At 42.8% G+C, this 72089-nt stretch overlaps 1 protein-coding gene across 1 annotated transcript; it reads left to right on the forward strand.

The window, feature by feature from the left end:
* The first annotated feature begins 35668 nt into the window (after nt 1-35668).
* tdrd15 (tudor domain containing 15) lies at nt 35669-52254 on the forward strand. Its single transcript, XM_033021531.1, has 4 exons — nt 35669-35792; nt 40999-44969; nt 47245-48252; nt 51816-52254. The coding sequence occupies exons 2-3, from the start codon at nt 41004-41006 to the stop codon at nt 48241-48243; spliced, it is 4965 nt and encodes a 1654-aa protein (XP_032877422.1). The 5' UTR covers nt 35669-35792; nt 40999-41003; the 3' UTR covers nt 48244-48252; nt 51816-52254.
* Nucleotides 52255-72089: the final 19835 nt, after the last annotated feature.

The raw sequence follows: 72089 nt of genomic DNA on the forward strand, positions 1-72089 counted from the left end.
CATCTCCGGAGAGAAAGAATGGGTGGTGTTTCGGGTCAGTCTGACACTGAAGAAAGTTCTCGACCCGAAAGGTCACACATTCCTTCTCACCCATTCCTCTTGCATGTTCCGCTAAGTTACTCCACAGTTTTGTGTCTACCTTCGATTTAAACCAGCATCTGCAGTTCTTTCCTACACATATGAGAAATACTCAATTGATACTTAAAGATTAAACATTGGTGGAGTATTGCTACTATACAACATTGTTTCCACTCACCTACACATTGAAAGGTAAGCAAGACATAATAAGTCTGGAGTGCACGTTATTGATGATATAATAGCGTCGCCATAATTATATGTTCGAAAATACATCACTGAGAGATTGACAGGGTGTGAAGGGTCCTAACTCAAAATGTCGCCTGTCCATTCCCTCCACAAATGCTGCTGGCGCATTGTTTCTCCAGCACTTTGTGCAGAGTTGATTTGTGCTAGTTCAGCTGACAGAGGCCAACATTGTAATGGCTTATAATTGAACGATCTCCTGATGCAGAATCTTAGCCCAAAACATCGACTACCCTTTTGCCCCCACAGATGCTGCCCGCTGAGTTCCCGGAACAACTTTTGCTTTGCTCCAGTTTCCAGCATCTGCAGTCTTTGAATTATCCTCTCAGTATTTCAGTCTCGCAGATATCCTCTTTGCCTGACGTCCTTTTCTTATTTCCAAGCTTTGTTTTATCGTCGAACGAAACAATATTAGGCAAATTATACAAGTCAAGCCTATTGCTATCTGTACAAATACGGTGAGGTACATATGATGAAAATCTTATTTGTAAGTCTTGGTTTTTTTTAAATAATCCTGAAGGGCAATAATGTTCACCCTTCTGCTTCAGATATTGCAATTGCTCTATTTTAAACAAGTTAATCAAGTCATGATTGAGTAAACCAGCATCTGCAGTTCCTTCCTTTGGTCAAAACATGAACGAAATGACGAAGAAACATCAAGGAACTGTAGATGCTGGTTTACACCGAAAATAGACACAAAATGCTTGAGTAGCTCAGCGGAACGGACAGCAACGGGTCTCGACCCGAAACGTCACCCATTCTTTCTCTCCGGAGATGCTGCCTGCCCCGTTGAGTTGCTCCAGCATGTGTGCAGTTTCAGCATCTGCAGTTTCTTCCTTTGCTCAAAACATGAACGAAATAATGAAGAAAAATCAATAGGAACCGCAGATGCTGGTTTACGATATTAAAAAAAACAAATGCACACACACAAACATTGAAAATCATTGTTAGATACACAAGTCTGCAGTTCCTTCCTATTGTCAAAACATGAACAAAATGATGCAGAAACATCAATAGGAACTGCAGATGGTAGACACAAAAAGCTGGAGTAACTCAGCAGGCCAGGCAGTATCTCTATAGAGAAGGAATGGGTGATGTTTCGGGTCGAGACCCATCTTTAGACTCAGAGTCGTTGGACTCAGAGTCTGAATAAGGGCGTTGACCCGAAACGAGACCCATTCCTGAGTTACTCCAGCTTTTTGTTTGTATATCTTCGGTTTAAACCAGCATCGGCAGTTCCTTCCTACGCAATAGGAACTGCAGATGCTGGTTTGCGATTAAAAACAAAAGATACAAAGTGCAGACAATGCACACGTCGAAACAAATTGTTTCACGAAAGGGGGAACGCGCAGGACGGGCGAGGACGCAGGCGCGGGAGACGGGTGTGGACGGGATGCGGTGACGTCGGCGCTCACCTTGCTGCGTGTTTGTTTTGTAAAGCACTTTGGCCAACGAGAGTTGTTTTTTAAATGTGCTATATAAATAAATGTGACTTGACTTGACTAGACAAGGAATGGGTCACGTTTCAGGTCAAGATCTCGACCTTAAACGTCTTTACTGGTTGTATGCCTGGTTGTCATTTCCCCCATAGCGAACATTGAACAATTCTACTTTTCCTTGATCATCATCTGTTTTGATCTGTGTGTGTGGAGTTTGCATGTCCTCCTTCAGGCCTATCCGCCAGTGTTCCGGGTTCAATCCCGCCTGATTAATTTTACTGTTTGCATGCTTCGTTGATACCTTCCCCTCAGCCACCAATGAACCATTCTGCATTTCCTTGATCACCATCCCTTCCATATCTCTAGTTTCCCTCTCCCCTGACTCTCAGTCGGAAGAAGGGTCTTAACCTGAAATGTCATCCGTTCCTTCTCTCCAGAGATGCTGCCTGTCCTGCTGAGTTTCTCCAGCATTTAGTGTCTGTCTTCCGGAACCAATCAACTCTTTAACACCCCATTACGGGTGCTGCTTCCACCTGCTCTTAACTCTACTTTTTGTACTTTGTATCAGTAAATAAATGGTGTGCAAAACAGCAGATACTTTTAAAAGGCAGAACATAGACACAAAAGCTGGAGTAACTCAACAGGTCAGAGAGCATCTCTGGAAAAATGTGTTAATTATTCAGGGCAGAATACCTAATTTCCACCTGTGCCTGTTTCTTCCCATGCTTTTACTCAGTAGCCAAACATTTTTCCATAAGTGAACTCAAGATCTTTCTCTTACTTTTCCTTGGAAAACCAACCATACATGTGGGCTGTTTGAAGTCCACAATTCTGTGGATCATGATTTTATTTTCCCCCTGACTTGAGTTAAAGTTCCACTGCTATTCTCACTTTAATCCTTGCCATTTACTGTTAGAAATGCAGTTGAGAAAGAACGGTTGAAGTAGAAACTGTATTGTGCAGTGTTTCAATTTATTTGGTTGTTCTATTTGCGATTTAAATATCTTATATGGCTTCAATGATAAGTTAGTATTTTGTAATTTCAGTGTTGAAGGTTCTGACTGAGAATGGAGAAGCCCCCCCTTTAGGCAGGTTCAGACATGTGGGCCTTGGGATCTAAAGGAATGCCTTAGAGCAGGTGGCTTTGGACATGTCTATATGTACGAACATAAGGTACATTCTATATACAGTTAGTCTAACCTTTCTGGCATATTTTAGAGTTTTTACGATTTAATAAACCAAGCATGAGATAGATACAAAAACCTCTTTCTTTGACCAACTGTTTCTTTGACCAACTGTTAATATGTAATTTCTCCTCGGCCTTTATTGTTGTAGATTTTATTCCTTCCATAGATATTCGTCATGAGAAAATTTGAAATCTCCTGTTTTTACATTCCAGTTTGTGTTGCTTTTCTTCCCCTTCTCCCCAGTATCTGTGTGACAGAAACCTTTGTAATTTAGATCAGTAATGTTGTGATCAAACTTGGGAAGCGATGATTCTTTCAATATATTCTGAGCAATGCAAAGCTCGGATAATTTTAAATTGAAATTATTTCTGAGAGAGAAAAATAAAGTGCCCAATGTATGGAACTGACAGAAAGACGGTTGACACATAAGCCATGAGGGTTTTTTCTCGGTGGGAAGTGATTGCTCTTCTGCATCCGTTTTCCTGTGAGTTATGAATGACACCAGTTTTTGCTTGATTTCCATGACTTCAATTTTAACAGGGCTCCTTGATAATACAATTGATGGAGTGATGTCAAGGGGAGCCACTTGGCTGTGAAATTCAGTTTTTGGTTATTGATTACATTTGAAAGCAATTAATGTTATTGAGAGTTGAATGAAGGAGTGTTCATTAGCTTAGGAGAGGGAGTTTTCCACTTTTTCTGGGAGAAATTGTAACCATTTTAGCTTAGGGATGTAGATATATTTTAATCACATCTATCCTTTAAATCAAGGATGTTGTTGTGTTTTAGCTTTTTGAAACATAGAAACATAGAAATTAGGTGCAGGAGTAGGCCATTCGGCCCTTCGAGCTTGCACCGCCATTCAAAATTATCATGGCTGATCATCCAACTCAGTATCCTCTACCTGCCTCCTCTCCATACCCCCTGATCCCTTTAGCCACAAGGGCCACATCTAACTCCCTCTTAAATATAGCCAATGAACTGGCCTCAGCTACCTTCTGTGGCAGAGAATTCCAGAGATTCACCATTCTCTGTGTGAAAAATGTTTTTCTCATCTCGGTCCTAAAAGATTTCCCCCTTATCCTTAAACTGTGACCCCTTGTTCTGGACTTCCCCAACATCGGGAACAATCTTCCTGCATCTAGCCTGTCCAACCCCTTAAGAATTTTGTAAGTTTCTATAAGATCCCCCCTCAATCTTTTAAATTCTAGCGAGTACAAGCCGAGTCTATCCAGTCTTTCTTCATATGAAAGTCCTGACATCCCAGGAATCAGTCTGGTGAACCTTCTCTGTATTCCCTCTATGGCAAGAATGTATTTTCTCAGATTAGGAGACCAAAACTGTACGCAATACTCCAGGTGTGGTCTCACCAAGACCCTGTACAACTGCAGTAGAACCTCCCTGCTCCTATACTCAAAGTGTCCCAACCTGAAACGTCGCCTGTCCATGTCTTTCCACAATGTCGCCTGTCCTGCTGAGTTGCTCCAGTGCCTTATATTGCTCCAGTGCCTTATATTTTTTGTAAACCTTCATCTGCAGTTCCTTGTGTCTACTGTACAATGTGCGCCCAGCTACAGTCCCCTCCATAATGTTTGGAACAAAGACCCATCATTTATTTATTTGCCTCTGTACTCCACAAGTTGAGATGTGTAATAGTCCCCTTCAGTTTTGTGAATTGTCCAATAGCTGGAATCCTCCCCAGTAAATGTATGTTAGTCACCAGGCAACGTGGAATTTTATCTTTTCCAGGGTCTGGTCAAATAATAACTGTTACATAATTACAATGTTAAATCTAAGTAAATTGTCACAAAAATAAAACAAGGCTGATACACTGAGCAGTCAGGCAGCATCTGTGAAAGGGAAACAATTAATGTTTCAGCTCTGTGACTTTTCTTCAGACATAAATTGTGATAACTATATGGAGTCATAGAGTGATACAATTTTAAAACAGGCCCATCGTCCCAACTTGCCCACACCAGCCAACATGTCCCAGCTACACTAGCCCCACCTGCCTGCATTTGGTCCATATCCCTCCAAACTTGTCCTATCCGTGTACCCGTCTAACTGCTTCTTAAACATTGGGATCGCCCCAGCCACAACTATCTCCTCTGGTAGCTTGTTCCATACACTTACCACCCTTCCCATGATGGGGAGTTCAATGTGACTATTTCATTTTTGAATGGTTTTGTTTTGTTTTGCAGCTTAATGGTAAAACCATTGGAGACAAGGCTGCAAATGATGTTGGTTTTGGATCCAAAACAACGGGGTGGCAATGTAGGTCCAAACATAAATCGACTAGCCTGCTTCTGGAGCAGATTTTAAGTCGGAAGGTTGGTGATACAATAAATATTGGTTAGTGTAGTGTCATATGACATTTTTAATTTAATGAAATCTCTGATAAAAACACGTGTTTGAAAGACAATATAATAAATTAAGAATTTCAATCAAAGGGAATATCAAGACAGAGTTTCTGCAGAAGTGCTACATTTTATTGTGAATGTCTTGCTACACATTTCTTTAAAGTATGAAGACTGCACAAAACATTTTACATTTAACTAGTACATGTCATTTAATGCATATGAATTTGAATTCCTAAATCACTTTGCAACCATTAAAGTACTGTGAAGTCAAAATGCAAAGTAAACTTCAGATGCTGGAAATCTGAAATAAAGGAGAATGCCGGAGGGTACTCTGTAGATTAGGGTGTACCTGACAGAGAGAAACAATGACATTTTTGGTCGATAGCCTTTCGACAGAATAAGGAAAAGTTAAGTACAGAATAAGCTATAGAGAGGTGCAAGGAGGAACTGCAGATGCTGGTTTAAACCGAGGATAGATGAATACAATGAAAGATAATATGGAAGATAGACACAAAATGCTGGAGTAACTCAGAGAGACAGGCATCATACCTGGAGAGAAGGAATGGGTGACGTTTCAGTTTTAGACCATTCTTCCTACTATGGAGCAAATACTGTATGGTTGCCAGTTGGAAGAGTGAAAGCTAAGTCAAAGGATATTTTTAAGGCAGAGATAGATAGATTCTTGATTAGTGTGGGTGTCAGGGGATTCTTGATTAGTATGAATGTCAGGCCGAATGGCCTAAGTCTACTATCACGTATGAATTTATGAACTTACTCGCAGCTGAATTTGTTTTTACATTGAACAACTTTTCCCTTAATTCCACTCAAGTCAAAGTCATAGTTATGAGCATGTAGATCTGAACAATACATGCACAGATCCTTCTTTCTGTCTGAACTGAGCCAATTCCTTTGTTCCTTTTTTCAGTACATTGCAATAATTGTGTGTCCTGTTCCCACATAGAACTCAAATGTATCATCACTGCTACTGCTTATTTCTGACAGGCTTTCATTGGAAATCTTGGTGAAATAGTCTTGTGAGCAATATTCATTACAAACCTACAGACCACTAATCTCTCAGTATACATCTTTCCATTTTGCCTCTTGTAAGGATTCCTTCTTGTATGGCCAGTTTCCCTGGTTCCATTATATTCTTATCGTGACTCTTTAACACTAGTACTTCTGAGGTGTTTTCCTTTTGCCTTAAAAGGGGCTTTTGCCGTGCCATAGTTGCTTCATTTTCTTGTACTCTGTCTCTGAAATTCGTTCCACCGATCAAACATAAATGAAGTAGGACAGGTCAGCTGCACTCTGACTGAATGGGAGAAGAGACCTCAGGAGGTAAATGGTCTCCTCCTGATGCTGTCTGGGATCATTTCAATGAATCATTTTACCTTGAGCAAATCCATAGGGAAGTCTTTACCATCATTCAGTCCTTCTAGGTTTGCAATGAAGTCAGAGCAAGCCAACCTTTCGCCAATATTCTGCAATCAGTAAAGAAAAACGGTTCATGTACAAAGCGCCACACCACATCTACTGAGCTTTATAGAAGACTATCTCTTTTTGAAAATGGTGTCAAATGGAGACTTTGAAAATGGTGCCAAAACCTGGCGACTCTTGTATATGGGCTATTTCTATACATTTTGTACTTAATCTGGGTTTGTGCTGATAGTAATAATTTGAACTGTATGGAAAAAAAAGAATTTCATTGTACATCGGTACGTGATAATAAAGAACGATTGAACCATCTACTATGGGGAGACAGAGCACAGATGGGGTAAAAACATAAAAACATAGAAAATAAGTGCAGGATAAGTAGGCCATTCGGCCCTTCGAGCCAGCACGGCCATTCAATATGATCATCTAAAATCAGTACCCCATTCCTGCTTTTACCCCATATCCCTTGATTCCATTAGCCCTAGGAGCTAAATCTAACTCTCTCTTGAAAATGTCCAGTGAATTGGCCTCCACTGCCTTCTGTGGCAGAGAATTCCACAGATTCACAATTCCCTGGGTGAAAAAGATTTTCCTCATCTCAGTCCTAAATGGCCTACCCCTTATTCTTAAACTGTGACTACTGGTTCTGGACTACCCCAACGTCGGGCACATTTTTCCTGCTCTTTGTGTTCACTTTGGTTTTATTTATCTGTTTGCGACCACATGCAACCTGGAGCTAAAAATAATAATTTTCTGTTTTTATTTCAGATTTCCAACATTTGCACTTTTTTAGATTTTCTTTAATCATATCCTCAGTGCGGGAATCCAGAACCAATGGGCATGTTCAAAACCAGACCTTGGGCTTAGTGCCACTAATCACTTATTCTTGAACCCTCTACTCACACAAGGAATTGAGGTGGGGGTGCCTGGATAAGAAGAAAATAAAAATCGCACATCTAATCTTAAAAGATTTTGTTAGACAAGGACACCTATGCGTAGAGAATCAAGGTGAAGAACAAATGAGTGGTGAAAAAGGAATTAGGCAGTCTGTCAGGATGGAGGTTGGCTTACTTCCTCTTCACTATAATAGATTTGGAGGTGAAAGATGAGGGCACCTCAGACTATTTCCATCAATGGGGTAGATGTCTGATGGAGTAGCTGTACACGGTGATCTGGCGTGTTCTGTCTGCTATTTGCGCTGGTTTGTGTCCGGTCTCAATGCATCAACTAGAAGTTCCCAATACTATCTCCATTTCTGCTTTTCCATTTTGAATGATCAGGAGCTCAGGGTTCCCAGTTGTAGACTATGGTATGTCAGTCACAGAATTTTCCATGCTTATGGCAAGGCCCAGGTCCCTAAATTTGTACATCAAATGGACAGATGTGTGCTTTAGATGATTAATGTTATTAACAGAGGAGTGGGGGGGGGGGGGGGGGGGGGGGGGTAGACAAAGACATTCAGAATGAGGCCATATGCAAACACAGCAAATTGATCTTGTTAGTAGAAATAGGACCAGATTCTTATACATTGTGGGCAAACATATTTTCACCTTGCATTGAAATGTGTCCCATTAAGGAGGAATAGATAAATTACGGAATAATTTCAATCCAGCACAATCAGAGATTTAAAGAAGTTACAAGCTTTGAAATCACAATCAGAGGTCAGGATAGACAATTACAGATTAATTAATGATTATATAATTGCTCTGAAAAATCTGTCATTGCAAGTTTGATAGGTATCCGGATTGCTTAACAAGAGATATGTTTATGTCTGGATTTATGGATGAGGATTTCAAGTTTAAGTTACTTCATTTTCAAGATTTAATATTTGAATGGCATGCAAAATAGAAAGAGGACGAGGAAGAAAACCTTCAGATATAATGTTTAGGAGACTACATTAGGGTGGTGAAGAAAGCTTTTGGTGTGCTGGCCTTTATAAATCAGAGCATTGAGTATAGAAGTTGGGATGTAATGTTAAAATTGTACAAGGCATTGGTGAGGCCAATTCTGGAGTATGGTGTACAATTTTGGTCACCTAATTATAGGAAGGATGTCAACAAAATAGAGAGAGTACAGAGGAGATTTACTAGAATGTTGCCTGGGTTTCAGCAACTAAGTTACAGAGAAAGGTTGAACAAGTTAGGGCTTTATTCTTTGGAGCGCAGAAGGTTAAGGAGGGACTTGATAGAGGTTTTTAAAATGATGAGAGGGATAGACAGAGTTGACGTGGAAAAGCTTTTCCCACTGAGAGTAGGGAAGATTCAAACAAGGGGACATGACTTGAGAATTAAGGGACTGAAGTTTAGGGGTAACATGAGGGGGAACTTCTTTACTCAGAGAGTGGTAGCTGTGTGGAATGAGCTTCCAGTGAAGGTGGTGGAGGCAGGTTCGTTTTTATCATTTAAAAATAAATTGGATAGTTATATGGATGGGAAAGGAATGGAGGGTTATGGTCTGAGCGCAGGTATATGGGACTAGGGGAGATTATGTGTTCGGCACGGACTAGAAGGGTCGAGATGGCCTGTTTCCGTGCTGTAATTGTTATATGGTTATATGGTTACATTGATATAAAATGAAACTTAAAGAAATTATATGTTCTTTTGTCCAAATGGAAGTAATTGATCCAGGTGTGAGAGTAATTGCGAAAGAGAAAATTGATGCTGTATTAGCGTCGCAAAAACCGAAACCGTAACAGAGCTCTGGTTATTTCTACGTATAGTCCTATGCTACGCTGCGAGACTTTGCCTCAGTTTGGCATCACTTCATCAGCTTTTAAAACCATGGTAGTAAAGATCAGTGTTAAGTATATGATCTGTGCAAGAAAGACCTTGGGAATAAGTCATGGAGCATGATGATATGTCGTGATATTTCAGTGCGGCAGTGATTAGCTAAGTCATGTTCGCCAGACAGAGTTCCAACTTTAACCAATTTTTGTTGGAAATACCATTAGTTATTAACCACTAGTTTGGGCATTTTGCGTTCTGAGGTGAACTGTAAATAATCACATATGTAAGGGGAAAAATAAACTTTTCTTTATTATGTGCTTTATTCCCCTTTCAGCATTCCATAATGTATGCACTACATGAAGAAGTCCAGAGAGTGATTATTATGACACCAGTAAAATTCCAACAATTTGTGGACAGCAAAACATCACAAACTCAAATGAGTTGAAAGAGCAATTCATTTTGACCAATATTAGTAAAGGAAGAAATCTTGCCCAATATATGAGAGAGACTGCCTATTTTGAGCCAGTGAGTATATGATATAAAGTCTCATTACAAAAGGCACCATGTCCAATGTTGCAGTTCTTTTAGCACAATTTAAATGTTTAAACCAAAATACTATGTTAATGAACAAAGTATGATTTAATCCAAAACTTAACGGAGAGATCTAAAGTTGACTATAGGTAAAATATGCAATGTAAGCTTACTAGCAAGCATACATCCTACTGGAAAAATATGAATAAAACTTTACGGCTTCCTTATAAGATATAGTATCTACAGTTTTGTATTTTGCAAGAGATTTTTTTTGCTTTTTTCATAAATGAAGCCTATCATATCAAATTAACAAAAAATAGGGACAATGACATTTATAGATGTTTTGGAGTCTAGGATAAAAATTGAAATTGAGGGACATCCCAGCTCTATGTTTTTAAGTTTCATTTTTTGAGATTATTGCTTCATATTAGAGCTCAGCAAAATTTGTTATTCTTGGCTATTAGAAATAAACAGTCAAGCGATACATTAAATCAGCATGTGCAAAGTACAATTAAATTGAAATTGGCAATACAATCTGTAATAATGTTTAAATTACCGTATTAAAATTTAATGCAGTTTATTCAGTTAACATCATCATCATCATCATTATTGTGTGACTGACCATTAGATCTCAATAGGAATGAACAGTCATTAATCAAAACATTTTGATTAGGCACAAGCAGAATTCTTATTTTATTTTATTTTATTTTACTGCAATGATCACATCCACCAAAAGCTCCAATAATTTATTTTCACTGGAGTCTCAGACAATGGGGGAGAACCGACAGAAGTTTACAAAATTGTGAGGGGCACAGATGGGTAGACCATCAGAGCCATTTTTCCTGGGTAGAAATGTCAAATACTGGACAACATAGCTAAGGGGGAAAATTAGGGTTAGCACAGGCTGGATCATTTCCACATTGCAGCCAAGCTTAGGCGTTGCCCGGGTGACTTTTCACGGCAATGGTGCGCTTAGGGTTGCCAACTGTCCCGTATTAACCGGGACATCCCATATTTTGGACTAAATTGGTTTGTCCCATACGGGACTGCCCTTGTTCTATATTTGACTGCTACAATTCGGGTCGAGGGGACTGTCGGGTTGGAGCGCCGCGTCCGGCCCCGCCTCACCTGTCCTGACGTAATGCAGCCCATGGAGTGCAGCAGCAGTGCCTCGCCCGTGGCCTAGTCGGTCGGCAGCCAGGCCATGTGTCCAACCTTCGGACCTTCGCTTACCGCCGACACCACCGCCCCTCCTTCTCATGGCCAATCATCGGTTCATGAGTTGGATGGGGTGCCGGACCAAATCTCCTCAGCTGGCCCGCCAACTGGGCTTTGTGTGCAGTCCTGCATCCGGGCCAACTCATCATTTACCCAGCCACGATCGAGTCGGTCAACGAATTGCCGTCGGGAATTTGTTCCGTAGTTTGACCTTTTGTCCCTTATTTGGGAGTGAGAAAGTTGGCAACACGACCTGGCCCGGCCTGGCTATCATTCCGTGACCCGCAACCTCCGGCCGTCCCCGTGGATGTGCTCGCACCCTGCGGCCGTTCCCCGCAAAGATCATAGAGCGGAGCAAGATACGCCACTGGGCGAAAAAAGCGTAATACATCATGGGTGAATGTTCGCACCATTTTAATGGGCTGTCTCGACTACCGTCATGGCGCCCACATCTAAATCTTCAGCTCACTGTTCTGCTATAAATGCTCTAATCGCCAATGTAGACGACCCGACCTGTCATTCTTCAGGTTCCCCAATAACAAAGAATGGTGAGAAAATATTATTGTTTTCTGTCGATATTATTCTGTCCTGAAAATGTTATTTTCTGTTCTCCCATCAACGGTCATTGGGAAACTAGGTTCGTCGGTGCATTAGAAAGTTATTAGAATTGTTTTTAAATAGATCTTTACTTATCACACTAATAAAGTCATCAATTTTAACACTTCTGTACATTTTTTGTTTTTGTTCTTGTAAGGCAGGGGTCTCCAAAATATGGCCTGCAAGCCACATCAAACCCACCACGAGATTTTTCAAGCTCAGATTTGATTTGGGGAACGCAGCGGCCCGGGGCTGCTCTTAATGTTGTTTCCGGTTAGGTCCCTTGAATTGTCAGAGCCGAGACATCACAAGGCCGCCGTGAAGAAGGGTGCAATGGTGCGGTGGGGGGGGGGGTTCGGCGGCGGTCAGAATGGGACGGCTGCGCGTTATAACGTCCCATCGTTCCTCTCTCCCTTCTCTCTCTCTCCCTTTTCTCTCTCTCTCTCTCTCCCCCCTCTCTCACTCCCCCTCTCTGCCCTCTCTCTCTGCCTCCCTCTCTCTCTCTCTCTCTCTCTGCAATGAGAGTTGGCAGCCCTGCTAGTGTCTTAGGTCCAAAAGAAGATAGAAATAAAATACTTAAATGGTCTTTGTAAGAAGATTTTAATAAGCTCTTCTACATTTAAGGTAAATTGACATTAATATGAATTAATTGAAGGTGCATAATGCAAGGCAAAATGCATCTTCAATATATAGGTCTCTCCCCACAACTGAAAACAATTCCACTTAAGTGATATATCATCCATTCTGCAGGTACGTAGTTATAATCAAATTTTCTCTTATTAGTTAATCCTATATGATATTTTCTGTAATTTCAGATGTCGACAGTGGGTCCTTAATACTCGTCGACAAGATCTCCTACACCGTACTTGTCAACCAACTGCTGTCTTTGAACTTGCAACAAGCAGACCAAGAACAGGCTAAATTGGAATGCAGTTCCAACGCTCTTTGACATTCCTAACCCGCCGAAACGCAGGATACTCAAGGGGAAGAATGCAAACTTTCTATCCTCATCAAAGTCTTTAAAACAGCAAAGAGGCAAGTAATGTTTTCTTTTTTTAAATAAAATATATTCTCTCACTTTGTCTAAATATAAAAATTTGTATCCTAACTGATATAATTGGTAATGGTCAATATGTAATGGCATGTATGGTACTTTTATTTTCATTTGTGAAATGTTCACAAAACTATAATCACACATAAGACTACACAGTGCAGGCTAATGGAATACGTACTAATATTCCCCTCCGCCACCATAGATGAAGCTCACACCAGGGTCTCATCCATACCCCGTAACACTGCTCTCTCTCCCCATCCCCGCACTCGCAACAAGGGCAGAGTCCCTCTGGTCCTCACCTTTCACCCCACCAGCCGGCAAATACAACACATAATCCTCCGCCATTTCCGCCACCTCCCATCTCCCCCCATGTCTGCCTTCCGCAAAGACCGCTCCCTCCGCAACTCCCTCGTCAATTCTTCCCTTCCCTCCCGCACCACCCCCTCCCTGGGCACTTTCCGTTGCAACCGCAAGAAATGCAACACCTGTCCCTTCACCTCCCCCCTCGACTCCATTCAAGGACCCAAGCAGTCGTTCCAGGTGCGACAAAGGTTCACCTGTATCTCCTCCAACCTCATCTACTGCATCCGCTGCTCTAGATGTCAGCTGATTTACATCGGCGAGACTAAGCGGAGGTTGGGCGATCGTTTCGCCGAACATAGAAACATAGAAACATAGAAATTAGGTGCAGGAGTAGGCCATTCGGCCCTTCGAGCCTGCACCGCCATTCAATATGATCATGGCTGATCATCCAACTCAGTATCCCGTACCTGCCTTCTCTCCATACCCTCTGATCCCCTTAGCCACAAGGGCCACATCTAACTCCCTCTTAAATATAGCCAATGAACTGGCCTCGACTACCCTCTGTGGCAGGGAGTTCCAGAGATTCACCACTCTCTGTGTGAAAAAAGTTCTTCTCATCTCGGTTTTAAAGGATTTCCCCCTTATCCTTAAGCTGTGACCCCTTGTCCTGGACTTCCCCAACATCGGGAGCAATCTTCCTGCATCTAGCCTGTCCAAACCCTTAAGAATTTTATAAGTTTCTATAAGATCCCCTCTCAATCTCCTAAATTCTAGAGAGTATAAACCAAGTCTATCCAGTCTTTCTTCATAAGACAGTCCTGACATCCCAGGAATCAGTCTGGTGAACCTTCTCTGCACTCCCTCTATGGCAATAATGTCCTTCCTCAGATTTGGAGACCAAAACTGTACGCAATACTCCAGGTGTGGTCTCACCAAGACCCTGTACAACTGCAGTAGAACCTCCCTGCTCCTATACTCAAATCCTTTTGCTATGAAAGCTAACATACCATTCGCTTTCTTCACTGCCTGCTGCACCTGCATGCCCACTTTCAATGACTGGTGTACCATGACACCCAGGTCTCGCTGCATCTCCCCTTTTCCTAGTCGGCCACCATTTAAATAATAGTCTGCTATTAACCAACCTCCGCTCAGTCCGCAATAACCAACCTGACCTCCCGGTGGCTCAGCACTTCAACTCCCCCTCCCATTCCCAATCCGACCTCTCTGTCCTGGGTCTCCTCCATTGCCAGAGTGAGCAACAGCGGAAATTGGAGGAACAGCACCTCATATTCTGTCTGGGGACCTTGCGTCCGGATGGCATTAACATTGAATTCTCCCAATTTTGCTAGTCCTTGCTGTCTCCTCCCCTTCCTCAACCCTCTAGCTGTCTCCTCCCACCCTCCCATCCGCCCACCCTCGGGCTCCTCCTCCTCCCCTTTTCCTTCCTTCTCCCCCCCCACCCCCCATCAGTCTGAAGAAGGGTTTCGGCCCGAAACGTCGCCTATTTCCTTCGCTCCATAGATGCTGCTGCACCCGCTGAGTTTCTCCAGCAATTTTGTGTACCTAGTGTCTCAGCAACTCCTGATACACATGATCTTCAATTCACACCAAATATAAATGACAGCAGAGCTCTGAAGAAGGAAAGACAGCGTACTTTCCGCCTCAAAAAAATAATACAACAGATTAAACTATCAATGGGAAAGAATACTACAGAAAGTAAGACAATTAGTAACTTGATCAGAGGAGCTTGTGAATTTTTACAAGAACAGCACCGTCTTTCTTTGCATTACAATTGCATATTGCATCCGGACGTAGAAGTGCAAGAGGAAGACGATGGAGTTATTCAGACAAGGTAGTTGCCTTGTCCCTTTACCACCAGAGTCCCCGTGCATACCAGTTCTGCCAGTGCATTTTCACATTTCCATCAATCTCTTTTTTTAAATTTTTTAATTTTTTTTTATTTTTTAGAAGTACGGTAAGATACAATAATACACAACACATATGTCTTAATACATTTTTTTTTTGTACCGCTTCATTTTTTAAGCTTTAAGAAAAAGATAGAAGTAAAGAAAGTAAGGAAAGTGCGCAAGAGTCGTGAAGGTGCAAGAGAGTGTTGAGAAAAAAAAGCCCCCTAGAAAAGAAGTTAGAGAAGGAAGTAAAGAAAGAAAGAAAGTAGACCCTAGAAAAGAAGGAAAAAGAAAGGAGAGACAATCGCTCTATTATAACATTAAACTCCGCAGAAAGGGAACTACCAACCAAGTCAGTTTTTGTTGTTGTTTTTGTTGCCAGATCCTGGTACCATTTATTTATTTATTTATTTTTTAAATTACTTTTGCACCTCATGCTTGTAATAGTTCCAAAAACGTACACCACGTCTTTTGGAAGTGGTCTGCTTTGCCTGCTAAGAGGAATCTCATCTCTTCCAGATGTAGTAGGTATGTTGCAAAGCCTACCTGAAGCGTCGTTGAATATCTGCCGCTGAGGTTGTGCGCGATTTTGGCGCCGTTTAGAGGGGGCGGGTTTAAAACGCGATTTTCTCTAGGCTGTTCAAATCGAAGATGTTCAGCCTAGTTAATTATTAACGAAAAATCGCTGAAAGACCCCGTCGCAAAAGCTATTATTAGTTTTAAAGGCCTCGTAAAATAGTTATAGTAGTTTAAAAATCAATCTCTGAACCCGCGACCACCCGCACCCGCAGGGTCTCATAAAGCAAATATCTGAAGGTAGGCTGTATATTTTTACATTAAAAAGGGCTTCTAAAGATCCCTTTATACAAAGTTTAATATTGCGAGTAGCTCAATTTGGCCCCATTATATCCCGCAGTAATTTTCTGGGCATTTGGGGCACAAAACTACTGCAATGTGAACGTTCTAAACCAGCGCGTTCCACGGGGACCCACTGGAAAGCTGATTTAAAATGGACTTTAATTTACAGCAATTGAACACTAAATTCCTTCCATTTGGTCTATAAATTAATGTAAATGAGATTTAAAAATCATGTTTTATTGTGAATTATTTGTGAATATTATTTGGACATTTAGGCTATTTAAAAATGTTAATCATTTATTAAGAAATGGATAGATGTTTAGATCTAGTAATTGAAGTCTGAAATTAGCTACAATTAGGTAACTAACTAATTATATGCTTTAATTTCAGGTCATCCAAGTAAGATTATTTTATATTTGTTTCAGAATGCTTCAATCTATGATAACTGAAAATTTCATTCAGTTCTCTTAATTTTTAAGAAAGTTATGGGCTTTTGACTGTTCACGATCACAGCTTTTTTGTTATGTCCATAGAAAATCAATAGGGAACAAGATGCTCATTTCCCAGTATGAAAATGGCCATAACTTTTTTAATACTTGAGATATGAAAGTGAATTAGGTGTCAAATTAAACTTATTTTTATGCTTTATCTGATGGGATAAATTGCAGACTTGATTTTTAAAATCTCAAAATTTTGTAACATTGCTAGATGTAGTGTTTCAAACATATCTGATATCCACATTTTTATTGTTGGTGTGGGCGCATTTTTCCAAAATTTAAGTATAAGCTTTTTTCCCATTATTAGCCCATAATTGAGTAAATTCTTCTGAAACACGTTTAGTTCAGGGTTACCTTCCGATATTCCAAAAATAATCCATTCTGGTTTTGGTACCAGTTTTATTTTAATTAATTTTGTAAAGATGTCAAATATTTCATTCCAGAATTTTTGTATTTTTATACAAAAAACGAAAGAATGCGCTATGGTAGCTTCTTGACACAGACATTTATCACAGATGGGTGAGAATTTAGGGAAGAATTTATTTATTTTAGTTTTTGAATAATATAGTCTATGTAATGTTTTGAATTGGATGAGAGTATGTCGTACGTTGATCGAACATTTATGCACCTGTAGTAAATGATTATCCCAGCTCTCTTTTGAAATTTTTATAGCTAATTCTTGTTCCCAGTCTCTTCTAATTCCATCAGTTGTGGATATTTCTATGTTTAAGATGATGTTATATAAGTACGATATTAGATTAGCTGATTCCGCCTTTGTCTTCATTGCTTCATCCAGTAAGTCTGTAGGCATATTATGATAGTCTTTTGTGTATTTTTTCAGATAATCACGAATTTGAAGATATTTAAAATATTGATTATTTTTCAAATTATATTTCAGTTGTAGTTGTTGAAATGATAGTAATTTTCCCAATTCATACAGATCTCCGAGCGTTTTGATTCCCATTCTTTCCCATTGTATGAATGATTTGTCTATAATTGATGGTTTAAACGATGGATTATTAACTATTGGTATTAAAAGAGATAGGTTTCTTAATTTTAGGTTCTGTTTTATTTGTTTCCATGTTCTAATTGTGCTATGTATAATTGGATTTTTATTATAATTTTTGTTATTCAGATGTATTGGTGAGAGGAGAGTCGCTCCTATATTACACGGAGAGCAGTCCTCTCTTTCCATTACAATCCAGTCCACCTGCTGGGTAGAATTGTCCAGCAGGTGAATCATATTTTTAATATTTACTGCCCAATTATAATACATAAAGTTGGGGAGCGCTAGACCACCCAGCTCTTTTCGTTTATTAAGGTGTGCTCTTTGTATTCTATGGGATTTATAATCCCATATAAAATTTGTGCTCCCTTCTCTCGCTCTCCCTTTTCTCTCTCTCTCTCCCCCCTCTCTCCCCTCTCTCTCTGCCTCCCTCTCTCTCTCTCTCTCTCTGCAATGAGAGTTGGCAGCCCTGCTAGTGTCTTAGGTCCAAAAGAAGATAGAAATAAAATACTTAAATGGTCTTTGTAAGAAGATTTTAATAAGCTCTTCTACATTTAAGGTAAATTGACATTAATATGAATTAATTGAAGGTGCATAATGCAAGGCAAAATGCATCTTCAATATATAGGTCTCTCCCCACAACTGAAAACAATTCCACTTAAGTGATATATCATCCATTCTGCAGGTACGTAGTTATAATCAAATTTTCTCTTATTAGTTAATCCTATATGATATTTTCTGTAATTTCAGATGTCGACAGTGGTTCCTTAATATCATCGACAAGATCTCCTACACCGTACTTGTCAACCAACTGCTATCTTTGAACTTGCAACAAGCAGACCAAGAACAGGCTAAATTGGAATGCAGTTCCAACGCTCTTTGACATTCCTAACCCGCCGAAACGCAGGATACTCAAGGGGAAGAATCACTAGAATACTACAGAAGGTAAGACAATTAGTAACTTGATCAGAGGAGCTGAACATTTTTACAAGAACAGCACCGTCTTTCTTTGCATTACAATTGCATATTGCGTCCGGACGTAGAAGTGCAAGAGGAAGACGATGGAGTTATTCAGACAAGGTAGTTGCCTTGTCCCTCTACCACCAGATCCACGTGCATACCAGTTCTGGCAGTGCATTTTCACATTTCCATCAATCTCATCCCTGCGTAGGTGGTTGAGTAATATTGAAGTGAGGCCTGGGTTTCCCCCTAAGATATTTGAACTTTTGAAAGACAGGGTAACAGGAATGACAGAGAGGGATACATTATGTGTAGTCTCCTTTGATGAAATGAGTCTACGTGAAGGCTTCTCTTACAATATTACTGAAGATTCAGTAGAGGGTTTTGAGGACTTTGGATCCCTCGGGAAGACATCAAGGCCTGCCAACCATGCTCTCGTTTTCATGGTTAGAGGCTTGACGGGGAAATGGAAGCAACCTGTAGGTTACTTTCTGTCGCAGGACTGCACAACGGCTGACAAACTGTAAACATTACTCAATTAATGTTTACAGAAGGTTAAGGCAATTGGACTACAGCCTAAGGCCGTGGTTTGTGACCAAGGCCCAAGCAATATTCAACTCTACACTAACTTGGGTGCGACAGAAGACCATCCTTTCTTCGTCCACGGGGGAGCCAAGATCTATTGCATGCATGACCCACCCCACTTGTTGAAAAACACTCGGTCAAATTTGGAAAAGTATGTATTTGAGGTCAAGGGAGAGGATGGCAGAAATAAAAAGTTATTAAAATATATCAATCAATCAATCAATCAATCAGTTTTATTCGTCACATTGCACATAAAGTGCAAGTGAAATGAATTTGTCAGCAGCGGTACAATGATAAAGAACACACAATACACAATAAAAATGTAACACAAACATCCACCACAGCATTCATCACTGTGGTGGAGGGCACAAAATTTGGCCAGTCCTCCTCCAAATAAATAATAATAATTATATTATTATATATATTATTTAATTTTGTGCAGTGTGTGTTAAAGCAATACAAGAGAAACTGCACAATGCAATGCAAAGGAAACTGCACAAAGGAGGGGGCTGGGAACGAAGGATGGGAGGTAAATGGGCAGAACCAGGGGGAAAATATTTACAATAAATTAACTAAGATATGTGAAGTGATAGATGAGCTATATCACACACTGTTCCCCAATAACACTGATTACACCAAAGATGATAGGGCGGATTACACTGCGAGAGGCATATCAGAAGTCGCGTTTTGCATTGAAAGATGGCGGCCGTTTTGCATTGAAAGATGACGCTCCGTAACGTACGACACCTCAGTGCGTTGGATTACGTAGGAGTGGAGTATCTTGCTCCGCTATCTGATCTTTTGCAAAGATCCTATAGCGAGCAAGATAGTCCACTCGACGAAAAAGACGTAGTACGGCCATGGGCAGATTCATGGGTCAATTTTGGCCCCATTTCCATAACCGGCTTCAGTCTCCGCCATCTTCGTTCGCCATAGTGCGGAGACAGAAGCCAGTTACGGAACCATCCTCGTAAAAATCAAACATCTTTGGTAAAAATCTTCTCCTCATTTTCTTTCTGCCTCTCTGCCACAATAAAAAGCAAAAAGATGCCTATGTTCCTTCCACAGCGAGTGGGAAGTCTGACCCGGATCAGCACGGCTGGGACGCCAGAGTAAAGTTACGGGGAGGTTTGCAATGTATTTTTGTGTAATGTTGTCCCTTGTCTGGGCCTTGTGTCTGAAATAAAGTTTATCATATATACAAATCTGGAAAAATATATATGTGTGTGTTATATGATTATACACATCTATATGCAGTATAATGTGGATAAATGTGAGGTTATCGACTTTGGTGGCAAAAACAGGAAACTAGACTATTATCTGAATGGTGGCCGATTAGGAAAAGGGGAGATGCAACGAGACCTGGGTGTTATGGTACACCAGTCATTAAAAGTAGGCATGCAGGTGCAGTAGGCAATGAAGAAGGCGAATGGTATGTTAGCATTCATAGCGAAAGGATTTGAGTAGATAGATAGATAGATATGCCTTTATTGTCATTCAGACCGAAGTCTGAACGAAATTGCAGCAGTCATACATATAATACAATAAAAACAACAATAAACACATATTAACATCCACCACAGTGAGTCCACCCAGCATCTCCTCACTGTGATGGAGGCAAAAGTCTTAGGTCTGCAGTCTCTTCCCTCCTCTTCTCCCTCTGCGCTGAGGCGATACCCCCCGGGCGATGTTACAATCAGTCCCGCGGCTCAAACACCGCGGCCCGGGGTGGTCGAAGCTGCCGCCCACCAGTCCTGCAGACGCAGCCGCTGGCCCGTGGCCGAACCCCGGACTCAGGCCACCACCGGCAGAACACCGTCCCAGCCACCCTCACGTGAGTACCGTGCCGTCTTCAGCCTCGGGCTGGGCCGCCCCTGACATGGGCGTCGCTTCTTCCCCTGGCCGGGCCGCCCCGACTTGGGCGTCGCTTCTCCCCCCGGCCGGGCCACCCCGACTTGGGCGTCGCTTTTCCCTCGGGCCGGGCCGCCCCGACATGGGCGCCGAACCTCCCTCGGGCTGCGAGCGCCGCACCTCCCCGAGCTCAGCCGCTCCGACGGGAGCCTCGTTCCACCCTCGGGCTGGCCGCCCTCACAACCTCTCACAGGAGCACTGTTCCAGCCCTGAGCCGGACCGCCCTCACGGGAGCGAGCTCAGGGCGAGTCCTGACGGGCTCTGCCTCCGGAGCCTCGAGGTCGCCAGCTCCATTAGGCCTCAGCGCAGACGGAGGCAGAGAAGGGGAATACGACAAAAAAGTCGTATTCCCCCGCAGGGAGAGACTGCAAACCCCGTTTCAACAGGATACTGAGTTGGATGATCAGCCATGATCATATTGAATGGCAGTGCAAGCTCGAAGGGCCGAATGGCCTACTCCTGCACCTATTTTCTATGTTTCTATATCACATACATATATGTGTGTATGTGTGTTCGTTCCTACACAATCTAATCAGTTGTATGGTTGCTGAATAAAACCATCCTTAAGTTATACATCGTTTTTTAATCTAGCTCAAAACAAATTGTATTTTGTTAAATACTCCATTTAGATAACCCCACCATTACAGACAAATCTCATTCAACTCTCTGGCTATTGGGAAGGCCAGACCCATTTTATTGTTGAAAGACAATTCCATAGACACAAAAAAACATTAGGGAACATTCCAAAATTCCAAGAGTCGAGCAACTGGAATCTTCATATTGCTATTATTTTCCAAATACCGCAGTTGTGAACAGTGTGATTAGATGAATTACAGACTGCAAGAGTAATACAAAAATCAACTAAAACTAAAACACAGCACATGAGCCATTTAAAAAGGAAAGCTTTAAAAAAATAAACATTAAAAAAGACAATTAACAGGATCATAATTTGTTAACATATTAATCTTTAACAAAATTTAATAGAATTATGAATTAACAGGATTATGAATCAAACCCTATATCACACACAAACTGTTCCCCTGCAACGCTGATTACACTGCGAGAGGGATATACAAAGTTGGGTCAGGTCGGGTTACTGAAATGGACGAAGAAATCAAAGATCCTATCCTTGCTCTGGGATCATTGGAAGAAATGGTCCACGTTCGGCTCCGTTACGACTACACGTCATCCCATTGTCTATCTTGCTCGCGATAGGGTCTGTGATCTTTGCCCCCCCCAGTGGAGCCACTGCGCGTGCGGGTGGCCGCGCCACGTGATGCCTTGGGGACGTCGTTGTCGTTGTCGTTGTCGCCGCATGCGTGGTGGTGGTGGTGGTCGCCGCGGTGGAGAAGGCAGGAGGAAAGGTAAAGTCAGCGTGTCTTTGCTAAAAAATAAACCCCACCCGTGCAGAAGAACAACGAAGCGAGCATTCCCTGCTGACATTTTGACTCGTGCGATAACTTGTCCATGTTTCTTTCCCCACCTTCAAATGTAATTGTTTTATTCCCTTGTTTAAAAAAAAAAGTCGCAGTTGTTGAGTTGACTTTCCGCAGCTTGTGGTCGAAGAAACAGCAGTCATGAATGAATTACAACATACTGATGGCTGAAGACTGGGTGATGCCACTTCATTTTGTTGTAAAGTTTTTATTAAGCTACCCCCCCTTGCTCGGGAGGTATTTGTTTTCTGACTATATAATTGATGAAATGCAATTCGGTAAAGCCTGAAGGTTTTCGCCCTTTATCTGCTTTAAAATGAAAACAATTCTTCATCTCCTAAACCTAAATTACTAGCCATGCTATCTTGTATGTCAATATACCAAACACATTCTTGTGGAAAAACCTTTATACAGCATGACCTGCCGACATTTGTTTTGTGATAACTCGTATATTTCATAATTGTTTTAGAAAAACCCTAGCAATTTTAACATTGTTCCATGTTTGATCTTTTTCCTCGGTATTTCTATCCAAACAACCCGACCTATTTGGAAGTGTTTCATTTTATTTTAACGTTATAGCATGTGAAATTAAATCACTTTGGACAAAACGCAAATAACTGCAGTTCACTTGAGTTAAGGCGTAATCTTAAAACAAACATACAGGAATGTGAAAATATGTCTAACCAGCTGAACTACAATCAAAACATGTAACATTACTAAGATTGTTAAAATTCTGTAACAATCAATGATTACCATAATTTTGAGACATTTGGGGAAGGAATAAATTGCACTAGAGCATTTGAATGAATTGTGCATTTAACAGAGAATATGTAACGGGAAATTAGAGTACATTCTGCAGTCTAGAAGGAATAAGTAATGTATTTCAAGATACACTGACTGGTCTGTTTTATTTCAACAAGAATAGGTCTAAATAAAATTCTTAAAGTAGGTCTGAATTATTGATGTTAATTAAGGAGAAAGAAAACTATTCCTAAATCTTATGCAGGATTTTTTGCACAGTATGTGTGAGCTTCTGTGGAGTGAGTAATTTCGGATCTAGAAAAATAATGCAGATAGGTCAAATCATGAGAGATTTTTTCAAAATTAGCTTATCTTCTTAAATAATATTAGAGTGATCAATATGGCATTTAAAATTTAATGAGTTATGATTTGATAGACAGAATCAAGAAAAGGAGTAATCACATAATTAGAGCCATGCAATTTCCATGCAAAATAGGATATGTTTTGGAATCATTTGGCTCTAAATTTTGTGTTAACCCTTGTTCTTGATCTTCTAGTAATTTAGAACTCCCTTTACTTCAAGTTCTGGCTCATATGTTGACCAAAACACTGGATTTTCTGATTCACTGCTATTGGTGACATGGTACTGGGTGCACACTTTAAGCTCGTCTCAAGGTCACCTATCCCCATTCTGTGTCATATTATCATGTTTATGTCATGAACTTGCTTTCCTCATTTGAATCGCCTTCTCTGGTGATTTTTTTTTGTTAATAAGATTTTTGGGGACATGAATGCTGCTGGTCAGGCTAACGGTGCAGTCTTTCCTTATTAACCTATTAAACGCAGGTGAGCTGCAACCTTAAATTGGTGCAGTCCTGGTAAATGTAATCCTTCAGCAAGGTGTTTCAGACTTTGACACTATGGCAACAAAGGTGTAATTCCGGTCCTAATCTTACCCCGTTAGTCTGGTTCAGTAAAACACTGAATACAAGCACTGGATCAATCAACTTTATTTTCCAAACACAATCACACTACGTATATGATACCTAATCCAACACAGCGGGTCCGATCCTTGTCTCTACTCATTCAAGCCCTTCAGCCTCGTGCGAATGGAACACCTCCAGAAGGTCAGCACGGTCCCAAGTGCTACCCCAGAAGATCGGCACACTCTCATGTACTCTCTTTTTTATCCCCTCACGGACCCTTGGTGCGAAATACATGGGGGGGGGGGGGGGCAACCCCTACAAGCCAATCATCAAAAAAAATTATAAAATACATTAATTGACAGTTCCCTAACCCAATCACAAAATATCACATAACATTGTTTCTACAGAAAGCACTTAATGGGAAAGTTATATTAAGCAAAGAAATATTTTACGAGATAAAGTAAACAATTTGGGCAAGGCCCCTCTCCTTGACCAATCACGAGTAACGGCGTGAAGACCATGCAACATAGTTATCAACATTATTATAACCCCACCATCTCCCAACCAATCCTGAGCATGCATTTGCAGCAGGATCCAGCTCCCTCTGCAAAACCCTCATATATATTCTCAATTAAAGGACATCAACCTGTACTTAACCTCTCCCCAGGACCCAGACAGTCTGGAGCCATGATCCTCATGGTCTTTACAGCCTTTGCAAAATATGTCAAGCCGATTTTGCAAAAGCAGAAGTCCTCCATTTTGTCATACACCTAAAATGCCCAATATTATCAAATAGCAATGTACTGTCAAGAGAGGATGGTGTGTGACTTGGAAGGAAACCTGATATTGATTATGTTCTGACATTGCTGTTGTCCTTTTTGTCAGAGAGGTTATGGTGTTTGTACGGTCCTGTTGAAAGCAAGGTGAATAATTGAGGTGTATTTTGCAGATAGAAAACAGCCTGCAGTGTGTTTTAGTGTTAGGTAGCATGAATTTATAGGCTGGTGTTAATCAATAAGCCAGTTTGGTATTCTGACTGTGCATGCCCTGGCCATAGGTCACTAGCTATAAAATAGTCTTGGCAATGGTGGTGCTGCATTGTGTGCAGGCTTGCGTTTCGTCCGAAGTCGGGTCGGGGCCAGGTCTCCGTCACTGCAGGTGCTGTTGGGGTGTCCCCGTCCCCTCCCTGGTGTCCTGGACTTGCAGCCGGCGGCGTTGCAGCCGCTGGCTCCGGCTCGGCTCTGCCTATCTGCTGGGTTGGTCCCGGCAGCCCTCCACCTCCACCCCTCTCCCCTCAGTCCGACACCGACATCCTGCTGAAGATGGGCAGCCACTGGCCCTGCTCGAAACCAGGTGACTCGGAGCCGCTGCTGCTGAAGTTGTCCTGGTCGGAGAGAGAGTCTGCGGATGGACTCCTGCCGGCCATGGCGCAACCTGGGCTCCCGCTGGAGCTGCGGGTACTGTTAGCGATGGTGTTCCTTGTTCGTCCTCGGGGTTGTGGATAAAGTGGCAGCGGGTACCGTAGCGGCAGAAGGCGGTGGTGTGCAAGGTACAGCTTGTTCTTGGGGTGACGGCTGAGGCCATGGGTGAACTGGCACTTGTCGCCATAGCGGCCCATTAGCGCTGGCTGTGGGTCTGGGGCCAGTGTCCTGTCGGTCCGGACGTCTCGAGTGGGTGGGGGGGGGGACGACCGGTGACGGTTCGTCAGCGCTTGCTGGTCTCCCCACCCCACCCGGTCTCTCCCCCCCCACCAGTGGAGCAACTGCGCATGCGGGTGGCCGCGCCACGTGATGCCTTGGGGACGCCGTTCTCGCCGCATGCGTGGTGGTGGTTGCCGCGGGGGAGAAGGCAGGAGAAAAGGTAAAGTCAGCGTGTCTTTGATAAAAACAAACCCCACCCGTGCAGAAGAGCAACGAAGCGAGCATTCCCTGCTGACATTTTGGCTCGTGCGATAACTTGTCCATGTTTCTTTCCCCACCGTCAAATGTAATTTTATTCCCTTGTAAAAAAAAGGTTGCAGTAGTTGAGCTGACTTTCCGCAGCTTGTGGTCGAAGAAACAGCAGTCATGAATGAATTACTGATGGCTGAAGACTGGGTGATGCCACTTAATTTTGTTGTAAAGATTTTATTAAGCTACCTCCCTTGCTCGGGAGGAATTTGTTTTCTGACAGGAACATGAAGAAAGATGGGAAAGTGGAATAAGATGCAAGTTTTGGTCTAGAGTTGAAAGTAACCTTTTGACATTTGGTCTGGTGAACTAGAGGAGAAAAATTGCATGAGGTGTTGACCAACTCTTCTCCCACTTGGGAGCACCAAAAAAACCCCACTAACTATCCTTGCACAGCATATTTCCAAAGATTTTTCTGGACCCAGCACACTGATGCAATAATAAATAACGCACATCAACGCCTCTACTTCCTGAGAAGATTAAGGAGATTCGGTATGTCAAAGAGGATTCTCTTGAACTCCTACATGTGTACAGTGGAGAGCATATTGACTGGTTGCAACACGGCCTGGTTTGGCAACTTGAACGCCCAGGAGGGAAAAAGACTGCAAAAAGTTGTGAACACTGCCCAGTCCATCATCGCTCTGACCTCTCCACCATTGAAGAGATTTATCGGAGTCGCTGCATCAACGGTAGCCAGCATCATCAGAGACCCACACCATCCTGGCCACACACTCACCACTGCCATTGGGAAGAAGGTGCAGGAGCCTGAAAACTGTAACATCCAGGTTCAGGAACAGCTTCTTCCCTCCAGCCATCAGGCTATTAAACTACAAACTCAAATAAGCTTGGAACTACAATAGACATTATTATTATTATTGCACTTGTATATATGTATGTGCACTTGTGAGTATGTGTGTATACACAGACTTTCTTTTCTCTTGTTTATCACTATGTTTACATATTCTGTTGTGCTGCAGCAAGTAGGAATGTCATTGTTCTATCTGGGACTTATGACAATAAACACTCTTGACCATCTCTAATCTAAATGGATGGAGCCATTTGCTCCATCCACCTAGTGGTCGTTCCATGAAACAGCAAACGGTCTAAGGGGCCCTTAAGTATGACTAATTTGTATTCATTTATTAATTTTGATTTGTGCTTTCCATAATATGGCATGTTTTAAATTTTCAATATAATTATTTCAAAGTAGTCGTCATGAGTGGCCCTTGTGGCTAAGGGGATCAGAGGGTATGGAGAGAAGGCAGGTACGGGATACTGAGTTGGATGATCAGCCATGATCATATTGAATGGCGGTGCAGGCTCGAAGGGCCGAATGGCCTACTCCTGCACCTAATTTCTATGTTTCTATGTCTACAACAGATTTGGTCCATTATAACAAAAATCTGGTGTAAAGAGGTCTGTTTAAAAGAGGGTTTACTGTAATTACACAGTATTCATCTTCTGTGGAAAAATTGATCTCTGAATGTGTGGTGTAACTTAAAGAACAGTGTTTATTAATTGTCTTCCCATCCACTGTGAGAACCATGTCTTTCGTAAGCCACAGTGATGCTAGGATGGCTGAAATAACCAGTAAATATGAGCTTGTCGCCAAGTATGACTAATTTGTATTCATTTATTAATTTTGATTTGTGCTTTCCATAATATGGCATGTTTTAAATTTTCAATATAATTATTTCAAAGTAGTCGTCATGACCATAATTTATATGCCAAGGTAGATCAGGTAACAGTAGGAACAGGGACATGGGATTAACACAAAGGAATGGAAGACGTTGAGAGAACAAGACGTGAAACATTGACGTGAAAAAGATAATAGACAATAGGTGCAGGAGTAGGCCATTTGGCCCTTCGAGTCAGCACCGCCATTCAATGTGATCATAGAAACATAGAAAATAGGTGCAGGAGTAGGCCATTCGGCCCTTCGGATTAAGCACCGCCATTCAATGTGATCATAGAAACATAGAAAATAGGTGCAGGAGTAGGCCATTCAGCCCTTCGAGTCAGCACCGCCATTCAATGTGATCATAGAAACATAGAAAATAGGTGCAGGAGTAGGCCATTCGGCCCTTCGAGCCTGCACCGCCATTCAATATGATCATGGCTGATCATCCAACTTGGTATCCTGTACGTGCCTTCTCTCCATACCCCCTGATACCTTTAGCCACAAGGGCCACATCTAACTCCCTCTTAAATATAGCAAATGAACTGGCCTCAACTACCTTCTGTGGCAGAGAATTCCAGAGATTCACCACTCTCTGTGTGAACATTTTTTTTCTCATCTCGGTCCTAAAAGATTTCCCCCTTATCCTTAAACTGTGACCCCTTGTTCTGAACTTCCCCAACATCGGGAACAATCTTCCTGCATCTAGCCTGTCCAACCCCTTAAGAATTTTGTAAGTTTCTATAAGATCCCCCCTCAATCTTCTAAATTCTAGTGAGTACAAGCCGAGTCTATCCAGTCTTTCTTCATATGGAAGTCCTGACATCCCAGGAATCATCTCTGTACTCGCTCTATGGCAAGAATGTCTTTCCTCAGATTAGGAGACCAAAACTGTACGCAATACTCCAGGTGTGGTCTCACCAAGACCCTGTACAACTGCAGTAGAACCTCCCTGCTCCTATACTCAAATCCTTTTGCTATGAATGCTAACATACCATTCGCTTTCTTCACTGCCTGCTGTACCTGCATGCCTACTTTCAATGACTGGTGTACCATGACACCCAGGTCTCGTTGCATCTCCCCTTTTCCTAATCGGCCACCATTCAGATAATAGTCTACTTTCCTGTTTTTGCCACCAAAGTGGATAACCTCATATTTATCCACATTATACTGCATCGGCCATGCATTTGCCCACTCACCCAGCCTATCCAAGTCACCTTGCAACCTCTTAGCATCCAACCAGAACATGTTTCCTGCCTCTAGCATGTCTAAACCCTTAATAATCTTATGTTTCGATAAGATTCCCTCTCATCCTTCTAAATTCCAGAGTATACAAGCCCAGCCGCTCCATTCTCTCAGCATATGACAGTCCCGCCATCCCGGGAATTAACCTTGTAAACCAATGCTGCACTTCCTCAATAGCAAGAATGTCCTTCCTCAAATTAGGGGACCAAAACTGTACACAATACTCCAGGTGTGATCACACTAGGGCCCTGTACAACTGTAGAAGGACCTCTTTGCTCCTTTACTCAACTCCTCTTGTTATGAAGGCCAACATTCCTTCACTGCCTGCTGTACCTGCATGCTTACTTTCATGGATTGATGAACAGACCCCCAGATCCCATTGTACATCCCCTTTTCCCAACTTGACACCATTTAGATAATAATCTGCCTTCCTGTTTTTGCTACCAAAGTGGATAACCTCACATTTATCCACATTAAACTGCATCTGCACACTCACCCAACCTGTCCAAGTCACCCTGCATTCTCATAGCATCCTCCTCACAGTTCACACTGCCACCCAGCTTTGTGTCATCAGCAAATTCGCTAATATTACTTTTAATCCCTTCATCTAAATCATTGATGTATATTATAAATAGCTGCGATCCCAGCACCAAGCCTTGTTGTACCCCACCAGTCATTGCCTGCCAATCTGAAAGGGACATGTTAATCCCTACTCTTTGTTTCCTGTCTGCCAACCAATTTTCTATCCGTGTCAGCACTCTACCCCCAATACCATGTGCCCTAATTTTGCCCACTAATCTCCAATGTGGGACCTTATCAAATGCTTTCTGAAAGTCCAGGTACACTACATCCACTGGCTCTCCTTTGTCCACTTTCCTAGTTACATCCTCAAAAAATTCCAGAAGATTAGTCAAGCATGATTTCCCCTTCGTAAATCCATGCTGACTCGGACCGATCCTGTTACCGCTATCCAAATGTGCCGCTATTTCATCTTTTATTATTGATTCCAGCATCTTCCCCACCACCGATGTCAGGCTAACTGGTCTATAATTCCCTGTTTTCTCTCTCCCACCTTTCTTAAAAAGTGGTATAACATTTGCTACCCTCCAATCCACAGGAACTGATCCTGAATCTATAGAACATTGGAAAATGATCACCAATGCATCCACGATTTCTAGAGCCACTTCCTTAAGTACCCTGGGATGCAGACCATCCGGCCCTCGGGATTTATCAGCCTTCAGCCCCATCAGTCTAACCAACACCATTTCCTGCCTAATGTGGATTTCCTTCAGTTCCTCCGTCACTCCAGATTCTCTGGCCACTGGTACATCAGGAAGATTGTTTGTGTCCTCCTTAGTGAAGACAGGTCCAAAGTAGGTTCAACTCATCTGCCATTTCCATGTTCCCCATAATAAATTCACCCTTTTCAGTCATCAAGGGTCCAACTTTAGTCTTAACTAATTTTCACATACCTAAAGAATATTTTACTATCCTCCTTTATATTCTTGGCTAGCTTACCTTCGTACCGCATGTTTTCTCCCCGTATTGCCTTTTTAGTTATTTTTTGTTGCTCTTTAAACATTACCCAATCCTCTTGCTTCCCGCTGATCTTTGCTACCTTGTACTTCTCTTTTATTTTTACACTGTCCCCGATTTCCCTTGTCAGCCACGGTCGCCCCTTACTCCCCTTGGAACCTTTCTTCCTCTTTGGAATGAACTGATCCTGCACCTTTTGTATTATTCCCAGAAATACCTGCCATTGTTGTTCCACTGTCATCCCTGATAGGGTATCTTTCCAGTCAACTTTGGCCAGCTCCTCCTTCATGGCTCCTCAGTCATGTTCAACTGTAATGCTGACAGCTCTGATTTATCCTTCTCCCTCTCAAATTGTAGATTAAAACTCCATATTATAGTCACTACCTCCTAATGGCTCCTTAACCTAATCAAATCCGGTTCATTAAACAACACTAAATCCAGAATTGCCTTCTCCCTGGTAGGCTCCAATACAAGCTGCTCTAAGAATCCATCACGTAGGCACTCCACAAGCTCCCTTTCTTCGGGTCCAATACCAACCGGATTTTCCCAGTCCACCTGCGTGGTGAAATCACCCATAACATTACCTTTACATCATGCCATTTTTAACTCTTGATTCAACTTGCACCCTATATCCAGGTTACTGTTTGGGGGCCTGTAGATAAGTCCCATTAGAGTCTTCTTACCCTTACAATTCCTCAGTTTTATCCATATAGACTCTACATCTCCTGATTCTATGTCACCCCTTGCAAGGGACTGAATTTCATTCCTCACCAACAGAGCTGCCCCACCCCCTATGCCCACCTGTCTGTCTTTTCGATAGGAGGTACCCCCTTGAATATGCAGCCCTGGCCCTCTTGCAGCCATGTCTTTGTAATTCCCACAACATCATACTTGCCAATTTCTAACTGAGCCTCAAGCTCGTCCACTTTATTTCTTATACTTCGCGCATTCATATACAATACTTTGACTTCGGTATTCACCTCCCCTCTCACAATTGGCCTTGACCTTTCTCTCTTATCCCTTCTCGAACTTTCGTTCCCATTAATTCGGGAGTCTTGTAACTTATCCTGTACTCACTTCCCCTTTAACTCCATCTTTATACTCCCAATTTGTCAATCCCTCCCCCCCACTATTTAGTTTAAACCCACACGTGTAGCCCTAGCAAACCTGCCTGCCAGAATGTCGGTCCCCTTCCAGTTAAGGTGCAACCCGTCCCTTTTGTACAGGTCACCCCTACCCCAGAAGAGATCCCAGTGGTCTATAAATCTAAATCCTTGCTCCCGGCACCAGCACCTCAGCCACACATTCAGATCCTCTATCTCCCTGTTCCTGTCCTCACTAGCACAAGGTACTAGAAGCAATCCAGAGATAACCACCCGAGAAGTCCTGCTTTTCAGGCTTCTTCTTAACTCTCTGAACTCACATTGCAGAACCTCCTTCCTCTTCTTCCCTATGTTGTTAGTGCCTACGTGCGCAACTACTACCGGCTGTTCACCTTCCCTCTCGAGGATCTTCTGAATTTGGCTCGTGACATCTTGAACCCGGTCGAGTCTCATCTCTAGGATTGGAGCCACCGACCAGTCCGCCGCTTGGACTGGAAACGTCATCTCCCCCGACTGCTCCCAAGAGGGTGTACCTGTTTTCATTAGGCACAGCCACCTGGGTCTCCTGCATTCCACAGTTAATCCCCTTTCTCTCAGCCACACCCCTTCATTCTTCCTGTATCCTTGGCATGACAACCTCATTGTAGGCCCTGTCTCGTTATCCTGGATGGCCCTGAGGTTATCCAGTGGCTTCTCCAGTGCCCCAACACGGTCCTTCAGTAGCTGAACCTGGACACACTTACCACAGTTGTAGCAGCCAGAGGCTCCATCAGTGTCCCTGGCCTCCCACATCCTGCAAGCATCACACTGACTCGTCTTACCCATCATGTATTCACTGCTTCCTGTCCTCTTCAGCTGTTTGTGTAGTATCCTCTCCTCGCCGAAGACTCTCAAGCTAAAGACTCACACTTTTCTGTCAAGACTCTCAAGCCAAAGACTCACACTTTTCTGTCATGACTCTCGAGCCAACTCTCGAGCCAACGACTCTCGCTTTTCTCTCGAGGCACTTTGCTCACAAGGCCGCTTCCCCCACAGCCACTCCCCTAGAGCAACCTTGCTTATATTGGCTGATAAATTGCCTAATTCGCCAATTTACAAATCAAATTCCTCAGTTTAAAACCGTTTTTCCCCTCTGACTCACCTTCTTTCCCACGGGTTTCAACCAATAATCTCTTCTCCCTGCTTCTGATTGATTGCTGCTTCTCCGATAAGATTTGATGGAAGCACAGATGAAAAAAATCCATACCATACTCCATAACTGATAAGGCCTAGAGAAAATCTTCAAAAAAAATATTTTACCACAAATAATTGAATGTTATCTAGTTAATGTAAATGTAAACTAATTATTATTCCCTTTGATTTTTATATTTCCCAGCTTTGTGTTGATTAAAACAGCCATAGCTCCTTTCCAATTGGCAGAACCGTTTGGATCTATTGGCTTTTAGTACTGAACTGAGTGGAAGCCCCAGGACCCGAAGACAAGCTGAAGTGCAGATTTTCATTAGAGCTAAATTTCTGAGCAAGGGGATCTGCCTTCATCAGTGGATCTCTGGGAGTCCAATGGACAGTGCAGACTTCCTTTCAATTTCATAGCTCATTATAAGCAACCCTCCTGTTAAAACTATGCCAACATTGACTGGAATTAAAACTGTTGCCCATTGAAATCCATAGGAACAAGGAACCATCAGTTCAAGTTGGTGTGTTTAAATGTTACATGTACTGTTATTTTTGATTTTTAAATATTTCTATTTTTAAGTTTGGGTCTTGAATATTCACAGCCGTATAATTTCATTGACAATTTTGATGGCCACAACTTGGGTGCAGGGCCTCACCAGCTCTTAAAAATCATTTTGGAGCGAGCTAGAAAACCATGCTGGAAGAGATGATGTACTGCATTGAAACCTAGTAATATGCTAGGATCAATACTCACTTTGGAAAACTGTACACTGAATACACTGGTTCATTGAAATATCTCTGCTCCATAAATGTTCACGTTCAAAACCTTGATCTCTGTACAATTACCAATGGAATATAATAAGGAAAAGTTTGAAGTTATCCACTTTGGTGTAGAATAAAAAAGCATAATACTGTTTAAATGGTGAGTTTATTGAATGATGGTATTCAGAACGATCACAGCAACGCAGCATGTAAGGACAGCAAATTATTAAGAGGGCAATTAGGATATTGGTCTTTATTCCCATTCGATTGAGTAGAAATGTGGACGTTTGGCTACAACAGCACAGGAAGTATTTTGGTCTCCTTTTTTTAAAGAAAGATGCACTTGTCTTGAATGTGATACAGAAAAAAGTTCATCTTATTAGGTCCAGATATTAACAGTTATCCGATAACAAAAGATTAAACAAATTGAGGCTTTACAGATTTGAGTTTAGAGGAATGAGTGTGACCTTAATAAAATATAACAGGATTCTTAGAGGCTTTGATAGGGTAGATGTTGAGAGGATATATGCTTGAATTGGAAAATCTGGAACTAGGGGGCATTGTCTCTAATGGAAGGGGTTACTCATAAAATCAAGATTAGACATTTCTTATACATTTTTATATTCTTACATTTTCAATGCCAGAGAGCTGTGGAGTCCAGACCATCAAGCAAACTGAAGGTTGAGTTAAATACATTTTTAAACAGGAGGCACTAAAGGTTCGGGGGACTAAGCAGAAAACCAAATTGAGGTAAAGAGTTTACCAGCAATGATCTTACTGAATAGTGGTGGACGCATGAAGGCTATTTTGCTGCCTCCTACTCATTGTTTACTGTGTTAAAGGCCTAGCTTCTCTGTACACCTATTTCAAATTAATTTCAGCTAATCAAAAATATATATATTGTTTGCTCCTACACAGACTTTTCAGCTTTACGGTGAGCAATCTTTGTAGGATTATCATTCTACTTGGATCCCTCTGGTTATTTGACCTCTCTAGACCTTATTATTGAGAGCTGATGATGTGACATGCCTGCTTGCCTGTTTCCATTTCTCTGGTACCCCCATTCCCAATACTTTCAGCACTCAAATTTGCTGTCATTACTAGTGCCCAGCAATGGTTTAACAATATGTTCAATGTCACATCCTAATTTTCCCTGCACAACATCAAGCCATAATTTCAAAAATAATCTCTACTATCTCTTGAGATCTATTCTCCACCCACTTTGATATTCTGCTTTACCAGTCCCCTACAAAAACTTCTAATCTCTGTATTTTAATTCCATGGATAATTTCCAGTACTGATTTAGTGTGCATGTATATCTCGTGCTAAACACGGTGTGCAAACTTGGTGTTAGCAATAAGCTATCCACACTCAATGAAATTTAAGTCATAAGTATAGACCTATCTTCTGTAGTTCTGTTTGTATGACGATGTGCTACCAAGCCAGCCTAAAACTTAATAGCAGGACTCTCTTGCTGGCATGGTCTAGCATGTTGTAATGTTATTGGTGCAATTATGTGAGGTAGAACAAATTGTGCCAGGGAAATGGCTGGAAAAAGAAAGATGATCAGCCATGATCATATTGAATGGCGGTGCAGGCTCGAAGGGCCGAATGGCCTACTCCTGCACCTAATTTCTATGTTTCTATGTTTCTATTGGTAGTTTCCGAATGTCTGCCATTGAGAAGCAATCAAAATTGTTAACAATCAATGGTTAAAATATTAACATTTATTTAAGCAATATGTATATTAACTTAAGCTAAAACACTTAAGTTTTAAACAAACCAAACAATTGCAAAACAAACATTTCAAAAATCCTACACTAATAACTTTATTCGGTGTATGCAGTTTCATTAAACTTGCATGAGGTGTCAATAAACAACATCAAAAGCTACCATTCAGATTGTGGATGTCCCACATGATTACAAATATGGATCTAAAAGATGCATTTCATAGATTTTTATTTTGTACTTGGATTTTTTTTAAAGGTGGGTTTAATGTCAGGTAGGCCCGTGAAAAATATTGCAGCATGTCCCCTGCACATGCATAATGTACATGGAAATTAACTCGTTTTCATTAGTTTATAAATAATAAATCCTCAAACTATGTCAAAGCTGCATTAGTTTTAATCTGCTTGCAAGCCAATTCTTCTATAGTTATTGAAATTTGAATTTGTACTGTGTATGATGGCATGATATCTGTTTTTGCATTTTATTTCAGATTTTATCACAGCTGGTTGCTGAAACGATTTGCTTTACCAGAGTTCCTTCAGAGTAACAACACATCAGGTGCTTGAAAAGAATGTGAAGCAAAATTGGGACAACTGAACAGAAGAGTCACCAGATAAGGTGCATTTTGAGGTTTTTGAATGGGCTAAGATTAAACAGGATGGAGAGTTTTAGAAAATAAATTTTAGAAAGCAGGACATTTCAATCTGAATACCAGGATATGGAAGCTTTGCCGTTTATTTTTTGCATAAAATATTCAGAGAAGCATCACCTGGTATTTGCATTATGCAGCCACTCTTGATATGAATGATGAACTCCAATCACAGGAAAGTTTACTGTTTAAGAAGGAACTGCAGATGCTGGAAAATCGAAGGTACACAAAAATGCAGTGCTGGCTCGAAGGGCCGAATGGCCTCCTCCTGCACCTATTTTCTATGTTTCTAAACTCAGCAGGTGCAGCAGCATCTATGGGGCGAAGGAGATAGGCAACGTTTCGGACCGAAGGGTTGAAACATAGAAATTAGGTGCAGGAGTAGGCCATTCGGCCCTTCGAGCCTGCACTGCCATTCAATATGATCATGGCTGATCATCCAACTCAGTATCCCGTACCTGCCTTCTCTCCATACCCCCTAATCCCCTTAGCCACAAGGGCCACATCTAACTCCCTCTTAAATATAGCCAATGAACTGGCCTCGACTACCCTCTGTGGCAGAGAGTTCCAGAGATTCACCACTCTCTGTGTGAAAAAGGTTCTTCTCATCTCGGTTTTAAAGGATTTCCCCCTTATCCTTAAGCTGTGACCCCTTGTCCTGGACTTCCCCAACATCGGGAGCAATCTTCCTGCATCTAGCCTGTCCAACCCCTTAAGAATTTTGTAAGTTTCTATAAGATCCCCTCTCAATCTCCTAAATTCTAGAGAGTATAAACCAAGTCTATCCAGTCTTTCTTCATAAGACAGTCCTGACATCCCAGGAATCAGTCTGGTGAACCTTCTCTGCACTCCCTCTATGGCAATAATGTCCTTCCTCAGATTTGGAGACCAAAACTGTACGCAATACTCCAGGTGTGGTCTCACCAAGACCCTGTACAACTGCAGTAGAACCTCCCTGCTCCTATACTCAAATCCTTTTGCTATGAAAGCTAACATACCATTCACTTTCTTCACTGCCTGCTGCACCTGCATGCCTACTTTCAATGACTGGTGTACCATGACACCCAGGTCTCGCTGCATCTCCCCTTTTCCTAGTCGGCCACCATTTAGATAATAGTCTGCTTTCCTGTTTTTGCCACCAAAATGGATAACCTCACATTTATCCACATTATACTGCATCAGCCAAACATTTGCCCACTCACCCAGCCTATCCAAGTCACCTTGCAGTCACCTAGCATCCTCCTCACAGCTAACCCTGCCCCCAGCTTAGTGTCATCCGCAAACTTGGAGATATTGCCTTCAATTCCCTCATCCAGATCATTAATATATATTGTAAATAGCTGGGGTCCCAGCACTGAGCCTTGCGGTACCCCACTAGTCACTGCCTGCCATTGTGAAAAGGACCCGTTTACTCCTACTCTTTGCTTCCTGTTTGCCAGCCAGTTCTCTATCCACATCAATACTGAACCCCCAATGCCGTGTGCTTTAAGTTTGTATACTAATCTCTTACGTGGGACCTTGTCGAAAGCCTTCTGGAAGTCCAGATACACCACATCCACTGGTTCTCCCCTATCCACGCTACTAGTTATATCCTCGAAGAATTCTATAAGATTCGTCAGACATGATTTACCTTTTGTAAATCCATGCTGACTTTGTCCAATGATTTCACCACTTTCCAAATGTGCTGCTTTCCCATCTTTAATAACTGACTCTAGCAGTTTCCCCACTACCGATGTTAGACTAACTGATCTGTAATTCCCCGTTTTCTCTCTCCCTCCCTTCTTAAAAAGTGGGGTTACGTTTTCTACCCGCCAATCCTCAGGAACTACTCCAGAATCCAAAGAGTTTTGAAAGATTATTACTAATGCATCCACTATTTCTGGAGCTACTCCCTTAAGTACTCTGGGATGCAGCCTATCTGGCCCTGGGGATTTATCGGCCTTTAATCCATTTAATTTACCCAACACCACTTCCCGGCTAACCTGGATTTCACTCAATTCCTCCAACTCCTTTGACCCACGGTCCCCTGCTATTTCCGGCAGATTATTTATGTCTTCCTTAGTGAAGATGGAACCAAAGTAGTTATTCAATTGGTCCGCCATATCCTTGTTCCCCATGATCAACTCACCTGTTTCTGACTGCAAGGGACCTACATTTGTTTTAACTAATCTCTTTCTTTTCACATATCTATAAAAACATTTGCAGTCAGTTTTTATGTTCCCTGCCAGTTTTCTTTCATAATCTATTTTTCCTTTCCTAATTAAGCCCTTTGTCCTCCTCTGCTGGTTTCTGAATTTCTCCCAGTCCTCCGGTATGCTGCTTTTTCTGGCTAATTTGTACGCATCATCCTTCGCTTTGATACTATCCCTGATTTCCCTTGTTATCCACGGATGCACTACCTTCCCTGATTTATTCTTTCGCCAAACTGGGATGAACAATTTTTGTAGTTCATCCATGCAGTCTTTAAATGTCTTCCATTGCATATCCACCGTCAACCCTTTTAGAATTAATTGCCAGTCAAGGGAACCTCAGAAGAAGGGTTTCGGCCCGAAACGTTGCCTATCACCTTCGCTTCATAGATGCTGCTGCACCCGCTGACTTTCTCCAGCATTTTTGTGTACCACAGGAAAGTTTACTTTGGGCAGTTAAAGATTTAATTTAATCTTAAAATGTAATATGAGTAAAATGCATTGTGATGATCGGTGAAGGCTAAAAATCTGCCTCTTTGAACTCTGCCAAACTGTTAAATATTTATATAAAATACAGGTGCACAACCTTTTATCCGAAATTCCAAATAACGAAAAGCTCCGAATAGCGGACATTTTTTCGGTCCTTGAAGAAAGGTCCTTGAAGACGTTCACCGAGGGCGGCCCGCATAGGTGACAGCGGAACCTCCGGTCGGTCCTCGAAGAAAGGGGAACTAAATCCCCATTCATAAAAGAGAAGGTGAGGGTATATTGCGCGGGAGGGTTAATAATTGACAATCTGCCGCTGCCTGCCCGCTGAGTTAAAAAGTTCCCAGGGTAGACTCACGATACACAGTGTATCGTGAGTCTTGCGTGGGAACTTTTTAACTCAGCGGGCAGGCAGCAGCAGATTGTCGCTCCCTTCAGTTTTACCCCACCTACACCCCTCTGCTTCCCGGCCATGTGTGTGACCCCTTCCCTCCCCTCTCCAGCTCCTTGCCCATTGCACCGGCGCGGGGGCTTTGCACTGTCTTCATGTCGGCGATGCCAGCAGGTCAGTGCCAGTCACTGGAGACGTCAAGACCAACGGGACACCGACCCCCAGGCCCACTGCATGCATGGAGATCCCAGAGACCCACAGCCAGCAGCAGCCCAGCCCCGTTCCAACTCCAGAGGAACACGCTCCCCGTAGGGACAGAAGCTGATGGTGTGCAAGGTACGTCTTGTTCTTGGGGTTGCGGATGAGGGGGCGCAGCTCGGGCTGTGACGTCTCCGGCCAGGAGCTGAGACTGGAGAACTGTACCGCCCTTGCAGGAGAGTGGGGTTGTTTGCAGTTGCAGTGGGAGGGGGCAAGGGTGGTACAGTTCCCAGTCTCAGCTCCTGTCCAGGGGGGTGGCCGGAGACGTCAGGACCAACGGGACACCGACTGCAAGCACGGAGATCCCAGAGACTCACAGCCAGCAGCAACTCTAGCCCAGCCCCGCTCCAACTCCAGAGGAACCCGGGTTGCGGATGAGGGGGCGCAGCTCGGGCTGTGGGCGAACTGCCACTTGTCGCTGTAGCGGCCCATCGGGGAGCGGGTTCCTGTTGGTCCTGACGTCTCCGGCCACCCCCCTGGACAGGAGCTGAGAGACGTCAGGACCACCAGAAGCCGCTCCCCGATGGGCCGCTACGGCGACATGTGGCAGTTCGCCCACAGCCCGAGCTGCGCCCCCTCATTGGGACACTGACCGCCAGGCCCACTGCAAGCACGGATATCCCAGATCAGCAACTCCAGCCCAGCCCCGCTCCAACTCCAGAGGAACACGCTCCCCGTAGGGGCAGAAGCTGATGGTGTGCAAGGTACATCTTGTTCTTGGGGTGGCGCAGCTCGGGCTGTGGGCGAACTGCCACTTGTCGCCGTAGCGGCCCATCGGGGAGCGGATTCCTCTGGAGTTGGAGGGACAGGGAGACACAGCTGCTTTTAAGAATGGTGGGCAATCACTTCCAAAGTTCTGCCCACACAGTCAGTACACCTCTCCTACACTTGTCTCCCGCACTAAGATCATCTCGCAGAGAATGATCCCAGCCTAACCCTCCCTATTCTCTCCTATTCTGCAAGAAAAAACTACATTGAAGACTCAAACTCGCGATCGAGTAACTGCCGGGATCGAGGCGCAAACTCGCGACCTTGCGGATATAAGCCGAGCACTCTACCACTGAGCCAGCCGTTAAAATCTACGCTAAAAATCTTCCATTCCGAAAGCCGAAAAATTCAAAATTACGAAAAGTGTCTGGTCCCAAGGCTTTCGGATAAAAGGTTGTGCACCTGTACTACAAATGTTGAAAATCTAAAATTAATCAGAAAATGCTGGAAATATGCAGCAGGTCAGAAGACCTTCGAAAAGAAACGAAGAAATTCCATTTCCCTTCACAGATGCTATCTGGTCTGCTGAGTTCTTCGAGCAGTTTATTTTTTTTAATATATTAGAATGTATTTTCTTTCAGGATCATGTATCATGTACCAAATATCTGTTGTGCCAAAATAACTCTTTCCATTGTGATGGCTAATATTTATGCATTAATCTGAGCAAAAACAGATTAAAACGTTTGTACACTGCTAATGCCATGTTTTTCTGTATAACATCATAAAAAAGACTATTGGCAGGCAGTATGAGAAATGTCTTTATAAAATGCAATTTGTAATGCAAACTCTTTAATTCAAACTTTGTACAACAGAGTTTGTGTGCCATTGTTAATATTTTATGTAATGTTTCTGAAAACTAGGTGAATGGCCAAAGAGAACAAAGTCATGTCATATATCTTGCTTCGTCTGCCATTTAGATGGTTTAAATCTATACACTTAACCCTTGAGTTCTGTGATCAAATATCCAACCATATGTGTGTTTTAAATGTAGGATTGACCTACAGATCTTATAACACAAGATCAGCTATTAGCTATTATATTCTGCTTGCTATGATCTAATTTTTTTAAATCTTTTGGTTTTAGGCCTTATGTGTTCACCATTTACTTCATCGTCCTACATGGTGCACCTTGATCTGACTGTAACCCATGTTGACTGTCATCCAGAAAACATACTGGTATATTTTTGGGCGCAGTACTGCAACATATGTGAATTGGACTATCATATATTACATACTGAGATTCAGAATGCAACGAAGACCAGTGCTGATATTGCAGTTGATGAGTTTTGTTTTGCAGAGGATCCTTACCAAGGTGTATGGTATCGAGGAAGGATAATAAGAAAACATGAAGATGCGTATGAGGTTTTCCTCCTAGATGTTGGGGCGGTCTTGATAGTTGATGCTGGGCACATTGCTCCTGCCTCTCAGAATCTGTTTCAACTGCCCCCAAAAATAGTATGTGGTGTATTTTCAAATATAGTTCCTGTAAGAAGAATATGGTCCCCAATGGCTCTCAAATATTTTGCATCATTGGCATCCTCTCAAATCAAAGGTTATGTTGAAGATTCCTTAATGAACCAAATTGTTTTAGTAGAAGTCCCAACTGTTAATCAAAAACTCCTTGAACTTGGCGTAGCAAAAATTCTTGATGGCAACACTTTCCATTTCCTATTGAATATATCTGAAGATTTACTGAGATATCCCGGTTATAAACATTCTAAAATTAAAAGAACAAATGTAGAATGCTGGAGACCTGTGCTGGATAACACCATTACATTATCATCAAGTTTTCAACATATTGTGAATGTTTTCAGTCCAAGTTTGCAAGCTGGTGTTATAGAATCAGTAAGAATTACATGTGCATCAGGACTTCATAACTTTTACAGCCAACTGCAAAAACTGACTTCAGAGCTAGAAACGATGATGAAAGATATGCATTATTATTATGAAAACCAAGAAGAAGATTTAAATGATGAACATCTTAATAATTTTGGTGCACTCTGTGCTGCAAAAGGTAAAGATGGAAAATGGTACAGGGGAATTGTAAAGCAGCTGTTAACTTCTGGCCAAGTAGAAATTTGGTTTGTGGATTTTGGAAATTCAGCAATTGTATTTCCTCATCATATTAAAAAATTGATGCCAGTTTTTTTCATGATGCCTTTGATGTCATTTCCCTGTGCACTAACTGGCTTAGCAAACCAAACAAAAGACTGGATACATTTACAGAAAGAAATTTTTAAGCAATCCTTGTTTGACGAAGGATTACACATTCGTATTGATTCCTACTCCTGCAAAGAACATCTATACTTTGTTACACTCTGTGATCCCAAAAACATTAATATCCATCAGATGACTGAAAAGTTGTCAGCAATTAAACAGAAAACTGAAAGTGTCCCAAAGGTGATTGCAAGTAAGGATACAAGCAAACAATTTGTAACATTTTCAGGAACGATGATAAGCACAACTGGAAATCTGGCGAGTAATGCAATGCATTATAGTTTAAGATCTGCTGAGATGAAAGTAAATGCTTCCTATGTTGGATTTGTTGAATATGTTATTAATCCATCTGACTTTTGGATTCGCACATCAGAATACAATCACAAATTTGAATGTTTAATGAACAACATTGAAGTTAATAACAACAAAATTGACATAAATGAAGGACTCATCCAAAAACCAATGGCTGGCTTATTTTGCTGTGCAAGATACAGTAAAGATCTACATTACTACAGAGCAATTATTACTGATGTACTTGACAACTGCCTAAAAGTATTTTTTGTTGATTTTGGAAATACTGAAATTGTAGATTTTACTGCTGTAAAATCTCTGCTTCCCCAATATAAACATTTGCCATCTTTGGCTATGAACTGTTCAATTGCTCGTGTTTTTCCTATTGAGGAAGTGTGGACTAATGATGCCACTGACTACTTTAAAAAAGCTGTATTTAACAGAGAACTTTTAATCAAAGTAGTCTCAAAACAAGGAAACAGATATATAGTCGATGTTCGAGACACACAATGCATGGATCAGCCATCTGTGAGTGCACTGATGCTTCAGGCTGGATATGCTGACTTTTGGAATGTAAAGGCAGACGATAATTTGCCTCAACAAAATCATAAACTGAAGTATTCAGGAAATAAAGCAATCAAGCTAACCAAAAGTGAAACAAGGATATGCACAGATAAAAACTCCAAGGGGAATAAATTGTGCGTCGTTCCAGTTTCTCACACTAAGCTGCCAACTGTAATGATGAAAAATAGTATTTCAAATGCACCTCTTACTATGTCAACACAGACTCAAGAATTTTTGGTAGCATCTCCATTCAGACAAAAAGTGTTTAAACTTGGGTCTGATCTTGATGTGAGAGTGTCTCATATAAATTCTCCAGCAGAATTTTGGTGTCGACTGCAAAGTAAATCAGATCAACTTGAGTTGCTTATGAAGAGTATCCAACTTTATTACAGTATTCCAAGGGAGACTGTTCAACCTAAACATACTGGGTGTGTTGCAAAATGCTCCAAGGATGGAAAGTGGTATAGAGCAGCAGTTATTCAAAGAAATATCCAAGAGGTTACTGTATTGTTTGTTGATTATGGTATCCAACAAAGAACGGCTATGAGTAACCTTTGTGCTATTAATCCAACATTTCTTCAGCTGGAAGGGCAAGCTTTTAGATGCACTCTTAACAGCAAAATTCAGTCCCAAAATAAAGACCCTGATGTTTGGGATCAAGTGTCCAGTAACACGTTTAAGCAGATTATTGCCAACATGTTGTCATCTGGCATGGGTCTGAAATGCACAATACTTGCAATGGTTTTGTTGGATGGAAAGGGACTGTGTAATGTAGTAGATCTTCATGCTCCATATATTAATGTATGCCAACTACTTTTGGACTTGGGGTTAGCCACAAATGTCAAATCAACATTTTTATTCAATTCTTCAATTCAATTGTTAACATTTTGTTACAGTGGTCATGGCATAAAAATAGGAAGTGAAGAAAAAGTCTATATAACACATGCTTCTAGTCTATCAAAATTCTATTGCCAACTTGAGAACAATACTGTGGTTGTGGATAAACTAATGACTGATGTTAACTTTATAAGTAAACAAATACAAGAACAAAAATTGGACTTGAGCAAGACCTCTTTGTGCTTAGCTAAATATTTTGAAGATGGCCAGTGGTATCGTGCTCTAGCCTGTTCTGTGCAGTCGCCTGCACATTTTAGAGTATTCTTCATAGACTATGGAAACACAGAAATAGTTGACAAAAATGATGTGGTTCCAATTCCGCTGGAAGCAAAGGAACTGTTATCAATACCTATACAAGCAGTGAAGTGTTGTTTGTATCTTCCTGTTCAGAAACTGCCTGATGACATTATCACCTTATTTAAAGAGACTGTGATGGGAAAGCAACTGAAAGCCTTTGTTGTAGCAAAGAAATCTGATGGTCAGTTGGTTCTTGACCTTTATGATGGCAATGTAAAAATCACTACTAAAATAACAGACCACCTTACTGGAAGCGAGAGGAGATGCCTTGATGATGAACGGTGGCAACGTACCAATTTCTACCTAACAAATGTAGTCAAATTCTCAGAACAAATGAGTAAGCAACCTGGTTATTTTGTGCACTTGATAAACGAAACAAAAGGACTGATCAGTTCCTTCCCGAGAGCAGACCTATGCCATAGGGGATGTAAAAATAAAGACCAGAACAGTTCTCTTAATATAGAAAATGCACATCATAAAAGAAGGGATAAAAGTAGAACCTCTAAACACGGCCGACAGAAAATTGCACCAAAATATAATTTACATCCAGCAAAATTGCGGAAAGCATGCACCATAAAGAACTCGAGTGGAACAGTGCATCTAGACAAGACCAGATACCATGTATGGAAGACCAAGATGATACTTTGTGTGATTAATTCTGGAGAAATATCAACACCAACTATACTTTGTTTTCCTGCGCAAAACATTGCTGCATTATCAGATGTTAAGCATAGTTTTGAAATGGTTTGTCGAAGTAGGAAGAGAACTCCTGCAAAATCGTTTACTCAAGTAGGTACCTAATTTGTACAGTGATCTGACCACCAGGTTAAAGTTTGAAAAAATAATTTAACATGCAAATGTTTTTTCACCTTCCTCATATGCAGCAAGTAATTAAAAACAGTCGATTGGCGCAAATGGTGGAGTAACTCAGCAGGGCGGGCAGCGTCTCTGGGTAGAAGTAATGGGTGATGTTTCTGGTTGAGACCCTTCCTCTGACCTGAAACGACACACATGCCTTCCATCCAGAAATGCTGCCTATCCCGCTGAGTTACTCCAGCATTTTGTGTCTACCGTATAAACTAGCATCTGCAGTTCTTGTCTACACATTGAAAACAGGTCCACTGATAATACAAAAAAAATAAGTGGTATGGTAATTCCTGTAGTGGGACTGAAATATTTCAAGAATCCTCTCTCGATGGATGTTAAGGATAATAATAATAATAATAAATTTTATATTTAATGGGCGCCTTTCATACAAAATCTCAAGGACACCTTACATAGTAATCGGAATAAAAACATATAATCGGAGTAAAACAAGTAATTAAAGACATCACAATGACACAAATTAAAAACAGAATTCAATCCAAAAACAGAAAATCAAAAACACAGTGTGAAGAGAGAGCAGCGGCAACCAATTCGTGCCAGCGTCCACTCTCCCTTCACGGCAGCCATCTTGGACACAGACCTACAAGACTACAGTTAGACAAAAAAAAAAATCATCCCCCCACAGTGGATAGCACTGTGGAGGAAGGCACAATGTCCAGTCCCCACCCCATGTTCACCCCAAAGTCAGGCCTATTGGGGCCACCGCAGTTGCCTCTACGGAGGCCCGATGTCCCTGGCCGTTCTCACCGGGTGGTCTTGCCCCGGCGTCGGGAGAGTCCTTTCGGCGGCTGGGCCACTTGGAACGGCCGCTTCTTGGTTGGAGCCCGCGGCTGCCGAAGCCGACAAGGCCGCGCCGGTTTGGCTCTCCTAGGCTCCAGATGAAAAAGTCGGCGACCGCTCTCCTCACTGCCGCCTTGCCGCCTCTACGCACGCCGCCTCTCCGCACGCCGCCTCTCCGCTCCGCAAACCCGCAGCCCGGAGATGTTGCTCACGGCGGTCCAGCTCGCCAGAGCTCCAGCGCGGCGACCCAGGCAAGGCATCGCCCGCTCCACTCCGCTCCAGCGCTCCAATGCAGTGCCGCCACGCAGGCCGAGGTGCTGGGTGGTTCCCGCCAAGAAACGGCGCTCCAAGCCCGCTGGTAGGCCACGACGACGGGTCGACGGGCAGCCCGGAAAAAAGGCTGCCACACCGACCAGGTAGGGACCTATAAATAAAGTAACACCTACCCCCCCACATTAAAAGACCATATCCCCTACAAACAAAAAAACAGGACTCACTAAAAACTAAAAAAAAACGAATTTTAGACGGACGGCTGCTGCTAGCAGCCGTTCACCAAGATGGCTCCTCCTCCTTTTTCAAGGATGAACCTTTGGAAAATAGAGCTTGGTATTGTGCAATTGGAAAATACAGCAAGTTAAGTTGCCTTTAAAGTTTGTGCAGGAAGGAACTGCAGATGCTGGTTTACACCAAAGATAGGCACAAAATACTGGACAAACCTGCCTTTAAATTTAATTGATCTTGTTAATGCAGCAGGTATTGATTTGGGTAATTATAAATTAGATTTGTGTAAGAAACATTTGCCATAGGCAATATTGCATGAAGCTCAAGCTAATGACAGGTGCACGGAAGCTGTTTATTTTTTGCAAATGAGCTATCAAGGAAATTTACTATTCGTGATTTTGTTCAGTGTTTTCATTAATTGTAGAAAAAGCTTCTTAGATTTGAGACTAAATTACCAACTGGAAAATTCTCAGAAAATGGGTTGGCAATCATTACATCTTCCAGTCAGGAAGCTTTGATTCAGAGCAGAGCTGAAATACAATGATTGATTTCTGAGCTGTCTGCCTTTACAGTATGTAAAGGATTAGACCTGAAAAACCAGATCACGATATGAAGAACTGACAAAAAAATTGTCTTGAGCATCAATAAAAGAATCAACAAGCTTGAATTTTGCACTTTAAAAAATATAATTATGTTGATAAAGAGTAATCTATAATAAAACTATTTTATGAGGAAGATAATATAATGATACATTTTGAGATTGTATTGCAGAATCATAAAATACAAGGTTTCTGTACATTCACATTAATCAAAATATTGTGATATTGGAATGTCAATGAAATAGAAATAAGGAATTTTTGAAACGTGCCTAACATTTCTTGTAATTATGTTTGACCAGAATTCCAACAGATTGAGCGGAATGTTTGGTTGTGGCATTTTGGAAGTTGATGCTGCTTCGCTTTCTAAAAAACACACAAAATTGGTCCATGCAAACGATGTCACCATTATATTGAAAGATTGCTTGCTTGATTTGGACGGATGGATGAATAAAATGGCTTTTGCAGATATGAACGTCGCAACAGCGGTTAATCATTATATGCCATCAAAACCTTTGCTTTCTGCTGCGAGTAACATGACATGCTTATCAACGTTGAACCTAATTGCATGTGGCCTCATCCAGCCAACTAAAGAATACTGCAGCTTTGCTACTTCTGTGATTGATCCATCGGAATTCTATATTCAACTGTATGATACATTTGATGTGATGATAACCCTCTATTCATTACTGACAGAGTTACCAGAAAAGTTTCAAGCATTATCTCTAGATTCCTTGAATCCTGGTACAACTTGTCTAATCAAATTTGTCAATGATAAGCAGTGGTACAGGGCTGAAATTTGCACAATGTCACAACAGGTAGTTCATGCCAGAGCTGTTGATTATGGACATTATATCTTCATCCAGCCTTCAGATTTTAGCAAAATAAGGGTACTTATTAAAGAACTTCCTGAAATACCATGCTTAACTAATCCCTGCAGTTTAAATGGAGTTGTGCCTGCAATAAGAGATTTTTGGACAGATAAAGCTATCACCTTCTTTCAACATTCTTTGAACAAGCCAAATTTGACTGTTATTTTCAGACGGCATTTTACTGAGTTAGCCTGGGAAGAGGACCTTGTTATAAATAACAAGTGTGTGGCAGTAGATTTAGTTGATGCTGGGCTTGCTGAATTTCTGAAAGGAATTATTAACTTCTCCACGAGATGTACATTCAGTTCTGCAGAAGTTTTTCGGACTATGACTGTTCCCATCTTCAAACGTCAATTTGATAAACATGGTGACCTGCAAATTTATCAAGGAATTAGTCCATCTATGAGAAATATGAAGCTATCTGTTTAACAACAAAAGGTGAGTACTAATTTTCCAACATAATTATTTTGTAATGAATGTCATTTTCACATCTTATTTGTAACTAATGAAAAAGACCTTACAAATTGAATTAGATAATTTAAAAATGCCAGTGTTTTTGGTGTACTTGATTACTGATTGATACGACTTAAATAATTATTTTGCTTTAATTCCTGAATGATTACTCCAATAACTTTATAGGGTCGTCATTTTTTAAAGAATATGGATGAGAAATTCATTTTTAGTATCAATTTCTTTCATGCTCCTTTCAACTACTTTTTGCACACACTTTTATCCTTTGTCACAATTTCTTATTGCTTTAATATTTCAAGTACTTGTCGAGTGAAGTGAACCAATGTGTTACACGTGTGTATATATATAAGTGTGATTTATAGTAGCCGTAGTTAAGCAACGGTAACACCAGCAGCAGTCGTGATACAAATTAAAGGTAAAGCAAGGAGATTAGTAAGTCAAGGTCACTTCAAAGAATGGGTGCAAACTGACAACAATTTCTACTCTTGATATAGAATAGCACCTCATATTCTACTTGGGTGACTTAAACCCAGCCGTATGAACATTGAATTCTTCAGTTTTAAGTAATACCCCTCTTTCCCCTTCTCTCTTCCCAGTGTGTGCTCATTTTCCCATGATCCCACTTCTTTCTCCATCCCGATCCCCTTCCACCTATTTCCCTCCCACAGCCTTTTTACTTTTCATTGCGAGCCTTTGTCACTTACTCCACCTATCTGCCAATCAAAGCATTCCCTCACCTGTATGGACCTATTTACTTGGCAGTGTTTGTCACAGCCTCGCCTCTTTCCTGATGATGGCCTGCTGTTACCCCAGCACTTTTTGTTTTGCTAGAGATTTTGCAACATCAGTCCAGTGGTATTAAAACATCCCAATATAATAGAACAAGCATTGTGATTTAGAAGCCTATTGCTGATCCTGTTTCTTTGGATAAGAGGATTTCATGCTGTTGCTTTGTTTAAAATTATAGCCAGTTGAACACTTCTTTGTTTCTATCTATGTTTCTATGTTTGTTACACCAGCTGTTTTGTAAAAAACACGTCTGTTTTGCATCTCAAATGTTTTATCACTTATTTTAGCATTATTAATGTCACTTAATAGCTGAATGGCTATTTCTCTTTATTTAACTTGAAATCCAACCCTATAATTACATTTAAAACAATTTGTTGAACAACAGACTGATTTAACCAATTAAAATGAAAGGATATATGCACAATGGAAATAAAGAAAATATTGTTGATAGTGGTGGGGTATTACAAAAGGACAGATAGGAAAAATAACTGTTGAATAAACATTGTATTTAAATTTACTATTTGCATTAGCAAGGTTTCATAGTTTTAATTACCTTTCTGGAATTTCAAAATCGGATTTTGCATTCAATCCAAAACTTATCCCATTAGTGCAATCCTTGTAGCCTATTCCTGGAGCCCTAATTTGGCAAGTTTAATTTGTACTTGCCATACTCAGCAGCCAGAATGCATGACAAACCCGTGCTTGAGTGGTCAGCAGAGTGCAGCTCAAATCACCTAGAAAATTATTACAAATTGCTGTTGTGGCATTGGTCTTTCTCTGGATTATTGAATAATTTACTGAGTTTGCTCTCTGTTTGGACTGTTGGACTCTCGCTGTGACATAGTTAATTCGTCCTGCATTATTTTTAAAGAAACGATACTTGATAGAGTATTTCTTTAAGCATTAATTTCATTGAAGGATAATTGAATTGTCCCTGTCTGCTTCATTTATCATCCTTCTAATTTTGAATTTAAAATTGAAATTTGATGCGTCAGCTATTTGATTTGGTAAAGGCAATGTCATTTATCTCCCCTCTGTACCAACAGGTCACAATGACCTAGTGTGCACCTTGAACATCTGTGTAACTTTAAGTTAAACAAAGTTCATTGAGCAAGAGGACTGAAATAAATTTTCAACATAGTTATTTTGCTCTGTGTACTATTTGCTTTTTTGAATTAAATTCAGTTTAACTTTTGTAAGTTGTTATATTTCAACTTATTTTAATGTAACTACAAAAAACAGATGATGGGGATGGAGTTTTCAGTTTTGTTTGGATAAATCTAGCAAAATCCAGGGTAAAATATTGCCTTAGATTTTGCTTTCTCGCAATCTGCGTATTTTTAAATATCAAAAGATGAAAAAAATAATTTGCAGTTAGAATCAGATGGCTTCTGAAAAATCAAACATACAGTGCCATCTAGTGTCATTTAAATGGTATTGTTTCCCTTTGCTGTATCATGTTTAAGCCATGGAGATCTGAATTTGCATTTCCAGATGGGTCAATTCAATTTAAATACAATTGAACTTCTATTGGACATGCTTCTCAATTTTTGATCACTGTTCAAATTTGGGGGAAGAAACAGTCTTCTACCTGGGCAGATTTTAATGGTCCAACCCACTTTGTCTATCGAGTAAAATAAAGTAACTTGGATGCTTTTTGTTGTTAAGGGAACACAGCAGGCAGCAATTCACTTTCTTATTTGTTGATCAGTTGTACTTATCACACTTCTATCATTTCAATTAGGAATATTATTGTAGTTTTGATTCTAATATATTTGGAATTGTGTTACTGATTCAAACTTGGGATTAATTCTAGATTATTGAATGAACGATTGAATTGATTGAAAGGTACAGAATGACCCTTCTGCTCACCAAGTCCACATCAACTATTGATCACCTGTACACAATAGTTCCATGTTATCCCACTTTTCTAGCCACTCCCTACACACTCTTAGCAATTTACAGATGCCTATTAACCCACAAACTTGCACATCTTTGGGACGTGGGAGGAAGCCGAGAACCTGGAGAAAACCATGTAGTCACAGAGAACGTGCAAACTCCATAGCGACAACACCCGAGGTCAGGATTTAACCCAGTCTCTAGCGCTGAGGCAGCAGCTCTACCAGCTGCGCCACTATGCTGCCCAATGTGAGGTACTACCTACTTATACTACCCAATAAAACTGATTACTATATGAAGTTAGGAATTTTATTCATTTCGAATTGTTTTTTAGTGGGTAGGAGAAGATAGTTTAAAAACCACAATTCTTTTGTTTTGATTTTGCATTATTCCCACCCCTAAACCTGTCCAAAATTGAACTGTTCAATTAAATTGTTAAAACACTTTATGCATTAACAATTTTAGGAAAGCAATTGCTGGCAAAGACATTTAGAGTTATTTTAAGTAATATAGTCAGTTCTCTTAAACAATGTATGATTAATAATTTTGTGTGATGTAATAAATATTAATTTTCCTAAGTGTAAATAACATTGTTCAGTTAATAAATTGTTAGCATGTTTAGATGTGTAGCTGTTAAATCTACCTACGTAATTTAATTTCATCAAAAATAATGTAATCTTGCCAGTTATATTTGAACCAAAATGTCATATGCTATACTCAAAGTGGAAATGTTTAATTTGATTATCACCTTCATTAAATGTGTATTCGTTTAAACTAATATCTGTAATTGAACATATATATACGGAATTAAGCATTGTTATTAATGTGATTACTTTTTTCAGATATGAGACAACTTTCTGAAGATGTCTTCACCCAAAAAGCATTGATCAAGACTGGCCTTTGCTATACAAATGTTCACTGACATGCGCTGCATTGAATCATGATCAGAATTGATTGGAGAGTTTTGAGATTACAAATAATAATGAGGGAATGTGTAGAATATTACTTTGAAATTTTCCACACTATTTCATTGAAGGATATCATAAATACAAATGTACTTAATCTGGTACTAGGGTTAATTGTAAAACAAGTTTAAACAATCGTTACAAGTTAGTGAAAACAAAGAATCTCACCAAGATTGGAATGTGGATTTTGTTTTGAAACAATATTTGTAGATTTATTTTGTTGAAGTTAGCAAGTTTAAATGTACTTAATTAGTAATGGAAACTGTTATTTGTACACAAATGCTTGAAGATTTTAAATTAAAATCTGAAACACTGATTAAAGTATCCATTATATCTTGAGAAATCTTGTAATTTGCAGGGTTTTGAATTGTAATCTAAATCTTTTGCAATACCTTTTTTTCTGCTGCATCTTAGATCTGAGATGCTGTGGGAATAGTTTCACCAGAAGGATTATAGCGGTTCAATAAATGATCTCAAGTGATCACTGGTAAAAATATTGAAAAGCAGGGGATGTTTTACTGCCAGAGAATTGGACAACATGTATTATTCCCATGTGTGTCTCTAAAACAAACTAAATATTCATGGAACCAAAGACTAGATAGTGTAATATTACTGCCCCCAAATGGGTTTTTTCTTCTAAGATGTAATAGAAACAAAATTTGAAACCAAAATTATAATAGTGGTCGCCATGTATTTCAAAAGTGGAAGACAATGCTGAGATAAACAGGAAGAATAGTAAAGGGTAATTTTGCAGAAATAATACATTTAGTTGCTCAAAACACGCGAGGCACCACATTTTTTTATGCTTGGAGCATTTAATGCTCCAGGACCTGTAGCAGATTGGATGGCAAATTAGATACTGCACAGAAATGTGTTAGGATTAGTGAAACGTGGGGAGTAGTATTAGCTTGACGTATTGAATTGAAATCCTAAGTATAAATTTACAAATTGCAAATAACTGATAACAAAAATAAGTTGTGAATGTGTTTACTGCTGAAGATTAACATCGTGTAAGGTAACATTCATGAACTCAGACAAAATAATTTCAAATTAGTTAAATGTGACATCTTGTACTTTGCTAAAATGGAATGGGGATGTGTGGGGCAGGTAGGTGGTGGTGAAGGTGAGAGGTGCTGGACATATACTCAAACTAAACAGGGATCCAATTGGGAAAATAATCTTCTGTGGAACTTTGTTTTCACATTCAACTTTATGTATATTTTACTTTATATTAAGAGACCCATCAGAGATCCTTAAAAGTTTGCAGGGCAGCCTCAGGGTGGAAGCAGTAAAGGTAGGTAAAACATGCCATTCCAAAAATTAACTAGGCGAAGGGATCTACAATTTTCCCTGGTTATATAAGCATAACCCTTTGTAGCATAATTCTGTCTCAAGCGAGGCTCAAGCTATGGAGTGGATTAGATCATTTTATGTGGACAAAAGGTGAGTTCCAATTACTGTGAAGCCATTGGAAGAAGTCATTTGGTTTATGGATCAAGTGACCAGACACTGTTTTCTATGCCAGAATAATCAGTAGTTTCTGTTATAACACCTGTTTTAAGGGTGAAGAGTATTTGATTGTCATATGCACTGCGAGCGGAATAATGACATTCTTACATGCTGCAGTTTTACAGGCACATTAAATGATACCACACATACAATAAAGTATCAATTATAGGAGGCAACAGGACCAAAATAGTGCAAGCCGTCATGCGATCTAGTACAAAATTCACAGTGGTTCACTGCCGAGGAAGGGGTGTGGTTAGGGTTGCGCAGGGTAGTTCAGGAGCCTGATGAATGATCAGAAGTTGTTCTTAAACGTAGAAACAGAAAATAGGTGCAGGAGTCGGCCATTCGGCCCTTCGAGCCTGCACCGCCATTCAATATGATCATGGTTGATCATCCAACTCAGTATCCTGTACCTGCCTTCTCTCCATACCCCCTGATCCCTTTAGCCACAAGGGCCACATCTAACTCCCTCTTAAATATAGCCAATTAACTGGTCTCAACTACCTTCTGTGGCAGAGAATTCCACAGATTCACCACTCTCTGTGTGAAAAATGTTTTTCTCATCTCGGTCCTAAAAGACTTCCCCCTTATCCTGAAACTGGACTTCCCCAACATCGGGAACCATCTTCCTGCATCTAGCCTGTCCAACCCCTTAAGAATTTTGTAAGTTTCTATAAGATCCCCCCTCAATCTTCTAAATTCTAGCGAGTACAAGCTGAGTCTATCCAGCCTTTCTTCATATGAAAGTCATGCCATCCCAGAAATCAGTCTGGTGAACCTTCTCTGTACTCCCTCTATGGCAAGAATGTCTTTCCTCAGATTAGGAGACCAAAACTGTACACAATACTCCAGGTGTGGTCTCACCAAGGCCATGTAGAACCTCCCTGCTCCTATACTCAAATCCTTTTGCTATGAATGCTAACATACCATTCGCTTTCTTCAAGAGGGAGTTAGATGTGGCCCTTGTGGCTAAAGGGATCGGGGGGCATGGAGAGAAGGCAGGTACAGGATACTGAGTTGGATGATCAGCCATGATCATATTGAATGGCGGTGCAGGCTCGAAGGGCCGAATGGCCTACTCCACCTATTTTCTATGTTTCACTGCCTGCTGCACCTGCATGCCTACTTTCAATGACTGGTGTACCATGACACCCAGGTCTCGTTACATCTCCCCTTTTCCTAATCGGCCACCATTCAGATAATAGTCTACTTTCCAGTTCTAGCCACCAAAGTGGATAACCTCACATTTATCCACATACTGCATCTGCCATGCATTTGCCCACTCACCCATCCTATCCAAGTCACCTTGCAGCCTCCTACCATCCTCCTCACAGCTAACACTGCCCCCAGCTTCGTGTCATCCGCAAACTTGGAGATGGTGCATTTAATTCCCTCGTCCAAATCATTAATGTATATTGTAAATAGTTGGGGTCCCAGCACTGAGCCTTGAGGTAAACCACTAGTCACAGCCTGCCATTCTGAAAAGGACCCATTTACTCCTACTCTTTGCTTCCTGTCTGCCAGCAAGTTCTCTATCCACATCAATACTGAACCCCCAATACCGTGTGCTTTAAGTTTGCATACTAATCTCTTATGTGGGACCTTGTCGAAAGCCTTCTGAAAGACCAGATATAACACATCCACTGGGTCTCCCATCCACTCTACTAGTTGCATCCTCGAAAAATTCTATAAGATTCATCAGATGATATACCTTTCATAAATCCATGATGACTGTCCAATGATTTCACCACTTTCCAAATGTGCTGCTATCCCATCTTTAATAACTGACTCTAGCATTTTCCCCACTACCGATGTTAGACTACCTGGTCTGTAATTCCCCGTTTTCTCTCTCCCTTTTTAAAAAGTGGGGTTACATTAGCTACCCTCCAATCCTCAGGAACTACTCCAGAATCTAAAGAGTTTTGAAAAATTATCACTAATGCATCAACTATTTCTGGGGCTACTTCCTTAAGTACTCTGGGATGTATCCTATCTGGCCCTGGGGATTTATCGGCCTTTAATCCATTCAATTTACCTAACACCACTTCCCGACTAACCTGGATTTCACTCAGTTCCTCCATCTCATTTGACCCCGGGTCGCCTGCTATTTCCGGCAGATTATTTATGTCTTCCTTAGTGAAGACAGAACTAAAGTAGTTATTTAATTGGTCTGCCATGTCCTTGTTCCCCATGATCAAATCACCTGTTTCTGACTGCAAGGGACCTACATTTGTTTTAACTAATCTTTTTCACTTCACATATCTATAAAAACTTTTGCAGTCAGTTTTTATGTTCCCTGCCAGTTTTCTTTCATTATCTATTTTCCCTTTCCTAATTAAGCCCTTTGTCCTCCTCTGCTGGACTGAATTTCTCCCAGTCCTCTGGTAGGCTGCCTTTTCTGGCTAATATGTATGCTTCATCTTTTGTTTTGATACTATCCCTGATTTCCCTTGTTATCCACGGATGCACTACCTTCCCTGATTTATTATTTTGCCAAACTGGGATGAACAATTGTAGTTCATCCAAGCAGTCTTTAAATGCCTTCCATTGCATTTCCACCGTCAACCCTTTAAGAATCAATTGCCAGTCTATCTTGGCCAATTCATGTCTCATACCCTAAAAGTTACCTTTCTTTAAGTTCAGAACCCTTGTTTCTGATTTAACAATGTCACTCTCCATCCTAATGAAGAACTCAACCATATTATGGTCACTCTTGCCCAAGGGCCACACACAACAAGACTGCTAACTAACCTGAAGTCTGCCATGTCCTTGTTCCCCATGTAGGTCCCTTGCAGTCAGAAACAGGTGATTTCATCATGGGGAACAAGGACATGGCAGACCTAAGTCTGAAGAAGGGTTTCGGCCCGAAACGTCGCCTATTTCCTTCGCTCCATAGATGCTGCTGCACTCGCTGAGTTTCCCCAGCAATTTTGTGTACCTTCGATATTCCAGCATCTGCAGTTCCTTTTTGAACACTGCTAACTAACCCTTCCTTGTTACTCAATACCCCGTCTAGAATAGCCTGCTCTCTCGTTGGTTCCTCTACATGTTGGTTTAGAAAACTATTCAGCATACATTCCAAGAAATCCTCTTCCTCAGCACCCCTGCCAATTTGATTCACCCAATCTATATGTAGTTGAAGTCACCCATTATATCTGTTTTACCTTTGTTGCACACATTTCTAATTTCCTGTCTGATGCCATCCCCAACTCCACTACTACTGTTAGGTGGCCTGTACACAACTCCCACTAGCGTTTTCTGCCCCTCTGTGTTTCGCAGCTCTACTCATATCGATTCCACATCCTCCAAGCTAATGTCCTCCCTTTCTATTGCATTAATCTCCTCTCTAACCAGCAATGCTACCCCACCTCCTTTTCCTTTCTATCTATCCCTCCTGAATATTGAATATCCCTGGATGTTCAGCTCCCAGCCTTGGTCACGCTGGAGCCATGTCTCCGTGATCCCATCTATATCATATTCATTAACAACTATCTGCACGTCCAACTCATCCACCTTATTACGAATGCTCCTTGCATTGAGACACAAAGCCTTCAGGCTTATTTTTACAACACTTACCCCTTATACAATTATGTTGAAAAGTGTCCCTTTTTGATTTTTGCCCTGGATTTGTCTGCCTGCCAGCCACTTTTACTTTTCAACTTGCTACCTATTGCTTCTACCCTCATTTTACACCCCCTCTGTCTCTCTGCTCATGCTCCCAGCCCCCTGCCACATTAGTTTAAATCCTAATCTTGAAGGTCACTGCTTAATAATAACTAATTAGTACTTCCCAACAGTAACGGCACCTTTACAGGTTGGCACATGGCGCAGCTAATAGATTTGCTGCTTCACAGTGCCAGAGACCCGGGTTTAATCCTTACCTCGGCTGCTGCCTGTGTGGAGTTTACACATTCTCCCTGTGATCATATACAATACAATAATACAATACAATACCGTTTATTTGTCATTTGAACCTTACATGAGGTTCAAACAAAATTTGGTTTCTGCAGCCATACAAGGAAAGATACAAGACACACACCAACACAATTTACACAAACATCCATCACAGTGAGTCTCCTCCCTGTGATGGAAGGCAAAGTCTTGTCTCTCCCCTGCTCTCCATTCCTCTCCTGAAGTCGAGGTCAAAGCCCCTGGCGGGCGCTAGGGTTATGGGTTTCCTCCGGGTGCTCTGGATTCCTCCCACATTCCAAAGACGTACAGGTTTATAGATTGATAGGCCTCTGTAAATTTCCCCTAGTGTGCAGGATGATAATACCGGGACAAACTTGAATCCCAGTATATTCACTGGAACACACTGAGAATGTGGCAATGTCTGAATAAGATAACTGGCTACAAAGCAAGGTCAGGCAACATCATTGATTATAGTGTGACCCTACCTGATGAACTGAATGCCTTCTATGCTCAATTTGAACAGAAGGCCAACAGGGCAATGACACCTGGCCCTTCAGGCCAGTATTCCTCTCCCCAGAGTGACTGTAACAGAAGTTAAATCGACCTTCTTGAGGGTAAACCTACGAAAAGCAACTGGCTCGGTTGATGTTCCTGGTCATGTCCTTAGTAGCTGCGCGGACCAACTTGTGGAAATATTTGGGGACATAATTATTCAATCTCTACTTTGTTCTGAGGTACCCACCTGCTGCAAGAAGACCACCATCATCCCAGTGCTGAAGAAAAGCAAGATGTGATGCCTAAATGACTACCGTCCAGTGGACTTGAGATCCACAGTCATGACATGTTTTGAGAGGCTAGTTATGGAACTCGTTAAATCCAGCAGCCTTGACCCACTGCAGTTCGACTACTGCAACAACAGGTCCATGGACCAAGCCATCGCCCTAGCCCTGTACTCATCTTTAGAACACCTAGATAAGAGAGACATCTACGTCAGACTCTTATTCATAGACTACAGCTCTGCCTTTAATACCATCCAAGCATATCACCAAACTCGCAGGACTTAGTGTCAGCACTCATCTGTGAAACTTGATCCTAGACTTCCTGACCAACATACCCAAATCATCCTCTATAATAATCCTCAACAAGGGGACTCCGTAAGGATGCTTTCTCTGCCGCCTTCTTTACTCCTTGTAGATCCACGACTATGTAGCCATGTACAAGCCTCATTCAATTTTCAAATTCGCAGACTACACTACCATTGTAGGCCGGATATCAAATAGTGACGAGACGAAGTAGAGGGAGGAGATCGAGGGCCTGGTGTCGAGACAACAACTTTTCTCTCTATACACAAAAAGCTGGAGTAACTCAGCGGGACAGGCAGCATCTCTGGAGAGAAATAATGGGAGATGTTTCGGGTCGAGACCCTTCTTCAGACTGAAGCCTGTCCTGCTGAGTTACTCCAGCTTTTTATGTCGATCTTTAGTTTAGACCAACATCTGCAGTTCCATCTTAAATCTTTCAATGTCAGAAAGACAAAGGAGATAGTGATCGACTTCAGGAAGCGAAGCCCCAGTTTGCATTGACGGTGCCGAAGTAGAGATGGTTGAATAATTTAAACTAGGAGTCAATATCACCAACAACTTCTGGATCACCCATATTAAAGGAATGACTAAGAAAGCACACCAACGCCTCTACTTCCTTAGGAAGTTCGGTATGTCCGCTACAACTCTCACCAACCTCTTCTGATGCACCTTCGAAAGCATTTTATTAGGATGCTTTATCAGGATAATATTAGTTTTAATCTGCAATTTGAGAAGGAGAAGGTTAAATTAGAACTGTCAGTGATGCAGTTGAACAAAGGGGACTATGAAGGCATGAGAGAGGCGCTGGCCAAAGTAGACTGGAAAGGTATCCTAGCAGGAATGACGGTGGAACAGCAATGGCAGGAATTTCTGGGCATAATCTGGAAGACGCAGGATCATTTCATTCCAAAAAGGAAGAAAGATTCTAAGGGGAGTAGGAGGCAACCGTGGCTGACAAGGGAAGTTAGGGATAGAATAAAACAAAAAGAAAAGATGTATAACACAGCAAAGAGTAGCCGGAAGCCAGAGGATTGGGAAACTTTCATAGGACAACAGAAGGAAACAAAACGGGCAATACGGGCTGAAAAGATGAAGTACGAAGGGAAGCTGGCCAGGAATATAAAGAAGGACAGTAAAAGCTTCTTTAGATATGTTACGGGAAAAAGAGTAGCAAAGTCAAATGTGGGTCCCTTGAAGGCAGACACGGGTGAAATTATTATGGGTATCAAGGAAATGGCAGAAGAGTTGAACAGGTACTTTGGATCTGTCTTCACTAAGGAAGACAAACAATCTCCCAGATGTACTGGAGGACAGAGGATCTAAGGGGGTAGAGGAACTCCGGAACTCCGGAAGTGGCGGCGCTGTGATACGGCTGCGGCTCGCCTGCAGTCTGTCTGTTTTTACTTTTTTGTGTTGTTTTTTTTGTCTAGTTTAGTAAATTTTTTGGTTATTAGGTGGTGTTATGTGTGTGGGGGGGGGGTGAAACAGGGCTTTCTGTCTCTCCCTTCGGGGGAATGCGACTTTTTTGTCGTATCCCCCTTCTCTTCCCCCGTCTGCGCTGAGGCCTAATGGCGGAGCTGGCGGCCTCCAACCTGCGACCGACCTCGAGGGTCCGGAGGTAGATCCAGCCAGGACTCACCAACGCGAGGCTGGCCGTCTTCGAGCTGTGGCGACGTCCGGGCAGCGGCACGACTCGGTGTTCCGGTGAGGGCGGACGGCGCGGGGCTGAGACACTCCCGTGCGGGCGGCACGGCTACCGGCTGGAAGGCGCTCCCGTGTGAGCGGCCTGGGTCCCGGCTGGAAGGCGCTCCCGTGGGGGCAGCCCGGTGCGGGGCTGAGACGCTGCCGTGTGGGTGGCCTGGCTACCGGCTGGAAGGCGCTCCGGTGAGGGCGGACCGGCTCCCGGCTGGAAGGCGCTCCCGTGGGGGCAGCCCGTTGCGGGGCTGAGACGCTGCCGTGTGGGCGGCCCGGTGCGGGGCGGAGACGGTGCTCCGGCGGCTGAGGTGGCGTTCTGGCGGCGGCGACCTGGAGCTCCCGTTGCAACAGCTGCGTCCGCTGGACTGGAGGGCGGCAGCTTCGACCACCCCCGGGCCGCGGAGCTTGAACCGCGGGACTGATACCATCGCCCGGTGGGGTATTGCCTCGGCGCAGAGGGAGAAGAGGAGGGAAGAGACAGTAACTCTAAGACTTTTGCCTCCATCACAGTGAGGAGGTGTTTGGTGAACTCACTGTGGTAGATGTTAATTTGTGTTTATTGTGTTGTTATTATTACATGTATGGCTGCAGGCAACAGCATTTCGTTTAGACCGAAAGGTCTGAATGACAATAAAGGAAATCTAATCTAACTGAAATAAATTTTTATTAGGCGAGACATAGTATTGGGTAGGCTAATGGGACTGAAGGAGGATAAATCCCCTGGACCTGATGGTCTGCATCCCAGGGTTCTCAGGAAGGTGGCTCTAGAAAGAGTGAATGCATTGGTGATCATTTTCCAATGTTTGATCGATTCAGGATCAGTTCCTGTGGATTGGAGGATAGCTAATGTTATCCCACTTTTCAAGAAAGAAGCGAGAAAGAAAACGGGGAATTACAGACCAGTTAGCCTGACTTCGGTGGTGGGAAAGATGCTGGAGTCAATTATTAAAGAGGTAATATTGGGGCATTTGGATAGCAGTAAAAGGATTAGTCCAAGTCAGCATGGATTTATGAAATGGAAATCATGCTTGACTAATCTTCTGGAATTTTTTGAGGATGTGACAAGTAAAATGGATGAAGGGGAGCCAGTGGATGTAGTGTATCTAGACTTTCAGAAAGCCTTTGGTAAGGTCCTGCTCGGGAGACTGGTGACTAAAATTAGAGCACATGGTATTGGGAGTAGGGTGTTGACATGGATAGAAAATTGGTTGGCAGACAGGAAGCAAAGAGTAGGAGTGAACGGGTCCTTTTCAGAATGGCAGGCAGTGGCGAGTGGAGTGCCGCAAGGCTCGGTGTTGGGGCCGCAACTATTTACCATATATATTAATGATTTGGAAGAGGGAATTAAGAGCAACACCAGCAAGTTTGCGGATGACACAAAGCTGGGTGGCAGTGTCAACTGTGAAGAGAATGTTAGGAGGTTGCAGGGTGACCTGGACAGGTTGAGTGAGTGGGCAGATGCGTGGCAAATGCAGTATAATAAGTGGATAACCTCAGTGGATAATCATTTGTGAGGTTATACACTTTGGCAGGAAAAGCAAGGGGGCAGATTATTATCTCAATGGGGTAAGGTTAGGCAAGGGGGAGTTTCAGCGAGACCTGGGCGTCCTTGTACACCAGTCACTGAAAGTTGGCTTACAGGTACAGCAGGCAGTGAAGAAAGCTAATGGAATGTTGGCCTTCATAACAAGAGGATTTCAGTATAGGAGTAAAGAGGTTCTTCTGCAGTTGTAGGGCGTTGGTGAGACCACATCTGGAGTATTGTGTCCAGTTTTGGTCTCCTAATTTGAGGAAGGACATCCTTGTGATTGAGGCAATGCAGTGTAGGTTAACGAGATTGATCCCTGGGATGGTGGGACTGTCATATGAGGAAAGATTGAAAAGACTAGGCTTGTATTCACTGGAGTTTAGAAGGATGAGGGGATATCTTATAGAAACATAGAAAATTATAAAAAGACTGAACAAGCTAGATGCAGGAAAAATGTTCCCAATGTTGGGCGAGTCCAGAACCAGGGGCCACAGTCTTAGAATAAAGGGGAAGCCATTTAAGACTGAGGTGAGAAAAAACTTTTTCACCCAGAGAGTTGTGAATTTGTGGAATTCACAGAGGGCAGTGGAGGCCAAGTCAATGGATGGATTTAAGAGAGAGTTAGATAGAGCTCTAGGGGCTAGTGAAATCAAGGAATATGGGGAGAAGGCAGGCACAGGTTATTGATTGGGGACGATCAGCCATGATCACAATGAATGGTGGTGCTGGCTCGAAAGGCCGAATGGCCTTCTCCTGCACCTATTTTCTATGTTTCTATGATGCATCACAGCTTGTTTTCAAAAGAGCTCCATTCAAGACAGCAAGAAATTTCATCGAATTATTGACGCAGCCCAAACCATCACACAAACCAACCTCCCTTCTATTGACTCCATTTTTAAAACGCTGCTTCGGCAAGGCCAGCATCATAATCAAGGATGAGTCACACCCTGGCCACCCTCTTCCGCCCTCCCTCATCAGGCAAAAGGAATCGAAGTGTGAAAATGAACACCACCAGGTTCAGGGACAGTTTCTTCACAGCTGTTTTCAGGCATCTGAATTATCCTACCACAACCAGAGAGCAGTGCTGAACTACTATCTACCTTTTTGGTGACCCTCGGACCATCCTTGATCGGACTTTGCTGGCTTTACCTTGCACTAAATGTTATTCCCTTATCATGTTTCTATACACTGTGAATGGCTCATTTATAATCTTGTATTGTCTTTCTGCCAACTGGATCGTACACAACAAAATCTTTTCATTGTACCTCGGTACACGTGAGAATAAACTCAACTAAATTGTGTAGGGAGTGGGTGATGGAGGGATGAAATAACTAGTGTGAACGAGTGATTGATGGTTGTTGTGGACTTGGTGGGCCGAAGGGCCTGTTTCTATGCTGTATCTCAAAACCTAAAGTCAAGTCAAGAGAGTTTATTGTCATGTGTCCCAGATAGGACAATGAAATTCTTGCTTGCTGCAGCACAACAGAATATTGTAAGCAAAAATACAGAACAATTCAGTTCAATATACACATAAATAAGCAGATAAAGTGCAATAGGCTGTTACAGTTCAGAGTCTGTTTGTTGGCGAGTATAATAGCCTGATGGCTGTGGGGAAACGGCTGTTCCTGAACCTGGATGTAACAGATTTCAGGCTCCTGTACCTTCTGCCCAATGGTAGCGGAGAGCTGAGTGCGTGGCCAGGATGGTGTGGGGCCTTGATGATGTTGGCTGCCTTTTTGAGGCAGTGACTGCGACTAATCCCTTCGATGGTGGGGAGGTCAGAGCCGATGATGGACTGGGCAGTGGTCACAACTTTCTGCATCCTTTTCCACTCCTGGACACTCAAGTGGCCGAACCAAGCCACGATGCAACCAGCCAGCATGCTCTCTACTGTGCACCTGTGGAAGTTCGAGAGAGTCCTCTTTGACATACCGACTCTCTGTAGTCTTTTCAGGAAGTAGAGGCACTGATGTGCTTTCTTTATAATTGCATCAGTGTGCTGGGACTAGGAATCATCTTCGGAAATGTGCATACCCAGGAATTTGAAGTTCTTGACCCTTTCTGTAGTAATAACATAATAGTGAGAGCCAGGCATGTGCCGTGAGTAATTTCTCAGGGTAGGTAGTCAGTCGACTTAAAAACAAATCTTAAACCGCGCATGCGCAGATTGCTCTCCTCTCCATAAAAATAAAGAATAAACATAAAGAAAGTACCAATTCAATTTGCCCAAGGCTTCCAAATCTTCTTCATTTTGAATTACTGAATGGGTGGGGGGTAGAGGGTGATGGTAGGTGGAGAGATGGATGGAAAAATGGGAGCACACCGGGACAAGTTGAATCAGTTGTGATCTTATTGAATGACAACACTTGTTCAAGGGACCAATTGGGGGGAGAGTTCCTTTCACAGCGCGTGGTTAGTCTGGCCAGGGGTAAAGTTGCAGGGAGGGCAGGAGCGTTGAGAAGGAGGGGTCAGGGATCATGCCAGCAACTCACTCACTTACCGTTGCCGCAGCGCTCCGAGCGCGGAGCCACAGCATTGTGGTCGGGGAGGGAAGCAGCTCGGGTGGCTGCGAGCGGCCGCCGTACCTCAGCGCCTTCTGCCGGCCCGCTCACCTCTGGCAGTGCTCTCCGTCTGAACAGTGAGGCGACCAGTTCAAGAGCAAAGATCATAGAGCGGAGTGGGTCAGCGGGTGATGGATAACAGGACAGAGGGCAGTGGATAGTCCTGTGTCACCGTGAACAAGGGACCAATTGAGGTTACTCGCACTGACACATGGAGTAAGCTCCACCGCCCGCTGTCCTGTTATCCATCGCCTGCTGACCCGCTCTTGAGCTGGTTGCTCTGGCATGATCCCCGAGCCCCTCCTTCTTAACGCTCCTGCCCGTCCGCAACTTTACCGCTGGCCAGACTCCCCACACGCTGTGAAAGGAACTCTCCCCCCCCTCCCCCCAGCGGCACTGTCCTTTTACAGCCGCTTCCCAGTTTACAGCCGCTTGCAAAGGCAGAATTTCAGCTGCCGTCAGATCTGCTTGAAATTGACGGCTTGAAGCAGCATCCACGGCATGTGGGCTGCACACACTTTCCCGTATTGCATGTACTGAGCATGAAAGGCACGGAGAATTATGCCTATCTAAGAGATCGATCTCTTAGGTAGGCATAATTCTCCCGTGCCTTTACTATTTATATTTAATGATTATCATTTTATAATTTTAGTCAGGGTAGGCAGTGCCTACCCTGACGGCACGTGCCTGGTGAGTGCATAGGCAGGGTGATGTGGGACTTTGACAATATTAGCTGCCTTTTTAAGGCAGTACTTCCTGTAAATCCCTTTGTTGATAGGAAGGCAGGGACACGCGGTCAAGGGAGGCAGAGCCTCACCTGTCATACTCCCAATGAAAATAGCTGTTAAGAAAAGTAAAGAAAAATAATAATAAAATAAAATAAATATAAAGATTTTTCCACTGAACTGTGTTATAAATGTAATTTCTATATGAATCTAATCAGTTTTATAGTCAAAATCGACAAATTTGCGCAGCTCCGCTGCAAATACAGGGAGAGATGAGAGGTGAGGCAGCAACGACCTGAGCCTCCCCTCTGATTGCGCAACCCCTCAGAAACTGGATGGAGCGTGGGCAATAAGCGTGTGCCTGTTACTATCTCTATGTATGTCACCAATGTAATGTTTGTATACCCCTTCATTACGTCCTCACCTTCCATAGTCCATGTAACTTATTTCAAATATAAATATATTAAATTTGTGCTCGCTGGTCTCACATAAAACTGCGATGAAAAAGCACCAGGGGAGGCAGCGATCACATCTGCCTCACAAGGGTGCGTGTCTTGAGCCCAGTGGAGTAAGTAGGCTCAGCCCACATAATTGACGCTACCTCACTCTCCCTCCACGTTAGCTAGCTTCAGCAATGGCAGCGCAGTACTGGGTTCCAACCACGGGCGGCGCTGACCAAAGAGCATAGAGCGGAGCAAGTTACGGCACTCGGCGAAAAAACGGTCATTGGGAAGGTAGACTTTGTCGGTACATTTGAAAGTTATTAGATTTTTTTAAAAATAGATCTATACTTATTACAATAATAAAGTCATCAATTTTTGTACTTCTGTACATTTTTATTTTTGTTCTTGTAAGGCAGGAGTCTCCAAAATATGGCCCGTGGTACACATCTGGCCCATCATGAGATTTTGCAAGCTCAGATTCGAGTTGGGGAACGCGGCGACCCGGGGCTGCTCTTAGTGTTGTTACCGGTTCGATCCCTTGAATTGTCAGAGCCGAGACATCACTGGGCCGCCGTGAAGAAGGGTGCAATGATGCGGTGGGGGGTTCGGCGGCGGTCAGAATGGGACGGCTACGGGGTATAACATGCCATTGTTCTCTCTCTCTCTCTCTTTTTTGTCTCTCTCGCTCTTCTGGCAGGAGAGAGCGGACGAGCGCGGAGCTGAGAGTAGACGATGAGAGCGAAAGGGGCAGGCGGAAAGGGCGGATAAGAGCGAGAGATCTCATCAGCTAGCAGAACTATGACTCTAGGCTTTAGTCGCATCTATCTATCTCTATCTTCTATCTCTCTCTCTATCTCTTCTCCCTACTCTCTCACTCATCTAACCTCCTCTCTCCCCCCCTCTCTCCCCCTCTCTCTCCCCCGCTCTCTCCCCCCTCTCTCCCCCTCTCCCCCCCCCCCCCCCCATCATGAGTGAGGGCCCCGGACCGCGAGAAGGGGCTTCTTCCTGGTGTGCAGGTTTGTCATTCACCTACCGACCCACGTTGTGTCCAAAGATCTTATAGCGGATCTTTGGTTGTGTCTCTCTGTCTTTTGCTCACTCCCTCCCTCCCTCTTTCTCTCGTGCTCTCTCTCCCGCTCCCCATATTGTCTCTCTCTAGCTCTCCCACTCCCTCTCTATCACCCTGTCCCCTCAGCATTCCCAGAATCATTGACGTTTTGCAGTAGACAAAAATGCTGGCGAAACCCTGCGGGTGAGGCAGCCGCCTGGCCCGCTGAGTTCCTCCAGCACTCTGTGTTTTTTGTTTGGCTCTGAAATTGAAGTTGGCTCAGCGGGACGGGCAGCGGCTCTGGGGAGAGGGTTGTGTTTCTGGTCGAGACCCTTCTTCAGACAATCACAAGTACTCTCATCGACGCGAGTTCAGTTCGGTCTGAAGAAGGGTCTTCTCTCCAGAGTCGCTGCGCTGCCTGTCCTGCTGAGTTACTCCAGCTTTATGTCTATCTTCAATTTCAGAGAATTACAATTTCTCACGGGGGGCTTATAACGTCTCTAAATCCCTCTGGGACCCTCTGAACACGTCTAAACCCCCTCTAGCCCCTCTATTTCCCTCTATTCCCCTCTAAATAATTGTAAACACACCTGAACCCATCTGAAGCCCTCTAAACATCTCTAAACCGTTTAAACCCCTCTAAACTAGGAGGCTGCAAGGTGACTTGGATAGGCTGGGTGAGTGGGCAAATGCATGGGAGATGCAGTATAATGTGGATAAATGTGAGGTTATCCACTTTGGTGGCAAAAACAGGAAAGTAGACTATTATCTGAATTGTGGCCGATTAGGAAAAGGGGAGATGCAACGAGATGCAACGAAAAATGCTCACGGCAGACCAAACGTGTTAAACAGAAATTGGTCAGATATTGAGCTTTACACAGTGAGAAATCATGTGAAATAATCACTGAATTTAATTTTAAATGAATGTACCTGCATGTTATACTGTTTAGTTTGGAGATACCACCAGATAGTCTGGTTGATACAACCAGATCAGTTTGGAGATACAACCAGATTAGTTTGGAGATACAACCAGATTAGTTTGGAGATACAACCAGATAGTCCACTGAGTTCGCACCGACCAGCGATTTTTGTTACAGATTTGACAAATTTATTTGGCGGCCAATCAAACGCTGTCTCTAAGGGGGTTGCATCCAATCACCAACCAGCTTGCCTTAAAATTCCCGAAACTACACGAAATATAAACATACATAAATTTTTACTTTTCTAGAGTAGGGGCCCCGCCATCAGTTTTCTAATTGGGCCCCGCAATTCCTAGCACCGGCCCTGCTCCCAGCCACGGCTCCATCCCTCTCTCTCCTCGGGAAGACGCGGTGATCAATACAGGGAGGGCCGGGCCACTGATACTAGCCTCCCCAGCCATTGACCTTACCGCACGTCACTGTAGGAAGGTCAATACCTGGAATGTACCTGGCAATATCTACAACTTTCTGAAGCTGCCTTTTGTTCTTGAGTGTTTCAGTTACTGAACCAGTTTGTGATGCAACCAGTCGGTATGCTCTACCTATGCCTACGGAGGTTTGATTGAGTAGTTGGGGCCATGCCATGATTCCATGGTGTAAATTTAATGGCACTATTAAACAATGTAACAAAGACTGCTGTATTTAAGGTTGCAGTAATAAAAATAATCTTGTAGCTAATAAAAATGCATTTTTGAAAATCCTGTCCTGCAGAGGAAAATAAAACTTTGTTCTGGTTAGTCTGAAACTCCAGCCCAATCTCCTTTTTTCCACATTGACACAGTTTGTTTTCTAAAGAGATTTGCTAGAACATGAGGTTTCTTAAGAACACCAGTGTTGCGTTGCAGCAGAACCACCTGTACTTCTAGAACCACAAACCTAAAGTAGATTTTTGGTTAGGTTGGCACCAGATTAATTGAATAGTCTGCTTCTGTTCCTTTAAATACCATGATAGGTCTGGATGATATAAAGTAGGAACAGGGTGGTGCTCACAGGAAAAAAAAACTGGCAGGGGCCCAGTAGGAACAGGGTGGTGCTCATGGAAAAAACACTGGCAGGGACTAGTATACAAACTTAAAGCACACGGTAATGGGGGTTCAGTATTGATGTGGATTGAGAACTGGCTGGCAGACAGGAAGCAAAGAGTAGGAGTTAACGGGTCCTTTTCAGAATGGCAGGCAGTGACTAGTGGGGTACCGCAAGGCTCAGTGCTGGGACCCCAGCTATTTACAATATATATTAATGATTTGGACGAGGGAATTGAATGCAACATCTCCAAGTTTGTGGATGACACGAAGCTGGGGGGCAGTGTTAGCTGTGAGGAGGATGCTAGGAGGCTGCAAGATGACTTGGATAGGCTGGGTGAGTGGGCAAATGCATGGCAGATGCAGTATAATGTGGATAAATGTGAGGTTATCCACTTTGGTGGCAAAAACAGGAAAGTAGACTATTACCTGAATGGTGGCCATTTAGGAAAAGGGGAGATGCAACGAGATCTGGGTGTCATAATACACCAGTCATTGAAAGTAGGCATGCAGGTGCAGCAGGCAGTGAAGAAAGCGAATGGTATGTTAGCATTCATAGCAAAAGGATTTGAGTATAAGAGCAGGGAGGTTCTACTGCAGTTGTGCAGGGTCTTGGTGAGACCACACCTGGAGTATTGCGTACAGTTTTGGTCTCCAAATCTGAGGATGGACATTGTTGCCATAGAGGGAGTACAGAGAAGGTTCACCAGACTGATTCCTGGGATGTCAAGACTTTCATATGAAGAAAGACTGGATAGACTCGGCTTGTACTCGCTAGAATTTAGAAGATTGAGGGGGGATCTTATAGAAACCTACAAAATTCTTAAGGGGTTGGACAGGCTAGATGCAGGAAGATTGTTCCCGATGTTGGGGAAGTCCAGAACAAGGGGTCACAGTTTAAGGATAAAGGGGAAATCTTTTAGGACCTATGGCAAGATGGGGCCTGCCTGCGGTGACTTTTGCGGAGCTCCGGAAAAGAAAAGGCTCAACTACAATTTCCAACAACTTACCTAGATCAGAAAAACGGCAGAAATCGGTGCCGTTTCGGACAAGCTGCTTGAGCACCTCAAGGCTCTCGCAATTTCGCGAGCTCCCGCAGCTGCGGGAACCCCGGACTTTAAACTTTCCCACGCTGGCTGTGGAACTCCCGACCCGACTGAGGATCCCAGGTACTGTACCTTGAAACCCCGGGATGACCCCAAGAGCCGACGGGCTGGATCCTCCAGGAACAATGAAGCTGGAGCTGCAGCTGCCGACTTTGAGGGAACCCCTGTTCGTTACAGAGCTGGAGCTGCTGTCTGTGAGGGAAATCCCCGTTCCAGCGCAGGTCCGCAGAAACAGCAGGTACAGCAAGTACAGTACCTGGAAACAAAGGGGAAGCCTCCATTGTGTCCGGAAACGTGGCCGTCGGGCAGGACATCAGGTCAGAATGAAGCGCAGGGGACTTCGGCCCCCTCTCCCAACTATCCTACTGGCTAATGTACAGTCCCTTGAAAACAAAGTGGAGGACTTAAGGGCAAGACTGCTTTATCAAAGGGAGCTGAGGGAATGCTCTGTGTTCTGTTTCACAGAGACATGGCTCACCCCCAGCTCCCCAGACTCAGCGGTCCAGCCTGAAGGGTTCTCCATCCACCGCATGGACCGTACCCTGGCATCTGGGAAAGGGAGAGGAGGGGGCGTCTGCCTCATGGTCAACTCTGCGTGGTGTTCCGACGTGGCAGTCCTGTCCAACTCCTGCTCTCCACACCTCGAACATCTGGCGGTGAAGTGCCGTCCCTTCTACCTCCCGAGAGAATTCACCTCCGTTATCCTGACCGCGGTCTACATCCCACCCCAGGCAGACGTCCGTCTGGCACTGGAGGAGCTGCACGCCGTGGTCAACAAACACCAGACGTCTTACCCCGAGGCATTTACCACCATTGCTGGGGACTTCAATAAGGCGAACCTCAAGAAATCACTCCCCAACTTCCACCAACATGTCTCCTGCTGCACCAGAGGACCTAACACCCTCGACCACTGCTACACCACCATCAAGAATGCCTATCGCTCTATCCCTCGCCCTCACTTCGGTAAGTCCGACCATACCGCGGTGCTGCTTCTTCCTGCCTACAAGCAGCAATTAAAGAGTGCACCCCCAGAAGTGAGGACAGCACAGAGCTGGTCGGGGGGCGGGGGGCAGAAGAACAACTCCAGGACTGTTTGGAGTCTGTAGACTGGGCAATGTTCAAGGACTCGGCAACGGACTTGAACGAATATGCCACAGTCGTTACAGACTTCATAAAGAAATGTGTGGAGGACTGCATCCCTACAAAAACCTTCCGAGTGTTTCCCAATCAGAAACCTTGGATGAACTTTGAGATCCGCACTCTCCTGAAGTCCAGACACAGGGCATTCACCTCCAACGATACAGTGGCCTACATGAAGACCAGATACGACCTTGGTAAGGCCATCAAAAAGGCCAAAAGGGACTTCTGCTCCAAACTGGAGGACGAGACAGATGTTCGGCAGCTGAGGCAGGGTCTGAATGCAATCACCTCCTACAAGGCAAAACCAGGAGGCAGCTCGAATGCCGGTGTAACACCACTCCCTGACGAGCTCAATGCGTTTTACGCACGCTTTGACAGGGAGAATACTGATGTGCCTTCCCGATCCCCCATTCGCTGTGATGGCATTTCAGTCTCAGTCACAGAGGCCGATGTCAGGAAATCCTTCAGAGGGGTGAACCCCCGAAAAGCACCTGGACCTGATGGTATACCCGGTCGTGTTCTAAAAACCTGTGCGGACCAACTGGCGGGAGTTTTTACGGACATTTTCAACCTCTCACTTCTGAGGTCTGAGGTCCCCACCTGCTTTAAAAGGGCATCAATTATACCGGTGCCCAAGAAGAGTAAGGTGACGTGCCTCAATGACTATCGACCAGTAGAACTAACGCCGGTGGTGATGAAGTGCTTTGAGAGGTTGATCATGGAGCAAATCAACTCCTACATCGACAAAAACCTGGACCCACTGCAGTTCGCTTACCGCCACAACAGATCAACGGTGGATGCGATCTCGCTGGCCCTCCACTCCGCACTGGACCACTTGGACAACAAAAACTCGTATGTCAGGCTGTTATTTATTGATTACAGCTCGGCATTTAACACAATCATCCCCTCCAAACTGGTTACCAAACTCGCAGAACTGGGTCTCTGCGCATCCCTCTGCAACTGGATCCTCGACTTCCTCGTCCACAGACCACAGTCTGTTCGTATTGGTGGAAATGTGTCAGCCTCAATAACAATCAGCACGGGAGCACCTCAAGGCTGCGTGCTCAGCCCCCTGCTGTACTCACTCTATACCCATGACTGCGTAGCGAACCACAGTGCGAACTCCATCATCAAGTTCGCTGACGACACCACTATTGTGGGGCGTATCACTGATGGGGATGAGTCAGAGTACAGAAGAGAGATCGAGCAACTGTCCATATGGTGCCAGCGCATTAACCTGGCCCTCAACACCAGCAATACCAAGGAACTGATTGTGGACTTTGGAAGGAGTAGGAGGAGGACCCACAGCCCCATTTATATCAACGGGTCGATGGTTGAAAGGGTCAAGAACTTCAAATTCCTGGGCGTGCACATCTCTGAAGATCTTTCCTGGTCCGAGA

The sequence above is a fragment of the Amblyraja radiata genome, chromosome 5, assembly GCF_010909765.2.
Source record: "Amblyraja radiata isolate CabotCenter1 chromosome 5, sAmbRad1.1.pri, whole genome shotgun sequence".
Lineage (NCBI taxonomy): Eukaryota > Metazoa > Chordata > Chondrichthyes > Rajiformes > Rajidae > Amblyraja > Amblyraja radiata.

Coding starts and splice junctions, on each gene's coding strand:
- tdrd15 (XM_033021531.1), top strand. CDS start 41,004: ATGTGTTCACCATTTACTTCATCGTCCTACATGGTGCACCTTGATCTG. Junction 44,970..47,244: donor CTGCAAAATCGTTTACTCAA/GTAGGTACCTAA, acceptor ATGTTTGACCAG/AATTCCAACAGATTGAGCGG.